Source organism: Teleopsis dalmanni, chromosome 1 (assembly GCF_002237135.1).
Source record: "Teleopsis dalmanni isolate 2A chromosome 1, ASM223713v2, whole genome shotgun sequence".
Lineage (NCBI taxonomy): Eukaryota > Metazoa > Arthropoda > Insecta > Diptera > Diopsidae > Teleopsis > Teleopsis dalmanni.
The window spans coordinates 9715054-9787142 of NC_051846.1; the positions used below are offsets into that span (position 1 = coordinate 9715054).

Consider the following 72089-nt stretch of genomic DNA (forward strand, 5'->3'; position numbering starts at 1 on the left):
TGTTTTTCTCATCAAATATACCATTAAAAGTTACTATATACCTACTACATATTGCTCAAATGTATACAATGATATCTTGATTCACTAGAATTCTATCACTATCTATATACAATATATTCAGTAGATAGCGTTTCATTATGAAAGGAAATGGGCGCAAACAAACAGAAAAAGGGCATGTTTATTTATATGTTCCATAAATACATAAATTTGTAAAATCGTTACCAAAATGTTAAATATTGTTGATATTATGGATGCTGACGTGGACCTTATGTATTAATAATATTTGATGGACGTTCCCCATAGAACATGCCCATCCAAATTATCTTTGATCATCACACCGACATACTCATTCGATGTGTATTGGCATGAAGACTTATTAATATGGTTTCTTTTGTCGCACTTCCATCGAACTATTTTCATATAGACCAAACATTGTCAATATAAAGAGTAACTTGTTCATATGTCCATATAACGTATATTTACATATATAGTATTGATCAAAGTAATTTATTTATTGACACATTCCTAGAATGGTAATACTATCATCCAAATTTCCAGTACTTTAGGTTAAATATATCTATAAAATATATTTTCTGGAATTCATCTGAAACCAGTAATTATAAGTTCATATTAATTGCTTACATGTTTACGTTCTTAATTTTAGTACAGAAAAAGTAGCCAATAACGGCTGCATAGTTTTAGGCAGCTGTTGGTTTTTTCTGACTTAGTATAAAATAATTACTTTGTGATTCAATACAATATATGTGATTAATTCGTTGGATTTACTTATATCATCGAGGAAACAAAATATACATATGTGTTTGGTCATCAGTGTTCTGACACATGCATTTTCAGGATAATATTTTTAATATCATAGCTCATAGAGTAAAATGTTCCAAATGTTTTGCTCTTTATCGTGAAATAGATGCATCACAAAAATAAAAAAAAACATAACAAACACTATACATTATAATATATCAAATATAATAATTTGTGAATAACAAAAATTTTTTTGTTGATAGACTTCAAGAATTAGCAAAAATAAAGACGAATATATAATTTAATATGCTTGAATTTTTTTATATTTTCATGGAAGCAATATTCTTTCGTTAACAAGCTACATTTTGACTATGAGCTTGAGGGATTCTATTCCATCACGTGGTTTCGCTGATTTCAAACATGGGAGAGAAAGCATGGGAGAGCTATGTAATCTATAAATGAATTTGTGGATTACATTTTGTTCAATTTATAACTATTGGTGAATTATTGTGGCTGTCGATCTAATTGACTAACTTACTGAGACCTTACGACTCCATTGTGATAACATGTGACTAAACAAAAAATCGTTAAATTAGAGCATAAAAAACTATGAGAAAACTTCTAACGAGACGATGACTGTGCTTTTACCCAACCTTTGTGACGTTATAATTACTCTTTTTTGGGATGGCAAGAATGTATTGCTAATGAATTATCATAAAAGTAGTTGTACAGTATCCAGAGCATACTAAGCAACATTCTTAGATAAATTTAACGTCTTCATTCGCTAAGCAAAAGGCTTGTGATTAACAAGTGCAGTGCACCAAGCCCGTAATAAATTATCCATGCATTTATTCACTGGATCTGGAAACTTAATAATTGGAAACATAATTCGCAGAGTTGAAATTTTCATCAAATAAAAAAGAATACCCTCTATATGTGGATATTTTAAAGACCATTACGCAAATACGCGGTAATAATAATGGGTTAAGGGTGACCCCTTCTCCGCTATTTTAATTTAAATAAATTTTATACATTTTTGATTCAAGTTCTTTATTATTTTATAACGTTAAATATATTAAATTAAACTCTAAGCATAATGAAATATTATTTTATGTGATATAAAACAGAACTAATATTAACAAATAAACAATTTTTAGTAAATGCAACTGTTTTGCTTACACTTTGTTATTGTTTATTAACATTTTATGGTTGATAAATAAATTTATTGATGTTTTTCTACTAAAATAACTTCAAGTTCATTAAAACAAAACAACTCATAAATGTGTTGATGGGGCAGTTGACAAAATATTTATTTAATTTTATTGATAAAACCCATTTGAATGTTTTGATAGTCTGCCTATAAATTTGAGCATTCGAGCATCATTACCGCCTTATTTATCTTCGATGTTGGCTGTGGTCAATGTGACTCGATTTTGTTGATGAAATAAATATTTACAAATGCTGCTAAATCAGCTAAAAATAATTAAATTGTGGTTGTTCATTTAGTCTTTATCTGAAATTGTTTTGATATCATTTATTATTATTTACATAACTTAGTAAAATTTTATATTATAATTTATCCTCATTAGGAATTTTCCACTATTATAAATACAAATTTTATATATTTAGAAATGTTTTTCGATTGGAAAGTAATTAAAATTGTAATTTCCGCTATTTCAACTATAATTTCTAATTACATTATTTGTTTGCAAAAACAACAAAAATTTGGTATTAATTATTTGGTTCAGTATTTATAATTTATTTAAGTGTTTTTATATTAAGAGTTAAACAATATAATATATGAAGTTTAATTTAATTGGTAATGAATTAGTTTATTAAATTAATATAATGGCATTTGAATTAATTAGTGAAAATATTTCTTCTGATTATTTAAATAAATAATTTACTATTTGTGGTGCTATTAAATGGAATTAAAAAATTAAAGAATACAAATTGCAAAATCTATTTATTTAAAATAAAAATTGTTTGTTTAAATTTAAATATGTAGTTAATGAATTTAATGATTTTTATTCATTTTCGTTATTATTGACAATAGTAAATTTACTATTAGAATGATTGGAATATCTCTAATTAATATAAAACAAAACTCTAAATAATAATAATATATATAATAATATATATATATATATAACAAAATTACAAATAAAGATTTTGGATTAAGTATTAGTAAAGAAGAATGTGTTTTAAAATCTATTTTTGTTCAATCAATGTTTAAAAATAGTTTCTGTTTTGCCTATACCCTATTGATAAAGTGATTTATTTACAGGACATTTCCGAGGTTGGTATTAAATTATTTTTTTATTCATAAAGTAATAATAAATAAAATTAAAACCAAACTTATAAGAATAAAAATAACAAAATAAATTCAAAATTAATTTAAAAAAGGTTGCATACTTTTAGGGTTCATCGGTATAATTATTTAAAAACTACTAAAGGTGCATCCACTCCAAAGCAAATGCTTCCGTACGAACGAACGAACTTTTGCAGGTATGATTATCATTTAGGAATCTAAATGATTCTATTCAATCTTCATGAATCTTTAGGAAGCTATTCAATTTCAAGAAAATGTTTACAATTCGAAGATAGATTATAATAAATAGATAGATGGATAATCTAGTAATTTCATCATAACAACAAAGATAATTGAAGCCCCTTATGGTCGCACCACACAACATTGAATTATTCAACATTTTTAGTTATCATTTTTGCAGATGATACCACTAATATTTAGTCTGTTCTTTTATTCAGCAATTATTTCGACATTAAAGATGTATTTAAAGCACATTGCTATAATTTCCATTCATCGGATAAGCATAATTTTAATTTTCACAGCGCCTATGATATATTTGAAGAGTATACGATTTGTTAATATGCTGTGTTAAAATGAGAATCCCTACTCCATTACTACATTTTCGGTGTATTACTCTGCAGTTGATTAGATTTAATTATGTAATTATGGTTTTCCTTGAGATCCACTTATGTTTACTGGCTCAATATGTAGCCATATAAAAGGCAAAGAACTTGGAACCATTTGAACCAACTCAAACCTCTAATAAATCTGAAAATTCGGAGGGTCTTAGAAATCAAGCTTATAGCTTATAAATCTTCAGCTGTGTTGCACAATGATAAAGCCTATGTAAAGCAGTATTTTCGTTTCCAACACAGCTGTGACTAAAGCCACTGGTTCTTAGGAAAATACTTTTGTGATAGTTTATCAGACTGCTCAATGGTAAGGATGAAAGACCTAAATTCGGTGGGATGGATTTAGTCTCTTCTATTTAGTCTCTTCTACTCTTCTATACTAGGGTTCTTGCGAGGAATGTGGTAACAAAACGGCGAAAAATCGCTAATTGAGGTACATTTGAAGTTATCTTATGACCTGCCACTGCAACCAACCAACCAACCAAAGCCACTGAAACAAATATTTAAGTCTGGTGTTATGTTTTATTAATTAAAAGTGACCAGACAGTAAAATCACTATAGGTCTTATACCTCCACAGAACATACCAATGACGTGGCTAGTTTCTTTTTTCTGTTTAAAATCTGCTCATTTGCGTACAAATATCTATATATTGTTATTCTTTCCCGCTTAAGTGAATTAATTTTGTAAATATTTAATTGGATTTCAACAATTGTTTACACGATACTTGCACTGTATCTAGTTTATTTAGATATTTTAAACGTATTTTTAAGACACCTCACCTAGCGAATTTAGCTGTCTAGCATTCGTCTATCATAATTGTGCCTTACAATCATGTATGTGTATCAGCTGGTGATTGATACTAACAAATCTTTTGTAGCAAAATTCTTGATAGTTTCAGATATAAACCAAAATCAAAAAGAAATTTTTTTTAACGTATATGAATATTTCAATATGTAAAGTGGTTCTAAATTTCAGGACCCAAATTGGCTCATCATGAAACTCATCCCTGCCACTTTTCAGTAAATACAATTCTGCTCGTTAGTGCATATATTTTATGCAAATTCTGGTAAACAAATAAAACTATTTTAATTGGATTTCTGATACGAAGTTTACACATCTAGAAACTCATTTCTTTATTACTAAAACTGCATCCTTTCATGCTGGCACATGTACTATACACACAAGTAAATTCCTACCAGCAGTTCTATTAGGCAACACACATATGTATGTAGAACGAGGAAAGGCAGGCTCCAGTCAATATGCACCAGCACGAGTCGCGTTGAACTTGATGTTTGCTGCATAGCAAACTGCAATGCAACTGCACATGACTTGCATCAGCTGCAATGCCGCAGTTGCCACCAACGGCAATGCAATTCTAATTAGTGCAAGATTAACAAATGAAACTGAAATTAAAAGTGCTACTCGTCCTTGCAATTAAATGCGAAATGAATGCACTGAAAAAAACGCAACTCCTCTTATTCATACTGAGCACCTCATATACAAATCTAGCACATTCCGGTAAAAATGATTAAAATTGCGTTGAAAGGAAGAGTGATTCAATGAATTAAATTCAATGAATTTGAAAAGTATGAATTAGAACATAAAATGTATCTCATTAATTTTCATTGAAATTAAAGATACTCGTACTTGCAATATCTGAAATACGATAATTTTCATATGTAAATGCATACGCACAATATTTTCAATTCATTCATTTACATTTGACCGATTTTTAGTCAAGGAACTTCATCTTTATTCATGTGATTCATATGATTCATGGGATTCATTAAATTCATGAAAGTCGGAAAATTCATGCTAAATTGCTTCTATTAAATTTTATTTATATTTTTTATTTTATTTATTTATTTTTATTTTTTGCATTATTTTTATTAGAAAGTTTATTCATGCAATTTTGCTATTTACAGAAATTTATTCTCGCATTTAATTTTATTTTATTTGTGCTATTTTCTTTTCATTTCACATAAATATTTATTTATATACTTAGCAACTTTCAATTCCTTTTATAAGTGGAAAGTAGTGAAACTAAGTTATCCTTAATTTGAAATATCAGCACACTAAACTCCGCACATAAAACTTTTCAGAACTTTTTCACATAATTTTTCCCATCAACAAATAAAAATTCAAATGAAATGAAGTAAATTTCAAAAAACTTTGCCATTTTTGCTAATACAGAAAATAGGAAAAAAACTCAAAATGATAAAACTTTTCAATTTATTCAATGAAGTATACTTTTTTTCTATACTTTAGTGTTCCTTTGAATATGTATCTGGAAAAATTATGCAAACTAGAAAATTTAAACTTTTTTAATGTTTGCGGTCGTTTACAATTGTCAGGAGTCATCAAATACAGGGTGATAATAATGTATGTCTGCTTGAACACATTCATTTGTTACTTTAACTTTAAGGAAGTTTAGACCCCAGATGAAGACTATAAAAAAAATAGACAATACGCATAAAAAAGGATGTTGTGTGGGAAAGTAAATGCTGCTTAGAATAATTTTTGTAACTACGGAAACTTAAAAATCTTCCTTTCATACAATTTACAGTTTGACACATATAGTAAAATTAGTGAGTAAGATCAAAGATAGTTGTAGCCTTGCTATATCCCAAAGTCGCATCTCACTCCATTGATTGTTTCAGTAGCTATAGATATTTTTATTGCACACAATGCCACCATATATTTTGTCTCTTCTTTTATTTCATGCACTCTGGAGCGTCTGCTGTGTAGATTTAGATTAGATTAAATTATAAGACAGATTGGGAAGTTGTCACCATTTCACTGCATCCTTTGAGGATTATTGTGACATACCCACTTTAGTGCCATAGACGAGTAGCAGTTAAGAACGCCATTATGTTCTTTGGAAAGATGTTGCCTAATTCCGTTATAAGTTGATAGGCAATGGATAAGTACCGAAGTCTAAGTCTGGGGAGACTATCACAGTCATACAAGATGTGTTCTGCGGTTTCCTCTTCTTCGCCACAAAGTCTGCAGCTATAGTCTCTAGTAATATCTAGGTTTGATAGATGTTTTTTAACTCCGTAATACCCAGTAAGAAAACCTGTGACAAGTCGGATGCTACTTCTGTTTAGCATAAGTAGCTCCCTAATTCTGGCTTTTGATCGTTACAGCTTGGATTCTTTAGCTTGTCTATGGGCAATTATATTATCCCAATCTGTCTGATGTGCTCTTTCCAGCCACTCATTAATTTAAAATTTAAAAAAGCTCTAGATGTGTAACTGCCCCGCTCTCTCGAGAACTTGACATAAATACTTGAGGTCTGTCAGGTTTATAGGGCTGGAGCACATACCTGGGGTTTCTGTTAAAATCCTAATAAAAATCGGTAATAACACACATATCCTAAGTGATGTACATATCGCTAAAATGGTCTACGCGTGGTCAGCATAACCTAACCTTTTAATTCATGCGATGTTTATTTCTACAATATAGATATATTTTAAAATACATTGGTTTAATTTCCATTCTTCCATTCTTCTTGTATAAAAATTTTTGGTTTTGATGACCACAGATTTTAATTTTCAAGCCAAAATATATAAAATTAATTCGTAATTTGTCGTCATGACACATAGTTTTTGGATAAAGATATTTACGGTTGAAATTAAACAGCAGTTTCATTGCACTGGGTCTACACTGGTTAGTTAAAATCTTGCCAGCGTATGCTTGGTATATACTTTGCGATGATGGACCTTCACCAGAAAAAGTAACTAATATTGGCTGGTGCATGTTTGTACCAAAACCGAATCAGCAGTGAATCCGTAAAACAGAAAATTGTCCATAAAATTGTTTTGAAAGACAGTAAAGTGAAGTTGCGTAAGATAGTTGACACCTTAAAGATATCAAAATGTAATCTAATTGTTATTTTTCATAAAAATTTTAACATGCGTAAATTATTTTTAAAGTAGCTTAATCATTTTCACAGACCGGGTTTAAAACAATAACGCCTCCAAGGAGGTAGCGTTGCCTGGAAGTGTTCAAGAAAGTTAAAAGGTTCACGGAAGTTTCAGTACACACTGAAATCATATAGATTGTCGGCTGATTGAGGAGCAATTCAAAGCGATCAAAATATCAACAGTCTCATAGCAAGGTGATATCATATGTATTCTGTTCACCGATAATCTGGAGAAAGATAAATCATTGAGAAAGATACCGAATTTTTCGTAGCATTAGAGAATTATTGGAGTGTAAAAATTAAGAAACAAAAATGGAGTAACCTGTAAAAAAAGAAAGTGATGTTTCACCAAGATAGTGTTCTATATCATGAAACCTTTACTAAGTTAATTAAGTTACACTTTGAATTGCTTTCACACTCGTAATCTATTTATTTGGCCCAAAGCAACTACTGACTTTTTACAGACGTTAAGACAATATTTCATGGAAGTGAAGTATTGTATATGTACATATGTATATATTTTAGCTTATTACTTTTATTTAAAAATTAAAATAATAATAGTTATTAATTAACACTTAATTAATTCATACATTTTTCTTATTTAAAATTTCAGTCTATTAAAAATAAACTATTGTATTTAAGAGTTTACTATAATATATCTGAATTTCTCTATTTATGTGCAAACCTTCAGTTACCTACTAACTGAAGCATTGGCACTATCATATAATAAAAATATGTATTTATATATTATTATATATTATAAAAATAATTTAATTATTTTTGTAATATTATTACAATAATTTACGTCCCATTTTGCTATCATCATCTACAGTTAAACCAAAATGATCTGTAGTAGGTTACACACAGTAAAATTTTTGTTAGAAAAATGGTTAAATTCTTTATATATGGTATATACATTGAAAACGGTTGAAAGCAAATATAATTCTCATGGACTTATTCATTGTTCAAATTTATAATGAAATAGAAAAGTGCATAGTTAGACTTTGGTTTTATCTATGTCGTTGAGTAAGTCTTTCATCTTTTACTGAAAGTTTCCGCAGGAGGGCCAAAGTTCATAGTCTATATCCGAGGCTAATAATTTTTTGAAGTGCTTGATCGTATGATTGGGCCAAAATTAATTTATTCAAAACTAATAAAAGTAGATATGTAGAACTTTGGTGTGTGGTTTTCACTTCGAAGCTTCCAAAATTTTTTTGGACCTTTTTATTTTTTCGTTCTGTGTTTTTCATAGTGTTATAAATGAACAAAATATAAAATAGTGCAAACTTGCATTTATAAAAAAAATTATTTGGAAATATCCACAATAAAGTTGGGTCGTCAAACATGTACCATTTTTTGAACATGAGTACCAAACGAAAAAAAAAGTACCAATTTTGGTACTAAAGTACCATAAGTGGCAACCGTGGTTATAGCTATTTATTCTTATTTTGAGTTTTACGATTATGTAAATCGAGACTATAAACACACTTTACAGTTAAAGGAATATTACTAACAATTGTCGCTAACACATTCACAGTGACCAATTACAGAAAATTGTATAATGCATAGATATTTCTAACCTACATATTGCAAAATAACAAGAATGAGTCATTACTTTCACCAAAATTCCACTACGCACGGCTTCAACGTTAAGTTAGTTTTCTTAATCCTTGGTTGTACTCAAAGAAGACCAAAAGAACAATATTATAAACCTATTAAGATTTATATATGATGAATAAAATTATTAACATGTTAGAAACAACTAGATATGATCAGATAGATGTAATCAACAATACATTCGGTTTCGAATATTAAAAACCGAATACAATTTATTAAAAATAAAATAGTGACTTATAAAATGTATTTATTTATATATAATAAATACAAACAACAACAATACATATATACAATCGTAGAGAGAAGAGTAAAATCAGTTAACTTCGAGTTTGTTTGTACTTTCAATTTGCTTCAAAGGTGGTTGAATGTGAAGTTAGGAGAAAATATAATTCCCATCGACTTTCTAGTTGCGTTTGTTTAAAATTGCCGTAAAAAGTCTTCGTAGTTACTCTGGTTTCTCTTCAGTTGTCGAATAAATCTTTCGCCTTTTACTAAAGATTTCCGTGGAGAGGAGCAATTTAATGAGTCTAAATAAAATTTTTTGTTGTGCCTAACCGAAAGGTGGGGCCATAATAAATACATTCAATGTTTATTTAGTAAAACCAAATTGTTAGCTGTTGTATCTGGATGTTAAATGAAAAATTGAAATCAATAAGCAACGATCACTTAATGCTTTACAAAGTTCTGTCGCCAACTAAGCTCTTTGTTAGAATATACCTGTGCAGTATAAAAATATTGTTAAGTAATACTATGCTTATATTAGTATAAAAAACAATTTTTAGGTGTATAATTAGATAAGTTAAACCTGGATTTGGTTTAAATAAAAAAAAGAGAATTAGGTTTAATAAACCACAACTTGTTTGTTTCAGTTCAGATCCAAAATTATTTAATCCGGATTAATTAAAAAGGTAAAACGATGTCGTATGAATAAGAATAATACTGATTTTTTCGTATTATGCCAACATATATCACTCTTCTGCATATTATAAAAGTGTTACTGGATACACACTTGCACCAAATAATCTATAGTACTCTAAATAAACCAAATTTTGGATTAATATTTAATATACCTGTAGAGTACTCTAGATTCTTTGCTTGCACTTTATGGGAATATGCCTTGAATGCATTTTACTGATATATATTGTAAAATTGAATTTCAATCATGTTCGCTTTGTAAGAAGCGAAGTCTCATATTGTGTTTTACTAACATACTAAAAGACGTTTTTGCTTAAATATGTTTTCTCTAGAATATCCATACAATAAGTTCCGACTATATGTTTTTATTCAACAATTAAATTACAGTTATTTTTAGCCTCATAGCACTTGTACTGTACTTATAGCTTCAATGCAAATAAACCAAATTTTGGATTAATATTTAATATAGCTGTAGTATTCAACTTAATTACTGTTTATTAATTTATTTTGAGATATTGACAATATTATATATATGAATGCGTAATCCTCATGACACTCTACTACAGTCCCTACTCCCTAGTCTCGAAATACGATAGCAAGTTTTCCCACTTTTGTAATTATATTTTTAAAAGATACAGTATTTCGTTATACCTTAGAACATATTTCAGTTTATCTCAGTATCATCTTGGTTTAACTTCACTTATTCTGTAAAAATCATTGACGCTTAAAGAGGAGTATATTTATGTACTATATAAAGAATTAGTTGAATCTAGTGTGTTCAAGCATTTCATCATTAGAACAATTCGAATAAACTCAAGTTAAACATTTAGAACGTAGACTTTATATCAATAAACATTCACGAGAGTCTTGATATAATACAAGGTGAGATGAAAAAACTGCAACCAACTTCAGACTGCTGTCATTTCTAAACCGCTCGTCCCACAGCTGTCAGATTTATTCTAGTGACAGCTCATTATATTGTTTACAAGCGCACAAAAGCATTTTGGTGGGAATTTTTCAAAAAAAAAGTTATTTGTGATGGAATTCAAGCGTGATAGTGTGATTGCTTTGCATTTGGCTGGAAAACCACAAGTGGCTATCGTTAGAGCCCTCCAGCATTTAGAAGTGAATAAATGTTTTGTGTCTCGTACCATCGCTCGTTACCATGATACTGGTAGCGTAGCCCGACGTCAAGGAAGTGGACGAAAAAAAACAGCAACATCGGCAGAAATGGTTCGAAAAGTGAAAAAGCGAATTGAACGAAATCCGCGTCGCAGTGGACGAAAAATGGCTCGTGAGCTGAACATATCGCAATATGCCATTCGGCAAATATTGAAAAATGAGCTTGGACTAAAGCCATTCAAGTTCCAAAAAGTGCAAGATCTTACTGATGCGCAAAAAAAAGTTAGACTCGAAAAAGCTAAAGAGTTGTTTCGCTTGGCCGAAAGTGGTGAACTGCCGAATTTGGTTTTCTCCGATGAGAAACCATTCGTTATCCAGCAGTTTGTAAACAAACAAAATGATCGTGTTTACTTGCCAGAGAGGTCAGCTGAAAATTTGCAACTTCGGTTGGCCATCACAACTCAAAAGCCGGCCATGGTGATGGTGTGGGCCGCCATAACAGCCGATGGTCGCTCGCCGCTCGTATTCATCGACCGTGGTGTCAAATTAAATGCGCAAATCTATCGCGAAAATATTTTGGAGGGAGTTCTGAAGCCCTGGGCACGCAAACATTTCGGCCGCAGACCTTGGACATTCCAACAGGACTCAGCACCATCGCACTCAGCACGCGCCATCCAAGAATGGTTAAGAAATGAGGTTCCTCGCTTCATTTCCACCGCACAATGGCCACCAAAATCTCCGGATGCCAATCCGTTGGACTATTGTGCCTGGGGTATTTTGGAAAGCAAGGTTGGAACTAAAAAATACCAAAGTGTCGATCATCTCAAGCAAGCGCTTCGCCGAGAATGGGACAAAATACCGCAGAGCCACTTTCGGGGGCAGCGTGTGATGGTTTCATTGGCCGTTTGAAGGCCATAGTTCGTGCCAAAGGTGGCCAATACGAACAAATCTAAACCGATTCTCAAATTTGATGTTATTTCCGACATTTTTTGCTTTCATTCAATAAAATTTAAAAAAAATGAAAAAATTATGGCGTTTTACTTTGTTGCAGTTTTTTCATCTCACCTTGTAGAGCATTTTGAATATAAAAATGGTCAATGCTTCGATCATTAAATCTGTGGGTAACACTCTCACACATATTCTCTTTCATAGTATGAAAATGAACAATTTATGATTAAATTTGTTTTTGTATATAATTACAAAACATAGAAGAGTTTAAATATCTGTTGTTTTTAAGTAGAATATCGCATCAGTCATTAGAGCTCATTTTCCGAAGCAAGCTTATTCACACTGCTCACTACGTGTGTTAATTTTCAGTAACTGAACAACTCATTTTGTTGTTGTACTATTGTTTGTTGTGTTCGAACTCTTTTTCGACCCTCTTACACAAAAAGATTAGAGAAATCCTCTTATGTTTGCACCCAAAACAATATACATATATAAATCGAAAAGGGAAGGATAAAATGACTTGCTTTCCTCTTTTTCAGCATGGTTAGTTTACTTAAAAAGTGGTGAAATGCGTGTAAAGAAGAAAATATAATTCTCATCGACTTTCTAGTTGCGTTTGTTTAAAACTGCGATGAAAAGTGTCTGCAGTTACTCTGGTTTCTCTTCAGTTGTCGAATAAATCTTTCGCCTTTTACTAAAGATTTCCGTGGAGAGGAGCAATTTAATGAGTCTAAATAAATTTTTTGTGGTGCCTGATTGAAAGATCGGGCCATATTTAATACATTCAAATATCGTTTGTTTAGTTTTTAAAAGTGAAGTAGGGTATAATATGTTATTTTTTAGTGAAAGTATTATTGTTTATATTATACAAAAGTTAATATCTTTATTCCATGAATTGAGAATGTAAAAAATATTTGATTCCAAGTATTCACACTTGTCAATGTTTACTGGATTTAGCAACCATCATTATTATTGAGCAAGTAAACCGAAGCCTCTTATCCTTTTAAAAATTTTTGTTTTTCTGGTTTATGCTCTTTTGCATTATAGCAGCATTATTGCAGACATATTTTTCAACATATTCCAGGAATTGATTTGTCTCTCATTATTCACATGTTGCACTAAAATTTCTTATTGCAGGAGCTCTGCGAGAAAAATGCGGTGTAAATATATACTTAAGACTTCTTCCATAAGAAAACTGATGGTAGTTATGTACAAAGCATATTAAATTGATTAGACTGAAAATTGTTTTATAAAGAGCATATAAGATTGGCTGGATAGGAATCTAGAAATTTAAAGATTGGATGGATGAGCTGAATTTTCCATGGTTGAGTTAAGTTAAAATCAGGAGTCGTAGCTCTTAGAGAAAAAGAAAGTAGGAATGGGTACATTAATTAGATTTCTTCATTAAGTAGCCTGATGAAAATTGAGTAAAGTGCATATTAGATTGATTGAATCTTTCAGAGTTGTATCAATCTTAGTTAATGTGAAATCACTGGAGGCTTAAATTTTGTCTCATATTATTTTTAATGATTCACTTTTTTTTTGAAATCGTTTAATATGATTGGAAAAAATTTGTAAATGTAACGTATAAAATGTTAACTATAAATCACAACTAAGGAAGATTTAGATATTTATATGGGAGAAAATACACTTAAGGAAAATTATGAAATATGAAATTATGAAAATAAAAATATGAAATGTCAACAAAAATTGATAAACACATAAAAGTATGAACCAGAATTGAAGTTTAAAAATTTGTTTATTTCAAGTATTTTGTTATCAATTTTCTTGCAGTTCTTGAGAAACTCCAAATTGCTTGAAATACTTTTTTAAATGAAAATATGAAAGCATTAAGGAAAATGAGGAAAATACGTAAAAAACTGAAATAAAATATAAAAGCACAAATAAAATGTTTCTGATATTTTTGACAACTTTTGTTAATGTTTTTGCATGTTTGGCATAAGACGCACGTCAGAGGGAGCGCCAGCAACATTAACGGCACCGGAAATGAAATGAAACACGTTAAAAAGCATAAGAAACCAAGAAATTATCCAAAAAAAAAACAAAATGGAGAAATATTTTTATGATGATGTTGACGAGCTTTGAATGTTAAGGAAATCACCACGTTTGCTCCTTTCACTGCAGCACCACAAACTAACAGCATCCCGTGCGGTGCCTACTCAGGAGGAAAACTCTTCGCTGCCACACCATTGAAGCAGTACGAATGAAGGCAGTTAGCATTTTTGCTGAGCAATAGCAGAAATTAAAAAAATGAAGTAAAAATATTACTTAAGAAGTAGAAATGAAGAAAAATATCAGTTGATGTAAAAATATTTTCTACTTGGCAGCATTTGGCTGCCGCACAGATTTCCGGCAAAACTGCGACTCTTTTCCTTCAACAGTTTGGAATTTGATATTGAAGCATTTTTCGCGTTAAATGGATTCATGGGAATAAGCGATTCGGCTTAAACGCCTTCGAGTTTGCTGAGTTGGGCCTGGGTTGTGTGGAAATTTTGATGTTGCAGGCGTTAGAAACTTTTTTATGACACCCAACGGGCAAAATGCGCCAACAAAACAATAAAAATGTAAGACATTAAATCTTGTGATTTCTTTTTTTTGTAGATACACTTCTTTCAGATACAAGACGAAGACATTCAAATCAGCAGAGCACCAACAACAACAACAGCAACGGTAACGACAAAAATGTAATAAAAATTAAGCAGTAAAGAAATTTGCCTACAAGGCATTTTCTCTCATTTAAGCAATTTTTAACAAAATTTTACTCGAGCGTATATTCTTCCTGCAAAAAGTTCAGTTCGGTTCAGTTTTGAAAGAAAAGTGTAGACATTTGAAATTTATTTTCTTGTATCATTAAAACTTTTAACAAAAAAAAAGCCTAAATTATAAATCTGATAATGTTAGAGCCAAAACCAACACGTAATTTATGCAACAGCCAAAATAAAAAGCCTAAGAGGAAGAATATACGATAGCATTTAAAGCGTTCTTATACAAAAGTTCTAAAATATTCTTAACATAAATCTTCTACTAATTCACACTACTCTTTTTTATATACGAGTAGTATTCCAACATAATAACACTCATCTATATATACCAGATCACCAGGGATTCCATAGTAGCAAACCAGCAAAAGTGCGAAGCATGGTACTTTCACTTCTTTTATAAGCGACCATATCCAAAGGATATGGACTTGTCAGATCGCAACAGTACTTAAAAATAACGTATAAAAATTGTTGGCGAAGTAATGCGCTGATGCCAGAGACATAAAGAAATCTAGAAAGCTCATTCGGGTCAACAATAAAAGTGTTGGTTTTTTAATTACACACACATCATATAAATATGAAAAAGCTCCGTAGTTGGGTACATTCACTCAGTTTCTAAAAACGTTTTTAAAGCATATTTTCTTGTCAGACTACTATCGCTGCTTAGAAATATCGAATGATTATTGTTTGGCTAATGCCAAATACCCAAAGCAAATGCTAAAATGCTCTTTCGGGTCAATAATGTTGCGTGTTCTCTGAGTCTAAACAGATCTAAACTCAAGAATTTACCATTGCTGTTTTACTAATATACACATTTTAAAGATAATGCAAATAGATAGTGTTTCTAAAAGATATTTACTTCACAAACTGCTTCAGTACTTATAGGTTTCTACATACAAATTTGAAAACATGACAGAAGCTTTCGCAAGAATCTTAGAGAAAGATATATTGCCATACATATCATATTCTTTTAGAATATTTTCACCTTCTGATGAATAAGTATTGCAATCTCTACAAAAGACCAAAAAAATCCATGAACATGAAATCATGATACTGCCAACAATATGTTATGGCAAAAGGTGGTACTAAAGTAGACAAAATGAAATTCTCTTCAATATTTAATCACTATACGAACATTGTTCTTTATTTGCAGTGAAATGGAAAATGGATAGTCATGAGCCGATTCCAAGAGTCTAAAATAATCCCAAGGGTACCATCATTGAGGTCACTAACAAAAATATTGCCAAGTAGCTACGCTTAAACACATCTGGGCTCAAGATTCACCATTGGTTTCTTGGCTATATTTGCAACTTAAAAAATATGGTTATATACTCTGACACTTATAAATTCATTGAAGTGAGAATCTATATTACTATTATTGTTATAATTATTTGTTATTAATGTATTATTATTATTATATTCCAGCGAATGCAATGTAAAAAGTTTCAGCATCTATTCTATTACAGTCCGGATATATTGTCACATATTTTCTAAAAACTATTTATCATTCAAGAGCTGCTATTCTTTTAAGAACATAAAGGAAATATAAGATGTCGGAAGATTATATTCCATACTTCTGTATTAATCCTTGGTTTTAACCTTAATCTGTATACCATGTCAATAGAGCAACAATTGACATTTAACATTTTTTTGAGCTACGTATTTTCCTAGTTTCAGTATCTTACAGATTTTTTATTTTTTGTTTTTCCAATAGTTGGAAGCATCGAAAGCCACAGTGTGCGACTAAGAACACTTCTTACGAATAAATACAGAATATTACCACATCAATATGGAGATGCGTGTGTGAGGCTTAATACCTAACGGACTAGATTTATCTAAGCCAGAAAGCATGGGCAGAATGCAGGTAGATTGGATGTAGTGGATCAATCCAATCTATATAGAAACGTATATAAAACTTATTTCGGTCAAAAATAATTTGAAAGTAATTAAGATATTTAATTCACATTTTTTAAAAATGAAAATCCAGATATCATGAAACTCTATTTGCCATAGTTTAGTATAATTTTATTAAGTTAAGCCCAAATTTAATTTTATCTTATGTCTTATGCAAAGAAAAATTTTCTTAACTTATTAACAAACTAAATTAAACTCTGAAGATATTATATTTACTTAAATTTGAAATTAAAGCTAGTCAATTTCCGTTCTTTCTTTATACAAATATAGATGTTACTATACTTAGTTCACTTTTACTTTCCAATCCCATTAATTCTGGGTAAGCAATTTAAATTAAATTTAGAGCAAAATGAGACTAATCCTTTTCCTGTCATTTTGCTTTAGGCAAGATATCGAATGCTTAACAATGGCCACATTAAATGCTATTAATAAAATTGCAGTCATGGCAGAGTATGCATTAAAAATGCATGTCCTTAACGACAACCATTGTTATCCTTTCAAAGCTCCTCTGCCAATAATACAAAATTGCAGAAGTATCACGTAGCAAAAGCTGTTGCAGCTGTAACTGCATCAGGTGTGAGTAGCTTAAACGCTCGTTACTTATCGGACAGGAGAACGATTTTTCTTACAGCTTCCAGCAAATGAAAGAAAACATATACCGTCATCTGTAGAGTTTTCTATACACTGCAAAAATAAAAAATAGTACGGATACTAGAATAACAAAAATTTTAAAAATATCAAACATTGATAAAAAAAAAATAGGAAATAAAAAAATTAGAAATTTAGTAAACACAGAGTATCTTTGAGATACAGTTGCTTTGCTTGTACTTGCTGTACACTTCGAAGTATGTTAAATTGCTGTCCGAGGCACGTAGCTGATGTTGCAACAAATGCAGTGGGTAATGACGTGACAGCAGCTGTTCGCCGGAAAGTCACGTTTTTTCATTTTTACTTTGCAACGCTGCAGAGTGGAGGACAAAATTCTTAACACTACTGACACACTTTTCTATTATCCTTGTACAAGGATCTTTACACTGGTATGCTTAACTGTTGCTGCTGTTGTTGCTCTCGTTGCTGTCGTTGCTACATCAACTGCTGGTATCCTTGTTGTTGCAATTTCCTCACTTCTGTCCGCTCTGGTGAAACGTTGTAATTTTCTTGGCTACAAAAGCCCCTTGAGGCAAGTTGATTGAATTTTGTACTTTTGCTCTTCTAATTTATTTAATTTTAGAAAATTGAATAAATCATTACGTTAAGGATTTCTGTGTTGAGCTTTGTTAGGTAATTGAAAAAATTGCATCTTTAGCAGTGCGCCAAAATTAAGATTTTTGAGGAAATAATCTTTATTAGTGGTCGTATATGAAAGCCACTGACACAACTACTAATGCTAATTAAATTGAAAGAAGTTTAGATACTGAAGATTAAGATTAATACTATCTTAATATTGAACAATGTTGAAATGAAAGAAATTAAAATTGAATATAAATATTTAAATAACTATATGAATAAATATATTTTATGCATTAAATTAATATATCTTTGCTATTAAAATTTAATAAGCCTTGTTGTAAGCAATATCTTAAACCCATACCAAATTTATTAAGTCGAAAGTCTAATTTTGATATATGTATATATATATATATAAAGAAATTAGTTTGTTGTTATTTTTTAAAATAATTGAATTATTAAGAAAGTAATTGTTCTTATAACTATTTCTTATTTACGAGAAGTACACGAGAAGGGTTTTTATATCCCAGTCTTCTGAAACTTATATGATATGTTGATATGCAGATGTTGTCTGAGTTGGTAATTCATCACCTTAACTTTATTATATCTGTGAACAGTTTTAAATAACACAAAGAATATCAGAATACCGGGCTTTATAATATGATGGATCTGATGTGTTTGTATATATATGAAAATGTTTATAAAGGGTGTAATCTTAATTGCTGAGAATACAACAGTTTATTTACAACTGCAATTTAAGTAACTAATTATAAACTTTTTTCAATCAATATAAAATATTCCGTATCTAAAGGTATAACTTCGAGTTCGTTATTTTTCTTAAACTCTATTTTGAATTGTTTAATCGAAAACCTACTGATTTTAATAGATAAATCAAATAAGATCCCTTCTATTCATCTAACACCATCGAAATCGTAGACAATAACCACTTGTTATTTTTTTAATTGTCATATAATCTCGATAATATGGACACAATACTTTGGACATTCTGATAATTTGTCATCTTTCCGTCTCATCCATAACGTCTGTATTATTCTATATAAAGTTCCAGTTGTCACAAAATATCTCGAATACAGATTACGCATTACAAATTTCTGGTCACTAAATTTACAAATAACAAAATGTATTCGTTTACAACATTGTGTCTCCGTAACCCTCACTGCAGAAGTTGTTGAAACTCGCAGGAGAGAGAAACCATAAAACATTTTCTCTGGGAATGCATGGCTTTAGCGTCCAGAAGATATAGGTTTTTAGGAAAATACTTCTTTAATAGTTTATTAGACTGCTCATCGGTGAAGATGAAAGACCTATTAAATTACCTAAATTCGGCGGCATGGATTTAGTCTCTATTCTTCTATACTAGGGTTCTTGCGAAGAATGTGGTAGCAAAACGGCGAAAAATCGCTAATTGAGGTACATGGAAGTTATCTAATGGTCTGCCACTGCAACCAACCACAACATTGTGAGCAGTGGCGAGTATACTAAAACTCATTTTTTTGTCAATGTTTTTGCAGTGCACTATCTGTGGCGTACCCCTTTTGGATACGCCACTGGTTATGTATGAAAAAATAAATTTATAATAAATACTCGATTATCACATAATGCCCCTAATCAAAGTGAATGTGAATGTATTTACAATACTATCCAATAGCTAGCTAATACCAATACAACTTCATTTCATCAGGATTAACTCACATGAGAGATGCGTATTTCCTAAATGTAATTGTCCCAAACTTTATTTTAAAGAATGAAACTTTGAAGCAAAACAGATGTACAAACAAGATGAGAAGGACATTTATATGTAAAAATACAGATTGTTATATGATACATTAGATTGTTAGCTTCAATCAGCACCAACTCTAGCAATTGCACCACTAAGTAAATCATCGACCTACTTATATATATACATAACATATATATTCCTTTCATATGCCATATTCCATCAGGAACATATACTGTTAATATAGAGACACCTCTCAACTACTTCTAAGGATTATAACCCATTGAATTTTTTCTCAGTTTTATTATATACATGCACATATATACATACTGTTATATTGTGATTTATCTAAAGGCAATTTTCGGGCGACCAGCAGGTTGACCGCTATCTTATGACTTCATTTTGATAAACTTGGGTGTACTCTACTTTATTCGATAATGAGTGTTAGTGAATGTGTTTATTTCTCAAATCAAAAATTTGCACATTTTTGTAAGAATAATAAAATAAAATAGACCGATTTAGGATATTATATGACACTTATATCTTTTTTATCTTAAGAATAGATGAATAATTGGAAGAATTGGAACAACTTATTATTTTAGTTTAATTTTCATTAAATAGCATTTTATAAATAAGGCTTTTATTACCAATTATGTTAAAAAAAAATTCTTAATATTCTTATTCAGTCTTTTAAATAAAACAAAAAACATGAAAGAACATTAAATAATCTGCATTATGAAATAATATTATCTTAAAACTACCTAAGCAGATTACCTAAGCAGTGAAAAAATACAAAATGTAGAGAGTTGAAAAATAATCATACCTTGTTAAGGGAATTACAGAATATCTGACTTGCTTTATTATCCTTGCAAATGCGTGCTAATTAAAATGCACAATATTCGCAAAATAACAACCGTAAAGACGTTTTTTTTAGGTACAATTCCCTGCAGTGATATGCTTTTTTAATTAGTGTACTTTTTGTGGGTATCAGAGAAGAAGACAGTGATGCCATAGAAAAAGTGAAAAAGTGAAAAATCCGAATCTACTGTAAACCGCAATTGTGCCAGTAGCGATGAGATAGAATTTCATTTTCAATTGGAAGCATGTTGCACGCAATGCAAATTCAGACAACAACAACAACAGCAACAACGACTACAACAAGAGAAGTAGCAGCATTAAGCTGTCATCCTTGCTAAGGATAATGTAACTGCGCTTTCAATAAGTCCTTATCGATTTTCCGCCATTTACTTTCTTTCTTTTATTTTAATTTCTGATTTGATAAAGTAGGCAGCATATATTTTTTCCAATTTTTTCCAACTCTGAAGTTCTCTTTTTTTGTGTCCTGAAATCTGCTTACTAGCAGGAGTCAGACTATTGGAGTTGTGGCTTTTATTTTGCATACAGCACTGACACAATTGGAAGCCTCAAGCATTCATTTCATTTGCAATATTAGCTGCTTTTGTTGAGATACGAACGAGTACGAATAAAATAATGTGCCCGTTCTGCTGACTTCTCCATTGGTTGTTTTTAATGAATGAAGTGGCACTTGCTTTCGAAAATTTCTTTGTTATCCTTTTTTGATTTTATTTTTCAATTATTTTTTTATTTATTTTTTGCAAAATATTTGAAACTTAATAAAATTTATTTATGGTATATGTCTGCAGTACGTTTTGTCTGCTGGCAATTTCCGCAGTAGCTCTAAGTTTTGTGTTACGTCTGTCCGATTTCACAAAGAGCACAGCACCACTTAGTCGCTTTTTCACAAAATCTAAATCTCATATGTTGTTAGTTTAGTAAACAAAAATTTGTTGCAATATGATATATAAAACAACACATCCGAAACAATTTTCAAATACGAAGTAGTCAAGTATGAAACAGCGATAAGGACACATAGACATAGCAACAGTTTTTAGATGATACTTATGTATTTTATGATACTTATGATATTTTTCATATATAGATATGAAAAATATCTATATATGTGTATACAATTGAAGTTCGGGAAAGTTCTGCAATTTGCATTATGGACTTCCTTTTTAAAATACGGACACAGATAGTACCACAACTGAACAATTGAAAACAGTTTTAATAATTTTATATAAATATACAACAAAATAAAGTGAGAATTTGTACACATAAATAAATCATCAGAAGAAGCAGAACTGAGACCTCACAGAAAGATCCACAATCAAATCTATGCATTCAATTTAGAAAATAACTAGTTGATGTTTAAAAAGATACTTTGTAACATACTTTGCATCCATTCATCTGGAAGCTTCATTTGATAAAGTACCGTACAACGAAAATTGGCGCACAATTTCAGAACACTAACGTAAGCGAAAACGTATTAACTTCAAATAAATATACCAATTGCTAAGGATGGTAAGGATAGTTGAAGACAAGAAATTAGAATCTTCAGCCAATGTAGTCCTAAACATATGAAAAGGCAAGTAACATAATGCTAATGGCCGTCTTGACACATAACTGAACACATTTGGAAGAATACTAAGTTAAGAAATGATGAAACTAAATACAGTCTAGTTTGAGGACCAAGTCGAAGACTTACCATCTTGACCATCTTGAAATAACTAAAGACATTTGAAAAAATACTAAGTTAAGAAATAATGAAACTAAATACAGTCTAGTTTGAGGATCAAGTCTAAGACTTACTGTTATCCTTCAATAACAGAAATATGTAAGATGTAATAAGTAATATATGTAATAATGTAATAGGTAAATAAGTGAATAAATCATTAATCTCGTTTGAATATTTCTATATAATATTGAACTAATATTTTAAAAATAAGTTTGAGAAGGGAAAGTCTTTATTATTAGCTTAATCGATCAATTATTTGTAAACAAGAAATGAAAACTGGAACTAGGATTCAAGAGTAACAGATCATTATATATCAAAAAAAAACTTATAATTTAAGTCATCAATTTGGAAATGTCGTGATATATAGCAAACAAACTGAAATGTTATAAAAACTGATCAAATAAGAAAGATGTTAGACAAAATATCAGTTTAACACAAGCCCGAGAACAAAACACTTAAATTATTTAGACATCGCGAAAGACTTTAATAACGAAAAAGTTTTCACAATCCATCTATTATTTTAAATTAAAAGAAGTTTCGAAAAAATAATGCAATATATACTTCTAATGTAAATTCAGTGTTCAAATGCCACAAATATCAGAATAAGTTGACTCATCAGTTTAATAGGTTTGACTGGATTGGTTGGTTGAGTTCATCAATTCCGTGTGAAAATTTAAAATTTTAATCATAACAGATTTCATCACCGGTCACAGTGGAAGAAGAAACCATCAAATACCTTCTCTATATCTCTCCAGCGAATAGTGGAAAAATGTAAAAAATACAATAAGTTGTTTTAGACGATTAATAGCTCATATGTTCTCAATATGGCACTAACAACTTAAACAATTAATTTACCGACCCTTTTGAGATCATGTGTTATATGAGCAGACCTATTTACCATAAACATTATCAGTTTCTTAATAAACAAAGCTACTTGCCTAACTATTACTATGGCTCAATGGGAGTATCATTTGTTCTTAATAACTTACAATATAAATAAAAAATATCAATAACTAAAATAATTTCCGTAATACAATGTTTTTAATTAATTCTCTTATATTCAATTAAAATTTTATAAAACCATTGTATTTTGATAAAATAATCGTTTTATGTCAGAAGGATTAAACTTATTCCTGCTCATATTATGAATAATTTGGTTCATAAAGGAAATTGGTTTATAAAAAAAAATGAAATAAAATATTCAGTTTATTGTTTCCTTTTTTGATAATTTCATTATCTTTTAAATGTCATACAGTCTGATGCCTTTTACTAACTTTGAGCACATTCAGGATATCAAAATTCACAGTTTACTGCGTCTACAAAATTATGGAAATGGCAGTCGATGGCAGCGGCAGTGACAGTAAATGTTGTGAGTAAATGAAAATTCATGAGGCATAAAGCAGAACAAATACTTTTGAATTTTCCTTGACTTTTCATAGAATTTAAATTCAATTCAAAATGTTGTTGTTAGTGAGGTCAGTTACATACATTTATGGTAGATTTTAATACCTGAAACATAAAAATATTATGATATTTATCCGAAAATAATGATTCGGAATTGCTTTCAATAAAATTTCAATGATTTATTTAATTTACTTTTTCGATTTGTTAAGCAATATAGGCTATCCCTTTTGTTAAGAAATTCTTATTGAATTTTTTCATTAAAAATTAAAAACATTCTCCAAATTTTTAATAATATAATAATGGTCAAATATATATATTGGAAGTCTTCCAATAAGATAACGGAAGGTACCTAGTATGCACCGATGAACATTTTCATACAGTAGATGAACATAATTTTTTATAGTAATTAGGTAATACTTTGCACACTATCAATGTACATTAATTTGTAAAATATACTATTTAAATATTATTAACATATTTTATTATATTTATTAAATTTATAAACATTGGATTTCATTACTGTTGTTTTTAATTGGTAAATCTGGTTCCAATCTAGGTTTACTTTCTATCTGTCAAATGTTGTTGTCCAATCGAGCATTTTTAGAGTAATCGAACATATTTTTAGTCGTATTAGTAGACATTTATATTTTTCACTTATACATAGATTGAATCAAATCACAGTTTATCTGTCAATTCATATAGAAAAGGTGTTAACTTCAGGGTAATCTTGCTACTCTGACTAAACATTTAGAGTCTTATAAATTAATCTCGAGTGTTTCGCCCCAGATTTATCAACCACGGTTGCCACTTATGGTACTTTAGTACCAAAATTGGTACTTTTTTTTTCGTTTGGTACTCATTTTCAAAAGATGGTACATTTTTGACGACCCAACTTTATTGTGGATATTTCCAATTAATTTTTTTTATAAATGCAACTTTGCACTATTTTATATTTTGTTCATTTATAACACTATGAAAAACACAGAATGAAAAAATAAAAAGGTCCAAAAAAATTTTGGACCTTTTTTTACAGAATTGGTACCTTTTTAAACCAATTTTGGTACAGAAAAACATTTTCAAGTGGCAACCGTGTTGTCAACTTCAAAATCCTGTTTATTAAAGCTAAATAAACTAGAGATAACATCATTTATGATATTATTCTACCACACAAATCTTAACCCTATACCACCTTAAACAAAATATTAATACTCTACAGAAATGAAGACAAAAGAAAAGGTGTATTGGCGATATAATTTCATAAACAAACAGAATGTGTAATATGAAAATCATTTAAAGACTCGTAAGAGGTCAGATCAATTAAATCTTCTTTACCCTTTTATTTCCACTACGCAGTAAGAATTTCGAATTCATATACACAATTACAAACATTTTGAACTTAGCCGTAAACGTATCCAAACAATAAGAATTCTACCTAACTCTTCACTTATGCAATTATTCTTATCTTATAATAGTGAATGTATTTATTAAGGCCCGATCTTTCGACCAGGCACCACAAAAAATTTCATTTAGACTCATTAAATTGCTCCTCTCCACGGAAATCTTTAGTAAAAGGCGAAAGATTTATTCGACAACTGAAGAGAAACCAGAGTAACTACGGACACATTTCATAGTATTTTTAAACAAACGCAACTGACAAGTTGATGAGAATTATATTCGTCTTCAGTAGCGTATGAAATTTTCAACCACCTTTTAAGCAAACTGCACGGTATACCTACCGTACTTTTGATCATTTGATAATGCTACTTGCATTGTTCGGTTATTTGAGCTGATTATGCGGTACTTCATAAGAACAATTATAAATATTTATAATTATTTAATATTATTTATTAATATTATTTTACTCTGTTAATACTTTATGCAGGCAAATTATAATTATATACTATTACTTTATTCTCATTTTCAAATAAAATTATTGTAATATATTGTATATAACAGACTCAGTTTGAGTTCTATTTAAATAAATTTTTAATTTGAACAAAATCACTATGGATAGTTTTTAATATTTCAAGAATACAGCATTCATAAAAGGCCGATAATTCGTTCAAATTTACACCTAATCCTATATTTAGAGCAATTTAAAAATGTATTTTCACAAACCAAAACAAAGTAGAAAAGATTTAAAATAAATTATTTTAATTTAAAACATATTCACACATTTTAAATTACCTAATTTTGATGGGAAATACAATATCTTAAGTTAGTAAGTATTATTATATCATTGAACTAAAAGTATTCCAATCACAAGTTAAACCTAGATTCATGTCAATGAGATTATCAAAACATTCACAGACGATTTATTTTATTTGAGCTCATATTGACATTGTTGAAAAAAATAAATGAGAATTACAACTTCCTCATATATTAGCTACATAGATTATTATGTATTGTTTAATGAGAATTATAATTGTCTCTTTCACTTTCCTTCACTTTTACATTTCATATCTTTTTCATTATGTATTTATTTCTTATTTATTATTCTGTTGAAGCTATTTGAGCCGGTGCACTTGAGCACTTTTACTCTCTTTTAATTGTGAGGTATCTTCAAAACCCGTCTTTACGCCTTGACTGGATTAATGTTTATCGCTTCATCAGACTAAACATTAATTGACTTCAGGTCTACATACCTCCCCGAGAAGCCTGTAACCATTCTGAGATTCTTATTTATGTTTATATTGAAATAAATAAAATGCAATCCAATTTTAAAATTAATTTAACTACTAGAATAGTTTTTTTGATACATTACTTATCAATATTTTGAGTTGTTAAAGAACCGACCTTAAGCCCTTTTAAATTAAATTTTATGAAACATTCTCTTCGAATTAAATTCTCCTCTGAGTACATTTATCTAACGTTTTCCATAAACCATTTTACGCTTTAATGTTTATGCTTTCGGGTATATTTTTTCCAATTATTGCGATTCCATGTATCTAAGCAGACATGCAATTAGTAGAAAAAATTACTGAAATTTCAAACTTTTTAATTTTGTTAATTAAACACCCACAACAACTCACATGCTCGCATAAACTTTGGCCCTAAAGATTATATCATCAACGCTAATGGCTTAATATCCACTGAAAAGGCAGAGTAAGTGAAACACAAACGTATTTTAACTTCGTATAGCAAAAATTTGAACCAAAAAAATGATTTACTGCCGGGCGTCTATGGAAAGCTTAGTACTTTGTTACCCTGAAGCAAAAAAAAAATATTGATTCAAGACGTTGCAATCATTTACAGTAAACGGCAAACAGTAAACAAAATGAAATGAAACCAAACCAATGGATACGAAAGGATTTCTAAGGATTTCCACACAATTTTCAAACACAAACACACAAACACACACACACACAAGCTCAAAAGCAATAACTCGCCTGAAGTACGAAGCGTTAGATACATTGTGTATATGGAAACACAAACAACAGCACCTACTCCCACACATGCTGAGATGCAACCAAGGCAAGAGCTTTAGAAAGTCGTTATCTTAATTACTTTTATAGCTTCGATCTCTGTTAGCCAAAAGAAAAACAGAAACAAAAACAAAAACAAAAACAGCAACAGCAACAATAAGAAACCAAAAAGAAAACAGCAAATAGCAAACATTAGGCAAACTCCCTTGCAAGGACTAGAAATGATTTACACAATAGCACACAAAAAGCTTAGAGCGGAGAAGCCATTTTTAACTAAGAAAAGCAATCAAAGCAGCATCCAACAGCATCCAACAGCTCAAAAACACAGCAAACATTAAAATCTAGAAAATCTTAAAAATAATAGAGAAAGCAAAAGTCACAAGTGCAAAGATTTACAGGAACGTGCCTCCTCATCGGTAGCAGTAGTAGCAGCAGCGGAAAAAATCCTTTAAAAGTGGCTCAAGTGCTCGAACACAAGGTACGGAAGAGTCGTGTATTGCTTTAGTAAGAAATTCCAAACAACAAAAAACGCCATTTTAAATAATACAAATTTATTTGCACTTCAAGCATTGCCAGAACAGAAAACTTAGTGACTCGAGCTAAATAAACGATAACGTCTTAACCTAAATTTCTTTTCTTTTCGTTGCTTTCAACGCTTTTGTGTTGAATTCATTGCGGGCGAAGTGCTACTAAACAGCACTTGCAAGAAAAATCTAGAAAAACTACACGAAACATCAGTTGGAAACTTGTTAATAAGCAGTGCTACCGAATTGACACTGGGGAGATGTGCTGTTCATCCTCACCAACTGCAGCGCCACGATAACCATCTGCGTAGGGGTTCAAATTGGTGCAGAGCTTTTTATTGCATTTAAATTTTTTATTCATTCTCTACTGCATTTTATTGAAGTTTTCTTCTTGAGCATGAAAAGTGCATTTGTTGGCTGACGCTTATCTGTGTCATTAAGGCACATGCAAACTGTAGATAGTCTTAGACCCACAATTAGCTTAGATGGTTGATAGCACACATGCAGACAGAAGTACTACTCGTAATGCAGTTGCGTTTATGTGGCAACAGTGTGCCATTTTTAAAGTTTTATAAATTCCACAAATGTGGCAGTTTCTTAACTCGTTAAATTTTTAACGCATGTTGACATTTGCCTGAAAAATTCAAACACTTTCACTGCGATGTTACTAATTACCTTGGCTGATATTCCACAAGATGAGACAATGACACTAATGGAGGAAAATCTGGGTTATTCAACATCGTAACATTAAAATGTTTAAAAATTCACAGTTTAATGTTAGCTTAAGAAGTTTAGTTTAGGACACACAACACTCAAGAATGTCTTTAAATTAAACTATATTTACAATCCGAACATATCAATTTAGTTAGAAAAAGCGAATAGAGTTAAGCATATACTGGATCTCTTTCTTTAAACTTTATTTATGAAGTTGTTGTTATTTTGACACAAGTCACAAATTTTTTTTTCTCATACTCTTTTCTAATTTCTACTACATCGAAAAATGTGTACGTATGGTTGACGAATGCAGAAGCTTTAAGGATGAAGAGAAAAAAGTGACAATTAAACACTTTCCTTATAAATACCCAGGCCTGGTAAGATTTAGACATTCTGCAAAACTCCGTAGAAGTTCCAAAAATAATTCGCATCATCAAGCGCACATGGTAGTTTTAAAACTAATATTTTCATAATCGGTTTTAAATTAACAAAACTGCGCTTATATGCAATTCAGACAAAAGACATGACTTTGCTATCCGTTACACCAACCAACCCCAGATTCGTTCCTATGTTATGTAGCCCAGTTTTATACTTATATTAATCGTGTGTGGTTTAATAATAGGCATATCCGTTTGTTTCAAAGTACGGCAAAAAAACTACACATCTCTTATTAAAGTCTTTAGTTTATACGCAAAACAACAACACTACTCTGTTGCTCTAACAGACTAGTTATGAAGTCTATAATCATCTAAAAGGCTGCAGATCTATTTTAAGCATTTATTAAAAATTTTTACGATTATTCCAATCATCTATGAAAACTTGTTTGTAATAAAAACAAAATTAATAAGATATAAATATTTTTAATTAATTTTTTTAAATAATTTTGTTATAATTTAAAATTTCCTACATTGTTAACATTGCTTTTAATACCCTACCTATTTCAATTTTGAATTTCTAAATAAATATTACAATTTAGTTCGTCTTAAATTTTAAGCATATACCAAAGACTTGTTAATTGTGAAAAATTAATAATAGACAGAATGCAATAGTAAAACCAATATTTCAGTAAGAGACTTTAGCAAGCGACTTTAACAAAAGACTTTAACAAGCGAATTTACCAAGAGACTTTAACAAGAGACAAGCAAGAGAATTGCTCAGCAGGAAGCATTTCGAAGCGGCTATATACACTTAAATTAAAATCTTCGCATTCAATTTTTTTTATTATTATTAAAAGTTTTAAGGTTGTATTATGACAAACATCTTCAAAAATTAATTAAATATGATTTGAGACACGTTTACCTTACGATTATATTGATTTCTATTTTTGAAAGGTATGGTGTTTAGCTAAAATTTGTAAGGAGTCAATTGATTATTCGACTAAAAATAATGAAAATTATTTCAAATTTTTTATTTAAATTAATTTTTTGCTTTGTTTAACATCTAAATATTTAACTTAAAATTTATAATAAAGTATCATTTCAGCACTAACGTGTTTTGCTTTTATATTACTTCCTATTAAACAAAAAATAATGAAAATAAATAAATAGAAAAAGCACAAAAGCGGATATGAACGTCGAGTGCCATGGAACAAACTTCCGGAAAAGCATTAAATATAAATTTCACTAAGGTAGCTACAACTTGCAGTACCACCAAAACCAATTTCACCAACGATATTGTTTGACAGCAGTGTACAAGTTTAATAATAAAAATATAGACAATATCTTCAGTTTTCTCTCCTTTTTCCTCTGTTACCCACTTTTCTGCTGTTTGCTCCAGTAACGCTTGCCATATTTAACAATTTTTATTTAAGTTGGCAACTTTAATCCACAATGTTGGACTGCAGTTTTTAATATTTATTTAAGCATCGATATTCTGTCACTGCTTCAACCACAGCAGCAACAAATTTTACTGTTGCAACCATAGAACTACACAGACTGCATGACAGTTGCTGCCGGCAAGCAAACAGCGAAAGCCAAGGCTATTACAACCTCAACGACTGAAGCAATATACCCTTACATACTTCCTCTCTGTAGCCCTCTATGCTGTTCCTTATTCTTTGCTCGTTACTTGGGCTTTAGGTTAAAGTTTCCATTTCCGCGAAATCCCACGTTGCACCTTCACTTCAACATTCCCGTTGCTTATTAATGTTTCGTTTATTGTTGGATGTCTTGGATCTCTTGTTGTACACTTTTTCCATGGCTTACGCTACAAGATGTCCTGAACTTTTATATTTTCACGCAACTAAACGCTGCCATTTTCTACTTGTACAGTTCTTGCCTGAACGCGTTTCGTTGATGTGAAATTCATAACACAACGTTCGGCTTACTCAAGGCTCAAATTCCTGTAAAATACAGCCAAGTTTAAATTTTGGAATTGCATTTGAGTTGAAGTGGAAAAACTTTTAACGAGTTTTTACTTTAGTTCACCTTATTTTACTAAGCTTTACTTGTACGCCAACTTCCCAGTCACTCTTAGCAGAGTTAAGGAGTGGATACTTAAAAAATTTTCTAAGTAATACTTTTAGTTGAAGTGGAAATTAAAGATTTTGGTGTTGCTCTCAAAGTTTTTATAGCCGTTCCTGCAGTTCCCGTAATAAGTGCTAAAATGCATTATTATTTGCATTAGAAATATTACACTAGAAATGTCGAAAAATATTTAAAATAATAATATTTGCAATATTTAGCAGAAACTCATTTGTTTTAAACTCATTTTTAAGTAGTGACTATGACTTTAGAAAAATTTATTTAGATAAAAATACGTGTCAGACTTTATTGATGAAAAAATCCCCAACTTCATTTAACAAATTAATAAAGATATACACTACTAACGAATAAAGTCACAAAATTAAATTCATTCAAGAACGAGTTAAGACCCTTCACCTTACTCACCCTACCAATTAGAAAAATAACTCAAAGATATCTATGTATAGTGCAATAAGTATATATGTTAAAGTACTATATTGCAGCACTAAAACAACGCTATACAATGAAAAAAATTTTGCACAGCAACACCAAAACAGCGAAAAAAAATCACTAGCAAACAAAACTGACATTGTGCTCAAAAACTTTCCCCATAGAATCAGATTAGTTCTCTGACTCCAATTTTGACAATAAATTGCGACCTGTTCACGAACCTAAACTTACTATGGCCTACTTAAATATTTCTTTTCTGCTTCTTTTCTTTCTGTACCAGTGATGGAAAGCTCTCAATACATATTACACTGGACACTCTCTTTTATCTAGAAGTATTTACAAAGATGCCTTCGCAATATCTGGTTTGTTCAGAATAAATCAGGCTCAATCAATTGTTGTTAGGTAAATGATGCGATCATTTAATCCATCGGTTATACTCCGATGCTTTTTTTTTTGTTTTTGGTTTATTATATTTAAACAAGAGGTTTTTTAATTAATATTACAAAAATTATTACTTATCTAAGGTGAGCATATAGATCTGAGCTGGTCATCTCTCTGCTGGTTGAGCGCCTGTGTCTAACATCGCAAAGTTACGCCTGTCATAATGTGTTTTAGCAGTCTTCTGCATTTTTTGCTTGACTGTAAGTATTTCAAGGTCACGATGTAAATCAGCATTTCATACGTACCACAGAGCGTTAACTCCGTTACGTTATTTAGAAATAATGGAATTTGATTTTCTCTTTTGTTAGTTAAGTCTACGTGGTTAGATTTTGAACTATTTACTGTCAGTTTCCATTTATTTGTCCAATGTTCAATTTCTTGAAGAGCGGTTTGTAGCTTGGTAGTAGACACCTTGTTGTTTGGACCTATAGCCATTATTACCATGTCATCTGCAAAAGTTCCGACAATACACCTTGAGTGCACTGGCAAGTCATATGTGTTCAGCAGTTACAGCAAAGGGCCTAGTATACTTCCCTGAACGACACTGCGATTTATAGTATATAATTGTGAATACACGTCAAGTAGTTTAACTCGATAGTACTTTAAAGTACTTTAAAGATATTTCAAAATAAAAAGTAGCTTTTTCTCTTTAGTTATGAAAAATATATTCTTTCCTACTGCATTACATTGAAAACTACAATTTTAATTAAAAATACAGAGTTCTTGCAATACTTCTATTATAGTGTTCTATATTTATGAATGAAATCTCAAAAACGATTTTGAGAGAAATATCTCTTTTTTTAAACTTATAAGCTTTACAGTAGTTCTTAAATAAAGTAAATAACATTTTAAACAGAATACCTGCTTTTACTGTTTTATAAAAAAAAAAATCAATTGCGGCACTCTACGCCTCACACACTCGACTTATACGACTTATAAAAAATTCAATATCATTAAATTTAATTGGCAAACAATCTACAAGAACTCTCGAGAGCTACAAGTCCTCAGCCTTCGTGCTTGTTATGAACAAAATCAAAATTTCTTGGAAATTTCCGAAAGCATACCAGTTATTCTGCGTTGGTGGGACGACGGATGGGGTGGTTCAATACAAAAGAATAATACAAACCACTCACCTTATTTATGCCGTTTTAATAATTTGTAATGTCGGTGCGATGTTTAACGTTAAATTTTATTTAACTTAACGTAAATGTATTAAAAATGACTTGTAAATGCCAAACAATATCGCTCAGCTCAGCTAAGTGTCTGCAGGCACACATAATAGATTTTTTTTATTTGAGACGTACTCGTAAATAAGGGAAACATAATTCAAAACAATTTTGGACACGTTTTTCGCATTTTTACAACAGCAACGATTTTCAGTACTTAAATTTTAAGTGACCTCTTCATACTCCCAACTAACAACAGATAAAATTAATATCGAACACGAAAAAAGAAAAAACGAAGAAAAACAGTCACCCTTCGCCACAAATGCGGAAAATGAAATAAAATTTAAATGAAAATGCTGAGAAAACCCCCCAAATAGCAGGAGAAATTCCCAGACAAATAATAACGCAACCAAAGTCAAGCAATAATGTTTGGAATATACAGGCAGTCTGTCTGCGGAGTTGGGCACCCACGGTCGCTCGGTACCTTCTACCTTTGCTGTGGTTAGTCACTTGGAGCACTTGGAGGAAGTTTGAGTTTGGGGAATTCGTTGTGGCCAGCAAGCAATTTTATTTAATAATATTTGTGGCTCTGTTTATTATTGCTGCTGTTGTTATTGCTGCTGTTGTTGTTATTGTTGGCATTGCTGGTTAGTTGTGTTGCATGCGTTATTAGTGGTAAACATTTTTTTATTGTTCAACACTTTCCTACTGCCACTTGCATGTGCTTTATTGCTTTTCAAAAATTCTTCGGTCAAATGTCATAAGGAAGTGTAATTTTTCAACAATTAGACGGTCTGCATGCAAAAATTATTTATGTTTGTTTTGTCTAGACTTGACTTAAGTTTCATTCAAACGATAACTTCTCATAATAATTTTCATTAAATTATAAATCGACCATAGCTCTGGAATGGTTTTCTTTGATAATTACGTTACTCATCCTTACGGCAGAGCTATTTTCAACTATTTTATGTCAAGTCAAACAACACATGTAATTGTTTACGATATTCGTTAATACTTTACCATATTACTAATTCTAAAAAAAGTTGTAACATAAGTTTTAGACATGTATTAGATATATCAATTGATAGTGAAATTATGGAACTTATTAAATTAGTTCTTACAACGTTTTTTGTAAGATGATTCATTTCTAAATATCTGAAGAATGATTTTTTGAAGATATAATTGTGTGACATTAATTTTTGAATATGATTTCGGGCATACTCCGCTGTAGGTTTGAAAAAAACCCAGTCTGGAGACCTAATATTCAAACTACATATGCCATAGATTGACAATAACTATAAACATTGATTTTAAGTGGTTCAATATTCTTAGTTTATCAAGTATATTGACAGCTTCATATATCTATTTGAAAAAAACTTGGATTTGGACAAAAATTGGTTAATGTTTCCAAAAGTCTATAAAGCACATCAATGTCTATTGATACCTTATACCGACAATTACTGCATACAGTTTTTTTGATCGATACAATGTTCTTGATTTATCTAAATAGATCAAGATCTTCATATATTGATAAGAGTTAAAGGAGGTGAATTTAACAAAAATGGCTTTATCATTAAAGAAAATGGACGAATAAGTTCAATAACCCATAAAACATCCCAAAGTCTAGTCATACTGTACATCGTTGAACTACAAATATAAATTGTTATCGGTTCATTTGGTATCGGTGTTATCGGTTTGTTTGATCTATTTGAGTAGACTAACGTCCTTATGTATACATATACATTTAAGAAAGTTTGAGAAAGGGAGAATTTATATAAAATTCAGACATCTTTTAAAAACAAGGTCAACGTTAATTTAAGGTAAAGCACATCAACGTTTTTTTTTTTTGGATTGTATTACTCTAGGATATCCCCAATTTTCCTTCGATTTTTAAGCTAGTCTAGCTTTGAATATTTCTGTCGTGTCTGTTGACCGTCAACTCCATATCGTTATTGAATAGAAGAAGTTAATAGTTTAGGTCACGTGTTGCATTTTCAAAGTAAGCTGTTTGGGGCCACACATCCAATTTTTGGTAATAGTTTTTTCCTTGAAAGTTTTTTTGTGTGTACTATTACTAATCGTGATGTTCTTGTCTAGAATTACATAAAACTGCTATGGTGTCGACCTTCATCCGATTAAGTTTTATTTTGAACAAGTCATAATCGTATATAGACATCTACAGGCACAAACTGCTTGGCCCCTCAAATAATAAATATCAATTACTTCATATAAGTCGACATTCTATCATCAGAGTAGACGATTGCGGTGTGTATTACATATTTTTTGATGATAATTTTAAAGTATGTATTTAATCCTTATAATGTTTCATGCAGAAAACGAACTCATACCATTCTACACGATCTTCTAATAATATTCCAAATATTAAGAGCACATTGGTATCTCTTGAGACATAATCACTACATAAGAATTATAATATTCCAAATATTTTAGAGATATTAGTTTTGATTAAGTATCTCATAAGGCATAAGAACAATGAAAGGCTACATTAGAACGATGAAATACCAAGTATTATAAATATATTTCTTTTCTTTTGTGATAATGTATTATATGAGATACAATTATATGAACCGTGACAAATATAACTACAATACTAGGTTTTGATTGGATGAAGCTTTAAAAATGAGCATTGAAAATATTTTTGTGATCTGAGTGACACACCTAATATAGTTTATATAATACAGTAAAGACTCTGAAACTCAGATCTATAATTATATATTTGATTGCTTGATTGATTGTATTTTATTTGATTGGCTATCTCATAGGATAGAATTGCTGAAAATATTACTGTAATATGAAATAGATCTTAAATTATGTACTTGATTGTAGTATTATATCATTCGAAATTTACTTCCTATATCACGAATCATAATAAATGTCACCACTACGTACGAATTGATTGAAACTTTTAATATGCGCTTGAAAGAAGTTAGTGAAATCTAAATAATTAAACATGCTATAGTACATGTAAAACAGTTAAGTCCCTGAAATAGATATATAATTACTTTTTGGAATTTTAAATTTTCTGAAATTCAATTACTAATTTCTGAAATCTCTTATAAAAATTTAAATTAAAAACAAAAAATTCAAATTGAATTTTAAACTCCAATTCCATTTAAAGGTGTTGAACCACAGCGCAAAGCCAAACTCAATTATGAACCCAAAAAACAACATTAATAGAAATAATTTAAATGGCCACAAACATAGAGCTTAACAAGGTATTTACGTTAAACCCATGCACAATGTCTGGGCCAAAAACGAAAATGAACCCCATATGAATTATCCGACATACACAAATAAATTTGCTGCTTGCAAATGTAATCTGCCAAATCTCCAGTGACTATTTAAATCATACCAAAAACAGATTTAAATGCAAACAACAATTTACATAAAAATTTTTCAAATCGCATAAAAACATCAAAATCCATTGAAAGGCCTTAGTGTGAGATACATCCTGTAAATTTATATTAAAAGTTTGCCGAGTCACAGATACTCTTTGTATGGTAAACATTTGCTACATGCGAACTGCATTAACGTGTTCAAATACACGGTACAGACACTACCACGTCAGGGTAAAATACTATATGTATATTTACCTCAAAGGTTGTTATTAATTTACATATGACATGTGAGTTAATTTCAAATGTAAATATTTAAATCGAACATTATTAAAATGTAATATATTTGCATGGATATAAATATACGAGTACAAAAGCGTGGGCGGACTACGGGTCTTTATGGTGGGACAGGACATGATACATAACATATAATAGCATATCATGCACAAAGACCTGCTTATTGATACTATAATTTATTTTTTTATTTTCAATATCTGCTTATGCAGTCATTTAATATGCAATTAAAACGTCATAATTAAAAATATTATTGAACTGTAATTTATGTTGTAAGCAATTACAAAATGCAAATATAAACTTTAAATTGCAACACATGAGAGCCAGTAATCCTTACGGTCAGTTATCTGCTAGCCCCATAATTTTACCGGCTTAAATTATTTTTATACTTTATCATTGAAATTTAATAAAATATTTGCTTTTAATTTTCTTTTCCAAAATGCGAGTATTTCCGTTTTATTTCAGTGGCCAGACAAATCAAAATAAGGCAATAACTGCGGTGGCGTTGAACCACATCTTCATAAATCCCGACACTGCTGACAATCATAAATATTAAAATTTTTAAAATTAATTCATTTTCATATTATTTTTTGAAAATATTATTTTAATTTTATTTCCCTTTCAGAATATATTTTCATAAATGATTTCAATCAGATTTATATATATTGTTGAGTACGTTTCGAATTTGACATAGTCGTTGGTAATCGCTGGATCCCGATAAAAAACAATAGTTGACTCTAGTTGCATTCAGCCATTTTTATTGCTCTAAATTTTAGCAATCGTCAATACACAATTTTTTCTAATTATAATAATATCATACAATTTATTTTCCAACAAACTGTCGTGGTTTGAAAACTTCGAAAACCAAATTAAGGCACAATCAAAAAGTACCGAAACATTTTAAAAATACAAAATTGGCAATACCGATGTGGCAGTCTACATAACACTCATTTTGGCATAGCCCGAAAGAGCCAATTTTGCCGTGCCCGAGACACTTAACATAACATGGGGCAGATATATTCTCGTTATCAGTTTGTTTCTCTGTTCAACTCTAAATGGACCAATAGTATAGACAAACATGCAGTTAGTACTTAATTCATATATATCACATATTAATGAATATATATAGGTATATGTACAGTGTATATGTATATTTATCAACTACATAGTCCCTGATTCAAATTACTATAAATCATATTTTCAAAATTGCAAATATATTTTCTTTAAAATAACCAAGCATAAATTAGGTAATCTCCCTATTAGGTCCTAATACTGCACTACTCGCAAAAAACCCCTGCTGATACTTATTAACAACACCAAAGACTGAATCTCATAAGGAACTAAAAGTAGAGTGAGACCAAATATAAATAATTTATTTTCATTTCCCACCTGTGTTTCTGTTGTGTCTTTATCTAAGGTGGTAGGTAACCATAGATGGTTACGCCCACTAGTATATTGAGGTTTTTACATATATTAAAACTTCTTATGGGATATCGTTTGGTGGTTTTTAAAGTATCAATCCAAGCGTATTACTTATTTAAATTGTAATATCCCACTTATGCTATAATCCAGGTTGACATGTATTCTCAAAATATTTTTCTGACTTCTACTGAGAGAAGACTATAATTTTTCCCTTTTTTCTACTATGACAAGACCTCTTGCTTAGTCACATAATAATATAGGTTCATGTGATAAGAATCTGTGGTCTTGTGGTTGTATTAATGAATATTTTCATACTTGTTTTTATGTTATTTAGCAAGGGTTATTTATACTCTTTCCTGGTCTAGTGATACTCTTTCCTACTCTTTCCTGATCAGCTGTGGGTCTACAAATCTTTGAAAATTTTGGATACATTGGATACCTAATGACATCATCCAAACAAAAAACTGCTTAAAAATTTAATCACAATTCCAAACACAATTGTGTCTTATCGCGTTCACTTTTATTACCACAAACTTGATAACTCCGCATAACTTCGATTCTGGAGATAACATACAGCATCGTATTTATATATATTGGGGATGCACTTCAAGTTAGATTGATTCTATGCGAAGTCAATTCTATGCGAGTTTTACTTGTACCCTTTTGGTTTATTTTTTTTAAGAACTATACCATAATATGTAGATACATAGAATTGTATTTTTAGTATTATATTATTATTACAATCTCGAACACGTGCGTTAAATGTACAACTATTAACAAATCTCAGACAAGAAAATCCATAAAATCTTGATGACAAAAGTTATATCCTACTGAGCACTGTCATGCTAGAATTAAAAACATATATATGTACTGAAGTGAATTTCAAGAACTTGTCATTGGTGTGATCTAATCAACTCTTCTTGTCCCAGCCTCCTTTAACAAATCTTCAGAGTCACAACTTAAGTTTCAAGACTTGTTTAAATCATACTCACTGACTAAAATTACATATTATGACTTACTGTCTTAGTTCATACTGAAGTCAACTTTGAGACTAAACTTACGATTGTGAAACCGGGCATAAATATATTAAAAAGTGTTCGTTAGCTGAAATAAATATTTGTAGTAATAGTTGTATTTACAAAACAGTATACTATTACTTATATTTCTGCATTTATAAATTTTTACTTAATATGCATAGAATAACAATAAAATTCAGTAGTGTCCTTAAGCAACTACACTATGAACATAACTCATAAAAATTGACTTTAAAAATAAAAAGCTGAAAAGCTAATATATACTATTTTATGAGGTTACTTTAATATTATAAATTTCAACTTTAAGCAAACTTATTTACCATATTTTGTGCTATATTGTGTTATCCTTTTTCATGTTTTCTGAGGCAAAAACTTAAGCAAGCGTGAATAATATGACAACCAATAATAACCAACACTCCGAACTGAGAAAATGTTCAGCTAGAAAGGAAGGAACAAAACTATAAATGGAAATTTTTCTCACCACAGTGCTCCAGATAGAGGGTTGCTATCTGATAATATGATTTCGAACCTCATTTCATAATTCATTTCCTTTACATCTTAACCCCATTTTGAGTTGCTTTCAATAAAGTTGATGCAGACCCACTTTCTAGTGCATTTCCCGTTCACTAGAAAGCAAGGCTCGTCTTCATTTTTCTCGTTTATGTTTTCTTACTTTCCTCTTCACTGCATATTATGTTATGCCTTTTATTTGTGCTGTTGCAAACTTAAAAAGTTTTAAAATTAATTTTTGAAAACAACTTAAATTACAAATGCGAAAATTATTACAACATAATAAATGCATAAATGGAACTCAGAGACTCCTACAAACACAACTTCTCTACCAAAAGACAAACAACTGCAATAGTGCAATTTATTAACAAAAGGAATTAAAAATGTTGCCGTGAAAGTAGCAGAAAAAGTAGCAAAAAAGTAACAGAAAAGTAGTTTTTAAGTAGTAAAAAAGCATAATAAATACATCCTTTAGTCTAGCTAAGTAAGGATGAGAAAGTTTTTCATTTTCTTTATTTGCGAATTCAACATTACACATTTCTGTAATTACAGCCAATAAAATAGTGGTATCAGAGTGCATAAACAGATAAAAGTGCTTAATTAGCACTTTTAGAATAAACATACTTTTGAGTTGCCTAGTAATGTAGTGACATTTTCTTCATTGTGTTATTATAGTAAAAAAAGTGGTGTTAGAAAGAAGATCCTCTTTTTCAGTTTTTAATATATGGTAAGTAGATATGTAGATACATTACTTCTTAAAGTTTGAACTTAAACTTAATTTTAAAATTGATTATTGTGTGATTGATTATCACACTTTCCATGATAAGCATTAATCTACGTTACCAACCTCTACCGGGTGGAAGTATGGATTGAGATTTGGTTTCATTGAGTCTAAAAACTGGAATGCAATATTTCAGTTCTTGACTGCTTGGAGAACTATCTACTTACAAACTTATTTTATTCCAAATAAGATTGAAACCATTTTCAATATCTGACATGAAAACTTTAGCAATAATGCTGGGAAAATGTTGGTTAATTACAGTGACAGGTCAGCAAATATCTTCTGCTAACCCTAAAAAACGATTTTTAGTCGTTTTACTACCACATTACTCGCTAAATACTTTTAAAGAAAATTATAGTCTAACAAGCTGACAAAAAATAATTTTCCAAGGAACCTGTTTCTTCTGGAAACCAAGAGTAGGGAGCGATAGAAGGGGCTCTTTCTCGTACAAGTTTCCACAACTTTTCCAATGAATATTAAAAAGAATGTGCAGTTTTGCTGTGTGTATTCCTATATACCACTGACTAGAGAAAACTCCAGTAAGCTTTGCAGTATTAAAACAGTGCTTTTTAAAGAGTAACCAAAATCTAGTCTTGTTACATGAAGACAGATAACAGGGAAGTGATTTTTCAAGAATTTTAACTTTTATTTCGACCGTTATTTTAATATATATCTATACGTAATTCGACTAATACGCTTCTGGCTTTATTCCTAATGTTAGTTAGAATTCCTAATTCCTAATGTTAGTTTCGAAGTAACAACTCAAAAATTAAAAACAAAATTATCTTATTACGATCTTACTGATAACGCTAGGGATATATTCAAGAAAACACCTATGTAGTCTTTTTTATTCGCTGCAATATTTCTATGCCAGGAACCCAGATAACAGTAATGTCAGCTAATAGGTTTAGTTTGTCAATATTTTCTCCAAACTCTTAAACCGTACTTAATATACAAGACAGGGCGAAACCCGGTATTGGATTGTTATGGCTATCTAAGTAAATAGTATTTATTCCTTAAGCAACTTTAATTTTATTAGTAAGAATTGAAGAGCTTTAATTACCACTTGGTTGTCAACAAATGTGGCAACACTACTTCAGTGACTTGAATCCTTGACAAATATTCATGCCATTTGTTATGGTAGTTTTAAAATGATTCAATATAAATTTTAACTCAATAATCTTTTTCACTAAATTAACTAAATTTATTAAACAACTTAATTTTAATTATTTTCATTTATTAAATATATTTATCTAAATTGCCACAATAGAAATGCATTTAATTAATGTGATTTAAATGTCATGAGCTCAGATGTTTTGCTTCAGGTAATTGCTCTATCAATTTGTGTTAATTAATAAAATCCAGTAATGTCATAATAATTAAAAATAAGAATATTATGTTAATTATTTTTTAAAAATATTATCGAACGAATTCATATTAAAATATTATTTAAATAAGCTTAAATGCAGCTTTCGCTACTCTGCTACTCTGCAAAATGACGACGTCGATGGATGCCTGTTTAGCCCGCAGGGAGTTAGTAGCTGTTGCTACTAACAATGGAAGCTGCTACTTTGACTATCATATTGTGGAATAAATTATTATTATGTTTTTAATATAAATTATTATGGAAAATAAATAAATTTAAATTACAATAAAAGGACGTAGTGCGTTTACGCTGAAATAAACAATAATGAAAAATGGTGTGAATAATGCGAAATTGCTGCAATGGATCCAGCCGCAATTGTTGAGCTGTCGCGACGCATCCTCACACTCTTCAAAGGACTTTGAACAAATTTGCATTCAAATTTGTTGATGTGTAAAATTGTGTGGTTGACTTTTAACGCTCATCAAATAAAACTTTTGCATAAATTAAACATTTATCAGATTTAATAATAATAAGAATAATATTAATTGTATGAAATCTGCCAATAGCTAAAAGTCAATAGCCACTTTTTGTTAACTCTATTATGAGAGTTTAACCTTTAAATACACTCATATACTAGCTATCATATATACGATTTCAGACATTCATTATCTTAATTTTTGGTTCATAAAAACGGTTTAATAATTTAAAGATGCGGTCAGCTGAAATTGCATTAGCTATGCTTAAATTTTTTTTTTAAATCATTTTTCAAAACACTTTGTCTGGTTATGACTTCATTAAACTCATCGTAAAACCATAAAAGCGCATTTTGTTGGCAGTTTTTCCAAAATCTGCCACTTCAAAGGAAATACTTTTCACCATAAAAACCAAAACTATATTATTAATTACAAAAAAAAATCATAATGACAGCACAAAAAAAAATAGATTTTCTTTTAATTGTTCCCAGACTTTCAGCGGCAATTTTATAAAAGTTTTATGTGGAAATTTGCCAAATTCTTTAGCCAATAGGCAATTATGAATTATGGCAATTACTTGGCAGTCTCCAGCAATAGCAATTAGAGGCGCATATCAAGCGTATAGCACAAGGCAGTTTTGGTAAGCAACTGCACTCACTGCTAAGAAGAACGACAAATCCACAAGCGGAAATTACCAGTCACACTCAACTCGCTCAAAGGCCTGAAGTGGGCAATTTCAGTATCAGCAGTTGTCAAATGTGCACTTGCAACTGCAATTGCTGATACGCCCTACGGGCCGGGCCGTTGCTTTTCCACACTTTTTCCATGAGTAAGTTTTCTGCTTATTATGGATATTGGCCACGATTTTAATATGCTCTGATTTTAGTAACGCGAACTGGCTGCGCTTTGTCTATGGCTCTGCTGTGCTATTCGCTTCATCGACTTTACAACGCTCAATGGAGTCATATACGTATTCTGACCATAAAATATTATAGGAATAAAGTTCCTTCATTTGTGGTTGCTATGGGTTATGGCAATCATTGACTGGAATTGTTAAAGTAAAGCAGCAGATGAACGCAGTTCATGCAACATTACTAGATATGCATTTATAGTTTTCCATTTCCTTAAAATTTAATTTCCTTTTTTATTTACATTAAAACTACGAAGATCAAAGAGAACATAGATGATTTCTTAATATAAAATATATTGAGTATTAAGTGCGTTTCCAAAAGTATATTTACCCCATTGCTTTTTTTGCAAATAGTTTTCATAAATATTATTAATATTTTGGGTTGTTCAGGAAGTGTTTTTGTTTTTGCCCAATGGATCGCTTAATTATTTTTTTTTTCGCAGCCAGCTTCATACCAAAGATAATATATTTTAACAGCTGATGGAGCAAGGTTTGCTCATGAAAAAGTTGAGTTAATTCCACGTAGTAGTTTTTAATTAATGCCATTTCACAAATTAGTCTTTAAAAAGTCAATTTTGTAGAGACCTTTCAGCGCAGTCTCTTGTCAGAAACCCTGTGAGAAGCTCAATATCCACGCTGTTCTGCCCTTTTGTGCATTCACAGATAATGTGATTGGATATTTCAAACTCCATTTAATAGAAACAACATATATTAGTCCTTAAGAAGTCAATTTTGTGGAGATAGTACCTCAAAGCGCAGTGTCTTGTCAGAAACCCTGTGAGAAGCTCAATGTCCACGCTGTTCTTCACTTTTGTCCATTCACAGATAATGTGTTTGGATATTTCAAAATTCATTTAATAGAATCAACATATATCAGTCCTGAAGAAGTCAATTTTGTAGAGACGGTACCTCAAAGCACAGTCTCTTGTCAGTAACCTTTTGAGAAGCTCAATGTTCAAGCTGTTCTTCACTTTTGTGCATTCACAGATAATGTGTTTGGATATTTCAAAATTCATTTAATAGAAACAACATATATCAGTCCTTAAGAAGTCAATTTTGTAGAGACAGTACCTCAAAACGCAGTCTCTTGTCAGTAACCTTTTGAGAAGCTTAATATCCTCGCTGCTCAGCAAGATGCTTAAGTTTCTTTTAAGATATATTTGAAGTGTCTTTAAAGCCTAAAATATTTTTCTTATCTTACTGAATAATTTTCAATATTATCAGCGTCTAGTTGTAATTACTTAGAAGCCTTAATCAAAGATGCCTAAGTTACTTATAAGATATGTTTTAATTGTTTTCTAGACCTTAAGTATTAGTTATTCTATAAATCATTTAAAACTTCCTTAAGCCGCTACTGAAATATCAAATAGTGATGTTGTCAGTTTAAATTAACTTCCGCTGCCATTTCGTTCGTGACAATCACTGCACTTACTGACCAACTTCAGAGCTTTACCAACTTTCTGTCAAATAAATGCAAGAAAACCAATATGCCACCAATTTTTATTGCAATTACACTTTACTTCGCTTTCCTCTCTTTAACTACTTTTACTATAACCAATTTAACTTTTCCACTGAAATCCAAATTGCCCTCTTACAAGAATTTGCATAATGCATTGACGAAGTTACTTACATGGACGCATATAGTAGATGCCCCAGTCTGAGTAACTGCATTTTCTTTAATATGGAAATGGCACCATCAGCAAAGCACAGTTGTCTTTAAATACTTTATGGTGCCACAGTGCAGCGATTTTCTACTAGACGCCATTCAAGTCAATCGCTGTTTTACTATTGGCAGCTCCATAAATGTGCCAAGCTAAAGGAAATCCCAGCACTTGTGCATTATGATTGCATGTATCTCTGCTGCTGCCAATATTCTTGATGAAGTTGTTTTTGTGCTTCTGCTGTTTGTGTGTTGCTGAGCTACAAGTGTTGTTATGGTCCAACAATAACATGACATTTTTATGTTGCACATGAATAAAGTTGTTAAATGTTAAATTGCACCTGCTCCATGTTGTGTCTATTGCACGTTCTACTCCACGTTCGCCTCCCCTCCTCGTGCCATTTTATGCATTGCGTACAGTTTGGTGCGAAGTTGGTATGGTTGCGCAGCAAATGCTGCATGAATTGCACGCAGCTCTGCAACAAAATCGTTTCTGTTGCTGATGGTACTTGTATGATTGCATCAAAATTTACTCACAATTTAATTTCGAATCTTAAGTGCTATTAAAATGATAATCCAAACACTTTAATACTTAAAAAGATTTAAAAGCAATTATATGTAATAAAGTTGTCGTTCGTTTATTTGAAATTACGGTAGTGATTTACTTTGAGTAACACTGCAATTTGCTAAAAAAACAACTCTTTTTGATTTTTATGTACATTTTTAGATTTAGAAAAAAATCATCAAGAACCTGAAAATTAATTATACTTAACATGATTAATAAAAATAAATATCACAAATTTAATATGTTACCGTAGAGTATATGAATTGTTCAACTACATCGTATAAGACTTCAACTTACCAAACATCTCTAAGGAATGAATGGAGAAGATTTGCATACCAATGTAGAAACTTCATTCCAGTAATTAGGAGAGAGGGATATGAGCAGGAGGCTTAGCACCTAGCAGACAAGGTTTATCTAAGCCAGAAAGTCGGGCATGGCGTAGATAGATTGGGAGTGGGTGAAGGTGGAGTGGTTATAGCTTGGTTAGCGGTAGACCCTGTGACGAGAGTCAGATGAGCCACGGTTGTAGAGAAGAATGGTGGGAGCATCAGAAGTAAAGTTTGAAGTATTGGGGGGTCTGAAACGAAAGTCTTGACGTCGAGAGGAAGGCTGTGCAGCCGGGTGAGTTACCATCGGGCGAGTGTCAGGAGGTACCCGTTGATGCGAGTGACTTTGACTATGTCATAAATGACGGTGACAGTAAACTGCTTGCGTTTGTAGTTGGTTTGATCACGTAAGAGCATGCGCTCGAAGCCACACATTCTTTTCATTAGAGCGGAGACTACTTTACCCTCATAACTCATATATGTGAACTAAGGAAAAATGGTAATTAACAACACTAAATCGACAAACTTGAGTAAAGTGCTAGTAAGCAGAACCATAACCGATAGAAACGAGTAAAAGTTATCGGCGAAGTTGAAAAATACTACCATTTTTTTAAAATAAAAAACTATACTTCCAATTTTTAGTAGATACTACAAACAAAAACTTCTTATTATAATTCTGCAAATTAGTTTTCCGAAATTTTTTCCTCATATCTAACAATTAGATGAAGTTAAGCTTCTTGACGATGTATCTATTTATTTCTAGACGGCCATTTATTGAATTAATGAATAACCAAGCTCGGCCTGCCCTATTGAGCATCCGTGTCTATCGCCACTCGAGGAGGTGACACCGGGGAACTTGCTTAAGATTTAGTAGGTCCATCCTTCAACGCACTCGCCGATTTTTAAAACATTAATATTGACTAGTTATTTGCGCCCGACTGATTAATATGTCCATCCTTCTACCTACAATTATGAGGAATGTGGAATCATTTTTCCACATTCCTCATTTCCGTTTTTTTTTTGTTTTGAATTTTCTTAGTTGGAGTAAGAAGTCGTTTAGGTAGACCGTGAGTCCGGTGGAGTGATTAAGTACAGAAAAGCATTATTGACGAGGTTGGAGAAGGCACACACGCAACAGGAGCACCTAGGTTACCAGACCTAAACTCTGTAATGCGAGTTATTTTAACCATTACTTACCTACTTAGGTAAGTAATTTATACTTACACAGTTTTAACTATGACACTTGCTTCCACGAGTATTATTTTCCTCCAAGTAGAGAAAAAACAAAATTAAACGTTATTCAAAACAAATTTTTAAATGAATGGAAAAATTTTAGATCGTCTAATGTTTACCAAAACTACCTGAGTTATAAGCAAATATCAAGACCATAAATCCTATCAAAACCAACTTGTGGTATTTTGTCACTAAAGTGTCATTAACGCAAGTAAATTTTTGCGTGCTATAAATTAACCACATGAGGAAGCCAAAGGATGTGCGTTATTTTGTGTGGCTCCACAAAAAACTTCCTCCATTTGTCAGTTAAACGAGCACTAAATTAACTGAAAACTCTAAACTGCAATGACAGCTCCACAGCCACTAACATTTTGAAGAGTAACAGAGAACTAAACCGTTTAAATAAGTCAGGATTTTTGGACCACATTTATTTTCTGTCAGGACAGTTGTTAGCCTTGCAGTTGCATCGTGTGTAGACAAATCAGGAAAAATCTCTACTATCTCAAGTGAATCATTTTTTTTTAAGTTTCTTTCGTCAAACTCAAGTCAATCAATTTTAATGGACTGAAAATATCTATTCTAATAGAACTTCTACATTTCATACTAGAAGACTAACTTTATTTTTTCATAAAATAATTAAAAACTTATTCAATTAAAAAAATTTAGTTTTTTATTAATTTTTAATAGCCACTTTGTGGTTCATTGCATTTTTTTGTAACAAATTTGTGTCCAGACGTTTATTTTATTTTGTTAAATTGTGAATTAAAATATTCCAAATGCGTATTGAAAAAATTTGCTTGAATTTACAAATTCTATTAACCGCAGTAAAAATTCCATGCTCAATTGAACAATTGCCAGATCGAACTTAATTGCTTTACGAGGAAATTTTTCGCCGCAGCTTCGTCCCGTGCCTAAGCGTTAACCGCAATAAATCAGCGTTCACCCAGCAAACTAAATTAAATATGAAAAAAAAAATTTATTGGCCAAAATGTTGCGGTTGAGTAGCGTAAAAAAATAAAAGTTTTCTGCTCCTGCACTGCAGTGATTTTACAGCAAAAGCGAAACACATCCGCAGCACCAGAACGCTCCACACCACAGAGTGGAAACCACTCAGAATCAGTTAATAAAAATGCTAAAAGTGAAATTTAACCAAAAAATCCAAGACGACATATATAAAAAATATATAAATTAAATGAGAAATTTCTACCGAAAGCGCAAATTTCATGGTTGACCTCATTTTGTAAAATTTTATCGGACGACGAAATGAAATTATCTGCTGCAGCCGATACGATTTGTCGCTAAATATGCAGAACACACAAGACAACTGAAGTTGGTAAAGTTTAATAAGATGAAAAGGGTTGCCAACATTTCAAGTTATGAAAAGAAAATATATACGAAGAAAATTAATGTGTTGGTAGCCAGGGGTGGTGTCACTGCAGTCACTGACGCAGGCATCTCAAGCTTCATATATTAGGATAATAAAGAATTTATAAAGAGAAATATTACTAACATATTTACTGAGTTGTATATCATAGATGTAAGTCGTCCTTGGCCATGTCCAATAGCTTCCGCCAGCTAGCTCAATCGGTGGCATTCTTTCGCCAGTTAATAATACCGAATGCCTCCACACCGTTGCTTATTTGATCCTTTCACCGTAGATGCGGAACTTCTCTATCATGTTTTCCACAAACGGGTAGCAAATCAAACTACTTCCTAGCCAGAGGAAGTAGTTTCATTCGCATAAAATTACCAGGCCAGCAACCAATATGGCTACGTCGAGATATAGCTTGTAAAATTCATTCATTTCATTTACTTCGACACTCTTTGCTAACGCGTAAGGGACCATAGATCTTCCGAGGAGAATATTCCAAATGCCTTCTTATCACTGCTGGTTATTGCCCAAGCTTTTGTACTTTATGGAAGGACAGACGTGATAAGAGACTTGTAGAGATTAATTTTCGTTTATCAAGAGCGGGCCGTATTCTGCAATTAGTCAGCCCAAAGTAACATCTGTTGGTAAGGGTGATTCTTTGTTAAATATCTAATTTGTTATGGTTAAAATAACGTTTTCAAATATCTGTATTTATATTTAAAATGGATGCCAGGAAATTATTTTCGCTGACATTTTAGAGTTGAAAATTGGTCCATTCAAAATTATGAAATTATTGTCATTACACGAGTCAGTCACTCAATCGATATTTTCAAACTAATCCCCAAATAGTAACTCTATCCACAATACCATATATACTTTGGTGTTGTAATATACTTTATTCTTATATATCCGTAATTCTTTAAACAGTTTTCTAATATTAACTTATATTCAGGTAAAAAAATAGTAACTAAACTCACAATTGTTGTGATGGCACCTTATTCCCGTTACCAGTCACTACCCTATACAGCTAGTACTGCTTGCAGATACAACTCGTTATGTTTTGATCTATCCGAGATACCATAGTTTGTTTGGAAAATTAATCATTCATATATTAATACTGATATTGACAAATGGTTTTACATTTATTCTGGCATCAAATTAAATATTTTTTCTGATAAGGATTTCTAACATATAATAAATATGTTTTCTAGATACTTTTTAGACCCCATTTTTAACGCACATTAGAACAACTCCAATATAAAAATCAAAAAATGTTTGAATCAGTATATGCAATCAGGTAGTTGTACAATCCTAAACCCTCTCCGCAAAATTAGAATGTAGGAACGCGAAAGCAAAGAGGTCTTCTAAGTAAAAGAAATTTATGAGAATTTGACCACCTTCTACTTGATCTAATGAAAGCGTTTCTATACTTATTCAACACGAACAGTATACGTATAGTCAACTAAAGACAATAATTTTCGATATTCAATGCGTTATCAACTAATATATCAACTATATATTGTAGAAGTATTCTCTACTTCTTCATTCACCGTTTTCAATATTTGATCCATTATTAACTGTCATTATTTAATTCTGAAGTTTTTAACACTTCTTCAACCGTAGTCTTCAAAATTCAACCTATCATCAATTAAATTAGATTATTAGAGGTTTTTCACTTCTGAAACCAGGGTTTTCAATTTCAATGTGGTATTAATTCCAATATATATATATATATATATATATATAATTGGTTACAAAACTAAAACTACTGTAAACTAGTTAATGCCTTAGAAGTCAATAGTTACTATATATACTAAAATATATCTTCTACTTATTTGACTAATTTAAAAATATTCTTGCTTGGCAACTCTTATTTTCTGTTTTATTACAGAAAAGTGTCTTGTTTCTTCCCATCTTCAAAATACTGCAAAATCACTTTCTGTAAGATTTATTGTCTGTAAAGGGAGAAATGTTTATGCAGTTTTTACGCTAAAGACTCAGATTTTTTGGTAATTGTTTGAACCTTAACGCAATCATTGTTATCCAAAGTATCTTTCATCTGAGATTCGCACTGTCCACGTATTTTGAATGCAGCGTTCACATTCGCTTCGCGCTGTGATAAGATCAGAAAATCAGAATCGACCTTTCATGCGTATTGAGGAAGTGTTTATGCAGATGCGGGAATATTAATAATTTAATGGAGCCAAGTGTGCAAAACCGGAACTCCTGGGGCGCAGATTTTATTTTATTTTGTTAAAAATTTTTTATTTTCTTATATTTTTATTCGCTGTTTTCAATATCTCGCACCACATGCACAAGTGCGCACCCATATGTCTCTGCTTTTGGGTTCATTGAAAATGTTCTGCCCAACACTTATTCTGAAATAAGTGTTGATATTGTTATGAGCATTCGTTTAACGTGAAAAAGTGATTACTTTGATTAATTTAAATTTCACTTTTTACCTTATTTAAAAAGTGCATTTAATGTACACATGTAGAAGATATATTACACGGATATATGTGCGAATGAGTCCCCTTCCACAAGTATCTTGTGAATACGCTTTTGCTGAATTTCATGTATTTTCATGTATTTTTTATTTTTCCTTCCAATGGGCATGAACGTTTTGAAATATTTTCTGCAATTTTTGCTGTCATGTTGCCTGATTTGTACCAGCTATTCACTCTAGTAGACAATTATTTAAAGTACGCATAGGTTCCTCAAGTGTTCTATGCCTCAACTTGTCTCCGACACGCGTTAAAGTGCAATAAAAAAGATAAATGGATTTCAAACGCACATTTTATGCGTGCAATTTGTCAGTTTGCGTTTCTCCAGTCCAACAAAAGAACCAAATCGATGGAATAACTGAGAGCTGGAAAGACTTAGACAAAATTTTTCAAATGTCTACGCCCTAAAAACATATTCTTACCATATGTGCAATTTTGCGATTGTTTTTTTTTGTGTCTTATATTTTATTTAATATCTTGAAGTTAAATGATTCTGAAATGCTTAAAAACTTCTTTGCGATATGCGATGTAGTCAAGCAAAACTAAGTTTTAATAGTTTTACACCAATTCCGAATATGACTATGAGTAATATTTTTACTGCGGATTTTATGAGTTTTGCTGAAAAAATCAATCAACCTCGAATACTTTTTGAAATATAATTTACAAAGAAGTTAACTTAAAACTTAAGTGATACGAAAATTTGTTAAATTCTTTAGCTTAAAACAATGAGTTCTCATGACCTGGATATTAACATTAAATCCGATTGTCTAAACTTTTGTCATTAATATTGCATTTATTTTACTTTTATTTGCTTAATGACCCAATTTTATAAAAAAGGTTCTCAAGATTGTTTAATAGTTATTAATAAAATAAATTTAATATAACAAAAGATAAATTCGATTAAAAATAATTAATTAATCGCGGTTAAAATTTGACATTAGAAACTGCGCTTATTTTTTAGTTCCTATTTTCAGCCACTGTCCATTTGCTAGGCATACTCTTAGGCTGGACTTTCCTCTTATAAATACTTCCAACGCTGTAGAGATGAGGAGGCGAAAGAAGCAGTGAAACACTTCTTACCATATATAGTGGCCGAACTCTAGCATGAAGCATACTAAAATTCTTAGGTATCTATATTCTTTGACCTTTAAAGGATATATCTATTTCTAAGACTAATCATATATTGCGTTTTATCAGGGCTTTAAAAAGTAATAATTAAATTATAGTTCCCAGATCGTAGAAAGTTTTGATTTTCTGAATTATTAATATTGGAAGCCGATAGTTTTGTTCTTTTACTATCTACGCCTTATTTTTCTAAGTACTAATATGTAAACCTATATCACTTAATGTGTATAATTTGTTAGGCACTCTTTCATCAAGATTTTTCGTTAAGGCGACAAGGACGATATCCTCGACTTAATCTAGCTATTGTATAAGTTAAATGACTCTTTGCATTGCGTTTTTTTTTTCATTTGCATTTTTTTCTTTGCATTTTAATGGTCAGTATAAAATTTATACTGTTGGGGACTAAATAAATACCTTTAGTTTTCGTGATTACAACAAATGAAAACAAGCTTGATTGTCTTATACAATATGTAATGATCCAAAAAAAGTTTAATTTTTTTTCTTATTATATAATATTAAAAATATATGAACTTAAATATTTAATATATAGTTTAATAGACATATAATCTATACCCACGAAGAGATATCAATTGTTTTTTTTTGCGCTTTGCTCTCAGCCAACTGAATATTTCCACGTCGTTGTTATAAATGATGCTAGGACCCTAGTTTTCAGAGATATGCCAAAGACACCTATTCAGAAATGTATCCAGTTTATATAAAACAGCATCACTTAAGATTTAAATTTCGGATATGTGTAGTAGTAATGACTTGATGAAAGCATTGACAATTTGCAATTGATTTGATTAAGATTTGCAATTGTATTTCATAATTTCCGAAACCTGTTATTAATAACCGCTTTTCTACCATCCTTAGCCTAAATAGTACTGCCTAATCGTCAATTGGCACACATCTTAAGTACAATATCCTTTGACGATCAACAGTAAAGTGTTGTTAGCATTTATTTCCAGAGACTTGATTTAAGATGGTTAGTAGTTCTATTAGTTATTAGTTCTTACTCCCATTTTTTCACATTCAAAATCAACGTTTGTGATTTGTGATTGCATAAGATCATGCCTATTCGATTATTTTATTTGCTTATCTGTTAACACTGAGATGAGTTTAGTCCACCAAATTTTTTATTGAAATAATTTGGGTTCTTTTTTGAAATTTCACAGAAAGTTCCTAAAAAAGCTAACCGCAGACATACTCAACCGGAACTTAACGGATGTGGTTTGGGACAGTGTCATATGATATTTTTAAGTCGGCTTTTATTTTTTTAAAGCTGCACAACATATCACTACAAATTTTTATTAGAAAATATGTATCCTTAAATTTATACAAAAAAAATTATAAAATATAAAAAAATTTCGAAATTTTCAATATAATTAATATGATTATATTAAACACGAATAATATTTTTTTTGATTTATTATTAATAGTACCAAAAACTTAAATCAGATCTGTATTACATATTTTTATGATATCTCAATGGAATTATTTTTTAATTTAGTTTATTTAAAATAGTCTATGAATTTATGATTTTTATGATGTCTACTATATAAAAGTTTCTCAATGCCAGAGAAGCAGAATAGGAGGAAGGCCAAATTTATCGATGCATATATTTACCAAAAAATAATATGACCTAAAATTCCACTTTATAAAAACTCCTACATACTCCTAGAAAATGTAAAAAACAAAAAATTCCAACATAATTTCAAATACAAATTGACACTTTCTCTATATAAATATTTACTTCTAGTGTTATATACAGAAAGCTTCAGAATAACTTCAACAAACTGCTCCAGAGCGCATTAATTTGTTTATGTTTATTAAGCTAGCAGAAAAGTTTCCATTAAAATGCGAAAACAAACTCCAGGACATCTCGACCAATTTATAATGTAAACACGGCACCGAAAAAGAATTGGAGAAATAGTAGAAATCGAAAAGGATCTGAAAAAAATGAAGAAGAAGCAGAGTAGGAAATGTGTCTTTCCAATTTGAATTGCATTTAATGCTTGTACATTTTATGTCAATATTTGACATCCATCATGAGAACAATCCATGAAGTAATAGGAAAGCATTAGAAACGAAAATACGACAGGACGAGAAAAAACATCAATGAAGAGGCAAAAAGGGCAGCATTAAAAACGATTTATGAAGGGAAAGAAAGCAACAACAAAGAGTGGAAACAGTTCCGATAACTTCGCCAAACATGCCGCAAACAATTCTCAGTTATTTATCATTTTCATGTCCAAAACTGTTTACTTACGGATTGCCGACGAGTGGCGGTAAGGCCAGCTGCGAGGGTCTAAGATGCTAGGCGACGTGCTCTGCTGGTACTTTTCGAGACATCGATTGTTTACTTTTACAATCAATGCAAATTGTCACACCAAAAGTGGCCAATAATGAAGAAAAACAACTAAAACAATGGGAAGAGCAACAGCAACAGCAACAACAAAAACAACAGCAAAACAAAAACAACCTGAAGAGTAGCAATAAAAACAATGACAGAAGAAAAACAAACAACAGAAATTGGCATTAAAGGAAACTTTTATTGTCTGTTTGTTTAAATGATTTTGCACACGTTCCAATGGCGTGTAACTTACAGCTACCGAAAACAAGGGCCAATGCCGCACTTGTGAGCGGACACAAGTGATTGTGTCCAGCACCGACTACTGCCACGTTGGGAACTGCATGAAGTACCAAGTGTTAAGCTTTGTTAGAGCAGTTGAATCCGTAGCTGAAACTGCACACAAAACATGGAACTAACACATGACATACGATTTGGAATTTTTATTACTGGCAACTAAGAACAATGTTACAAGTCAACCAATGAGAAAAGCACACAGCCACTCACTACACACCGGCTTAGAGCTGAGAATGCAATCGTTCCAACTTAATATGTACCATTTCTACATCCGGCGTCACATTCAGGATTTCAATTGAGATTTACCTGTACGTGACTGAAATGCACAACTAAACAACGCAGACAAAAGTTCGATATGTTTCTATAGTTCTCTGAAGGTTGCAATTGCCATAAACTTGGTAGACGACTTTTTATTCCAGTTACAACTTTTTTTGGATTTTTGGATTTTTGGAAAAAATACGAAAAGTCTTTGGGATTTGCCTTTGGCCAAAAAACAATTACACTTTTAAATCTATTTTATGACTGAGGAGTATTGTATTGATAAATATTTTTTTTCAATTTTTCATAAATATTCAATTGGTATAATTGCTTTCAGGGTAAAAATTTCTCTAAAAATTAGCAGAATTCAAGAAATCATTCTTTATAGTTTTTATCAACTGTTTTCAATTCAACCAAGTTCTGATCACAAAAAAATAGCTATTTTCAGGAAAACATATCATCTCATTGTACATCGCATTGATCTTATTGTAAAACTTTTAATCACAAAAATATGACATATGCTATCTATACATAAGTTGTTAGAACATCTTTGGAGCAACCCTAGAAAAACATCAGAACTGATATTAAACACTGACGATTTCCAAAACTACATCTTCCTAATTGCATGAATAACTTGGCATTATTCTCGAATTCAATGTGTACTGAAGAAGAACATTGAGAATATAACTGAGAATCAATCGTCTATTATATTTACAATATTTGGATAATAATGGGTATTGTTACTGTATAGTATATACTTGACAATTATTAGACCCATCATTACTTATGGATACTTCGTCTGGTGGCAGATTAAGAATACCAAAAACAGTTAGTATCTTTTAGAGAAAGAACAGAGATTGACTTGCTAGGATAGTTCAGTTCCAATCAGTAGTCTTAAGAACCCCTAAATACATTATTTCATATTTTACCTATGTGGGCGTTTGTTCAAGGCTGCATCTTTAAAATTGATCTCAGATTACGTGAGTCTAGGTTATGAAATGGAGACTACTATAGATGTTACACAATTTCGGTTTTAATTAAAAAAAAATTATGGTTTAGTCAAAAGTAAACTACGATGAGGTAAAGACTACGTATCACCAATACTGAATTTCAATACTAAAATATCTACTCTCTACCCAACCAGAGAAAACTGCGAATCGGGAGCTCTGACAAATGAATCTTAACAGAATCTTACGAGTATCTATATAAATTCAAAGGCAATTAGTGAACCAGCAGCTCTTCAGCCTGTAGTGTACTAGGTTGGTTGCGATAGTACATAATAACGACTTCTTTCGATTTTTATTTAATTTTGATAAGAAATATTGAACTAAGAAATATTTTATCCATTGACAACTAGAAAAAATTGATTTGAAAAATTGATTGAAAATAAAAACTTTGCAATTTTTCCCACAAGTAACAATAATCCTAACACATCACCACTAGTGTCTATGCCGAACTCTTGAGAAGTATCTGACTTCACTTTAACTTAACACAAAATTTAATTACTTCAAATGTTTATTACTGTTTTAGTTCCATTTTTAACCAAAATTCTCTACATACGCACTTTGAGTCTCTAAAAAGTGAAAAGCACTTCGTTGAACTTTTAAACTTTGCTACAATTCGCTTAAGATTCTATTAGGTCTACAAACATACACTTTTAGCAACAAAAAGATATTTTCATTTGCGGTAACAACATCACAAAGTGCTAAACTATTTTCCATCTCTGCGAACGTCAAACGGGGCTAATTGTGAAGTGGCAAAAACGCTGTCGAAAGTAGATGCAACACCTTGCAATTTCCACAATAAACATGAAACGCATGTGAAAGATACTCGCAGCGAAGAGCTAAAAATGAAAATCTATTTTTAATAAACAAGAGCGAAAATAAAACCTTAGACAGCTGACAGCCACATAAACTGGAAATCCAATCAAAGACAGACAGAAATTTCTTAGAATGCGTTTGAGAGTGGCAGCATCCAACAGATTTCAAATGGCGTTCAAATGCCGCAAAATACCAGGCGAGCAGAATATCACAGTCTGGTAGTAGCAGACTTTCAACTAAAACTTTTCAAATGTGATGTGAGGAGTTGCTGGATGCCACTCCGCTTCACTCCACTCCACTCCACACCATCACTTCTTCAATCACAAAGCAACAAAAAATTAGTCCACAAACGCATTCACTGCATGGCGAAGAATTCGCTGAACTATGCGAGTCGGAAAAGTTGCTTCGTGCGCCTGAAGATTTTCAACTGCGAATGGAAAAATTCAATGCAAATTTGTGGAAATTTTAAATGAGATTAGAACTGATGTTCCCACTGGTTTTCGATGGCTAATATTGCTGGAATTTTTTTGCTTGTGTGGTGGCTGCAATTGAATATTAAAACAATTTGAGGAAAAATAAAAATATTTGTGAAATGATCGGAATAGAGTAAAAAAACGCTTTGTCAAATAGTTGACTTTGTGAAATAAAAAAATGTTTTTAAACAATTTTTTTGTACTTATAAAAAATGATATGAAAACTATGGAATAAATTTTTTATTCTATAAAGTTGTAGTTTTTATGAAAAGGAAATAGTTAAAAAAGTAATAAAGTCATTTACTGCACCATTTTTTAATGCCCAACAAGTCTTATTTAAATTATTTACATGCATTTCTCTTGAAAAGTTTTTATTATGACTTAAAATAGTTCCCATAAAATTATAAGGTTTCATGTTTATTATTTGCATTCACTTTATCACAGTTTTTTATATTTACTAAGTTTATGTTAGTCTACATATTTAACTATATACTCGAGTATATTACTGACTTATATTTACTGAATATATATTTGACTTCTCGCCTTATTATACTCACATCTTTCTATTCCATGTGTAAATAAATGCAGTACAGATATGAAACCCTAATGGCGGTTTAGATAATGAAAACTATTCTAAAAAACATACAATTCACTGGATAATAATGAAAGTGCCACAAAAGCGGAACTGTTTAAACAAAATACACTACACTAAAAAATAAATTAATCTAAATCAGAGGATAATAAGAGGACTGCCTTTTAAAACTTGCTTCTAACAATCAAAAAACAGTGGTTAAACAGTGAAAATGATTTTATTGTTTTACGAAGTATTCTCCATGATAATCATACATTTTTCCATTCAATTGAACCAATTTTTGAAACAGTTTTGTCACTCCGAAACCAAAGCACTGGTTGTCCCAAATATCCCAACGGTCAGTCATATAAAAACGCTTTCCACACATTTTATTCTCTATTTGAGCACAAGAAGAACTCATCGGGTGCCAAATCGGAAATGTATCGTATGTTATGTACTCATTTAAAATGTGATAATTCATTTATATGTAATTGCACTAAAATATAATAAATATTTTGAATATTTTATAATTAATTGATATTCATAGTATCAAAGGAACTACTATATATTACTTACTACAGGCCGTGGTAAGTTAAGATAAATATATAAATATAAATAAATCTAAATAGTGAGTTAAATGATACCTAAAACTATATGCAGCAGTTATATCTTTCTTTGTACTTCTTATGTAAGTATGTTTTTAGTAAATTATTTTCTACGCTGAAACTTTCTAATATTCCGCAAAAAAAGTTGAAGGTCCCATCAAAGGCTCAAAATTTATAATTAATTCTTTTTCTTTTTTGTATTATAAAACCAGAGTATGCCATACGAGATAATTAGGGAAAGATCCGAATATTTCCAGTTTTGCATTTCATTGAGTCCCGGACTTTAGACAAAGTTTTTATATTTACTTCATAAAATCGAAGTATCTATTAAAAATTAATAACAATTATTGTTAATAATTATTGTAAAATAAAAAACAGATTAACAATAAAAATCTATTGCCTTCTTTTGAGTATCAGTATTGGAACTAATTTTAATCCTGCAATACACGAAAAAGGAAAACAATTTTTTATTGTTAAGCAATAGTGGATTCAGTAATAAAGCATAAAGGTTGCATCCATATTCTGTTATTCTCTAAGAGGATAGAAGATTCCATAAAAACTGAGAGGACTAGTCTTTTGGGTAAATCTAATTGAGCAATAAATTAACATGGAGTTAATTTTTTAATCTTTGCTTTTAATTAAATATTAATTATGTATTTATTTATTATTCTAAATAAGGAATAAAATTTTTTTCTTATTTGAATATGTGTTCATTTTGCCTTTCGTTTTACTTCAGTATATTCAGCTCTTCAAGTCTAAAAATTGCTATTATTTATATTAATTTTAAATCAAGCGAACACATAATTTTATTTAAAATTCTAATTATAAAATGAAATATTTTTCTTTTTGATTTTTCTGTGCTTTTAGTCTTTAGTATCACATTGGAAGACTCAGCCCTTCAAATAAATTAATTTGACATAAATTGCAATTTAATTAAATGAACTCAAAATTAACAAAATCTGAAAAAAATTATTTAAATTATAAAATTTTGAATTTATTTATTGACCTGTGTTTTTAATGATGTTTTTTGGAACTTTTTGTTAAATAATTCAACTCTTGTTAAATATTTTTTAGAATATTCTTTATTTCGACTCTTCCTGAGAGTTATCAGCAGGATCACGATCTAACATGAATTAATATTAATAAATCTATAACATCCTCTTCATATCATCCTATTTATTCCATTGTCTATATTGCACTACAGACAATAGAATAATTTTTAAATTAATACTAATAAATTAAATTAATATTAATAAAACTATATCTACATCAATATTATTAAAATAATATTAATAAATTAAATTAATATAAATAAATTAAATAAATATTAATAAAACTATTTCCACGGCATACTCTTTAAAAAAAGTTTAATTAATATTAATTTATGTTAGATCGTGTTGAATATAGAATATATTTAACAATCTTAAACAAACGTTGAATTATTTAATAAAAAGTGACCTATAGCCGGATAAAAAAATATATAAAATCCATCATTATTTAAATTATTTATTGACTTTACATATAAAAAATAAATTTTAATACTCTTAATTATTCAGTAAATATTTTTTTTATTTTTTAATGATTTAATCCTCTTATATTGTTTCAACCTATAAATAGATACGTCATGGTTTACTCGTACTAAAGAGTTAAACAACAATCCTGGTTAAACTCCGCATGCAAAGGTAAACTTAACTTCATACGTGCATTCCTTATATTCACATTAATCCTACCACATTTGATTTGAATAATTGGATCGTGGAAGCTTTACAATAAACTAAATAAAATCCACATACATTTCCACCAAATTGAATTAACATTATAGAATCCACACAAATATTTTATTGCGCAAAGAATGAAGTTCACACATAAATTCAATTCAATAAAAATATGCCGTATTTCAGCTTCTCATACAAATCAAGTTTTTGCCTTAGTGGATGCACAACCATTCAACTGCATTCAACTTCAATCCACACGCCACAATCCACAATGAATGGAAATTGTGTACTCATTGTGGACTACATTGTAACTGAGAGCATACAACATACAGCGCCAGCAAAGTTAACTGCGCTGCTTGTGTTCGCTGTTGACGTCGGCGGCAGCAACAGTGTTTATCGCATTGGAGCAGATTGAATGTGCATAAAATTTATGTTCTTTTTAGTCCATTACGGCGAGTCTGCGAGTGTTAACGTGTTGTAGGAGCGAGTAGACCGTTTTAAACAATTTTTAAGCGATTTTATCTAAACACGTTCACCGTGCAAACCTGCCAAACGTACTAAGGCCGAACTAAAAGTGTTAATTGATTGTTTAAGTTTTGTGCAATTCTCCAATAAAAAAAACTTAAATTATTAAACAATTTTCTTGATTAAGAAAATTATATTTTCCACATGCAATTGCATTCTTAAGTCGAGTTTACTTACGAGTTCCAACTCGAAACGGAAAAAAGATACAAAAAAGTTGTTGTAAAAATGTGCAAATTCATTTGATTGTTGTTATTTTTTTTCTTGTTGTTTTTTTTTTGGAGTTTATAAATTCCTGAAAGTGTTTCTCAAGTGAATGTAGTAGAATTCCATGGACGCAGCAGCTTACAAGTCGCGGATGTAGGAGGTGTGTGTGCTTATGTGTGTCCGTTGCAGAGCATCTTCTAGTTACATTTGTGTCGCGGTCTAAGTAACATTTTTGGTTACGTCTCGAAACGTTGCTCCAGAGTCCGCGGCGTCGGTGCCAAAGAACGCGTATCTTTCATTTATTTTTTGCCCAAAAAAAAAAAAATAAAATAAAAATACAAAAAGTTTTTTCTCGATTCGTTCATTCGCTTTTTGTAACGAAAATGGAAAATGTTGCAGAATTTCATTAAACAAGTTTGACACATAAATTTTGTGGTAGTGAAAAACCTGTTGCATATCTTTTGGATTCACGAAGTTCGAAGAGTTCGAATTTTATTTCAGTTTGCACTGCACGGAGCCACAGAAACAGGAAAAGGTACGATTGAAATGGTGAAATAATTAAAAATATTTAAATACACTTTTTGCCTTCATAAAAACATCATACTTGCAGTAAATTTAATTTGAATGAAATGTAAATTGCAAATCACATTCAGCTTAAATATTTCTGCCTCACATTCAAACCAACCGAGTTTGCTACTTGTGGATACGGCCTTAAACTCCAAATAACTTCAAAGTATTTTTATTTTCATTGAGTTGAGGTTTTTGCATTAAGAAGATTTATGTTCGCAGCTGCATGCACGGCTGCTACATACGATGTCAAACTACAACAATAGAAAGATACGTTTTGCTCAGTACTGCATCTTAAAGTAGTCTTCCAACGCGATAATATTGTATATACATTCGTGGTATAAAATTTATTTAAACCGTTCATACTTAGTTAACGTTAGGAACCTTCCTCACCATCACCAAATTGATTTGCTCTCAAGTAATAAACAATTTAACTCGGATTATTTAATTAAAGATACATTTTATGACGACTCTATACTGACATTGATTGATTTTGTAAACCTTTCATTAAATATCTGTTGCCAATGATAGTGGAGTGTTCTCAGCGATCATTCCAAATAAAATATAATTTACAACTCCATTATAACATATCAGTATTAACTTAAGTTTATAAAATATATACTTCTGAATCTAAAAAAAAACACTTAAAAGGTTAATGGCTAACTTTCTTTTTGCACTAGTAAGCAATATTCGTTACTAATCTACCACATTAGTTCCTAAATATGTAGGTTAAAGGTTGATATTCTCTTAGCTGAATGCCTTGTTAGAAGTATTTAAGTACTTTTTAATTGTGACAGTATTTAAAAGTATTTGTAAATACTTATTTTTTAAAAAAGTATTTATTTAGAAGTATATAATTAAAAGTATTTTTAAATACTGTCAAAGACTAGTTCTATTAATTAAAATTTTATGTTACGCTTAGACTATTATACTTAACTCCTCAGATATACAACAATATATACCATTTTTTATAAAATCCTATACAAAAATATGTGATATTTTAGTAACATATTCATCATTTTCACGATTTTTAATACAGGTACTTAATGTAACTAGATCAAATCACTAGTTAATTGTGATAGTAACTAGTTACAAAATCAATAGTCTGTGTATTTATGTACTATAACTAGTAACATTCGATTGCACCAATAAGTATGTGTCCATTTTCAAAGAACTACTTAACTTATTAATTAGCTTATTTAATTCTTTATCGAACTATTAAATAACATTGTTCTCAACTGGTTCAAATGGAACCAGTAGAATTGATTGGTTTACCCTTGAATTGTATAAAAAAAATTGAGTTATTGATTTGAATGTGAATATCTACATGAAAGGAGCTACACATAGTTCCTTTCGTTAGTGCCAGAGAGAGCGGTTATAAGATTAACCCTAGAAGAGCAAATGCCGCAGTTGTAGCAGTAAAAAGGCAACAAATTTATATTAATTATTCCAATGAACGATAAAAATAACACTAAAATAAAATTGTTACTTAAAACTTAATATTGAGAAATTGAATGGTATTGACAATTTGTGACAATATTATTAACTATTTCTTACTTTCAGTAACAACTTATTTGAAGTATAGTCTATCTTTTAGAGATAACAAGCGAATTTGCTTAGAACGAAAATATTTAAGAGGAGTAGTGAAAAACAACTTAAAGAATAAAAATAATAAAAATTTAATATATTAATTTATAAAGGTTGCAACATTCCATAAAGAGCTGCTTTAGGGTCACCAAATGGAAACACCTCAGATCAAGTTTTTCTCTTCAGTTCTCCAACAATAAAATACTTTTGTTGAAACCTGAAATATTTTCTTACAGACAATTAATGGGATTACCAAGTTTCTTACATGTAACAGGATAAAAGAGAGAATAAAATAGAATAAAAAAATAATTAGAGAGATAATAGAGAATTAGTTACTCAATTTCGATATTCTGACTTTCCTTGTTAAATCTCAGAAAGTTGGCTAAAAAGAGAGTACAAACAATATTCATACTCAAGGCATCATAACCAAACAATCTCAATTTAGTTTTTGTAATAGTTGAAAATACAACGTTCATAGTTATTCATTAAAACACGGTAATTAGTTTATACTAGTTTATATATAATAAATAGCATAACTTGATTTAAGGACATTTCATTACATCACTTTCTGGGGATTAATCGCGGAAGTCCCCATTCTTACCTTATATGGCGTATCGGCATTTGGAACTGTATTTTCTAATGTTTGAGGCACTAAGGTGGCTATTTTCAGGCGAATGTTGACCTTAAGTTCGTTTAGCGTCCTTAGTTAATATAAGCCCTTGATATCAAGCAATCTCAACCGAAAACTCTGATAGTGTCATATCAAGTGAATGAGGATGCCAGTGAAAATCATCATTTTTTGATATCAAGCTACTGAGGAACTGCTCCAATGCAATCATTTCCAGGGACTAATGTTTCAAACAGTTTCTATTACTTGTCATTCTCACCTTCCTTGTCAAAGTTACAGTGTTAGCAGATGGCTTCACCATATTTTTTCGACTCTAATGAAATATTATATTACGATGTTCTGTATTGGAACACATTGAATATATGAAGTTATTAACTTCGAAAGTATCCACAATGAACTAAATATAATGTCCTTCATTGATAATATATAAAATTTATGTTAGAATTCTATAATTGGAGAAATCGTTTATATTTTTTAATAAGCCAACAATTTTATCAGGACCCCTCTAAATCAAACTAAAATAATTTATGTGTCGTCTTCTTTGTTTACGAGAACATTAAATAATTGCCTTCGAGCGCATTCCACTTCTCAATTATTGCTCTACAAGTTGTGGCAGGCATTACCTGATGCACAATCCATTACACAACGTAAGTGAGTTGTAAGTCCAAACGCACGCCTCACAAAGACACCCCGCCGTGAAATGGTCCGGACTCCGGAGCTGCGCACCCCACACAATTTTTTTGCGTAATTATTTTATAGTGTAAAATGGCATTAAGTGTGTAAAATTCATACAATTTTCTTTATTCCGGCTTAAATTGTATTTATGTACTTGCTCACTTGATATCCACTTATGTACAGCGAAAGGCATGTGTGCCTTAAGTGCAGGCACTTTGAGTTTTAGCATAAATTGTTGCTAAATTATTATTCTCAGGCGTATTTGTTGCATTTGTTGCATTTGTTGCATGTGTTATAAGTTTTATGATGTTTATTATCGCGAGGTGTATTTTGCGGGGACAACAACAAAGCGCTGCTTGTGTACTGCAGCTGTAACATTTCCTAACCAACTTTAATTGCAACAATTGCAAGTGCAACAAAGCTTCACACAAGATACTCTCAGTGTAGATACATTTATTAATATTCTCATAAGTATGGTGTGAGCTTTGTGAATGGAAGAGGATGAGGTGAGAGGTGCGATGTTTCTGGTTAAATACATGAAGCCAGCTTTATATAAGCAATTGTTTACTTAACATGACTTAAATGTTGTGATTATTTCTGATGTCTTCATGGGTTTCTGTGGTTGCAACTTTGCTCTCATCCTTCCTTGCTTTGGATTTTGTGTAGGAGTAAATTATTTATTTATTTTATTACTATAGATTATCCATGAAAATTCTTTGACGTGAGTTTTTACTAATATTTTATAAAATTTGTTAAAAGCGGTAATAAATTTTATTATCGAATAAATAAAAAATGTCACATTTGAATAACGAACTATGTTGCTCTGAGTCAGAATTGAGAATGATTTGGCAATAAAAATTTATGCAATATATTTTTTAAGTTATATTTAGGTTTACTCAACAGAAGAGAAGGGAGTTATCTCAATTCATTAATTTATATTCATATTTCTTAGTTTTGTTTTACTCTGGCTCAGGTTCCATTAGGCTATCATAGTGATCCAACAGAACCACTTAGGGCTAGGAACCCATTGTGTTGTTTTATAAAAGGTACAGAAATCATAATAAATCTTTAAAGAAGTATGAAATTGTCTTTAATGAAATATTTTGCAGCTGCTTAGGAATAATTTTTTTAACATGTTTAGCCCAAAATTGCGTTATTGTATAAGATTTTTTCCACCTAGGTAAAGCATAAAGCTAATGTTATCAATTTAAGTCGAACTCTATTAGGGGATTAATTCAAATCTTTTACATTACACTCCACTTTTCTCTCCCAAGTCATGACCAGAGTACAGTGTCCTGCAAGATCTGTCATGGTCAATGGATCTCACCTCAGTGCTTGTCAAATAATGTAGCTATTTGGTGTTCTTAAAGTATACCCTATTTAGCCAAATTTGCATTTCTGAATTTCTTCTGCTGCTCTAGTTTGTGCTGTTCGAGCTCACAGATCGAATTTGGGTATTCTCTGGGGCTACTAAAACCTCAAATTGCACTTCACTATTTTCCCCCAAGTCATGGCCAGTGCACAGTATCGTATAGAATCCATCAAACGAGTGGATTGCACCCCAGTGCTTGTCGAATTTACGTTTTTGAATTTCTGCTGCTCCTCTAGTTTGGCCTGTGCGAGCTCATACATCAAATTTGGTTATTCTCTGTGAGTACTAAAAACTCAGAATTTTTCGTAGACATTTTTTATAAAGGTCTTAATTTTGGATTGGACTGCTGTGATACTCTTCCCAATTTGTAGCAGCAGTACCATTCTTCGGACCGAACAGTAATCATTAACAAAACAATGTATTTGAGTAAAATATCTTAGACTTAATAAGAAGTAAGCAGTGAGATGTTAAGTTGATTAAATTAAATTGATTCCTTAAAAAGAATTACAATGCCACTGCCATTTCTTTTTTCGTAACGAAAAAATGAAACAATTTTATAACGCGAGAGCATAACCTCTGTTACCAGAACTACGATAAGGCTATTCTGAGACAAGAAGAGGGATTGACCTAAATTATAGAGTTAATAATGTTAAGGTTTTATAGAATAAACGGAAGAATTATTAGAAAAATTACAGTATTTTTATATTAAACTTCTTTGACACATGAAATGATTAATGTTTTTGTTTTTACTGATATTAAAAATTCCTGCCTTCACACACCGATTTATATGTTAACTAAATATTCTTTTTAACTGTGAGTTACATGTTTTTGTACCGTAATCATTGGATATATTAAACACTGATCTTTAACCGTATCATGGATGTACCTATTAAGAACATTGATTCCAAATTTCTACAAGATCATTTCATACACGATAATAGTAGAATTATATTATCTTCTCATTGAAGATTTTCGAAAAGCTATATATTTGTATTTATAATCTTATTCAGAATACTTACAAGTGTTAACTAAATTGAAGTTCTTAACGAAATTAAAATGACGTAATCGCATTCATAATATTAACTTCAAATAGGCAACAAAGTTATTTTTTATTGCCATTAAATATTTTGCAATAACTTTTCAAACGAAATTGTTTTAATATACGAAAAATAAAAACACTTATCAATTTAATAAATTAAATAAATTTAATTAATTAAATAAACTTAAATAAAATTTAATTAATTGCAGCAAAGGCAACAAGTGTCGACACAGGCCAACCGCAGCGAAAGATAAACTTTTTGAAAACTCAAATGAAATTTATTTGCATCGCTTTCGGTTTCGGATGCTGTGACGTTGGTTTGGCCTCCATTTTCGCGTTCATAATTATGCACAAAATTCAATTTTAAAATTTTCAAATAAATTTTATAATTTGAAACACATTTCAGAGTTTAAAGGGAAATTTAATGTAATAATATTATGGAAAAAAAAATTAAAAATATTTAATTAACATCAAATTTAATACATGAGATGTTGAGACTCATCGAAAGGGTGACAAATTCTCCATATACAAAATCTACCTGAATCACATCTTCGCACATAAGACCTTAAAGGAAATACATTCTGTTGTACTGAGTTGCGATTGCCGTAATTAGTGTCTAGCATTACAAATCCAAAAGAATTTTATGAGCGGATGTTGGTGCTGTCAAACTCAGTGAAATTTACTTAACAGAATTGAATAAAAAATGCATTTTATTATATATAAAAAAAAAAAAAAGAATCCAAAATTATATCATGAACTCAACAAATCTGCTAGGGGAACTTGTTTTTCTACTTTAACTATTAAATAAAGAAAAAATTAAACTGCTTTAAAATCCCACAGAATAACAGCAATTGCAGAAGTAACAACAACAACAACAACAATAACAACAAATACACTATGGAAAATCCTATTAAAAGTTACCTGTACTGTGGCAACTGTTGCTGCTGCTGTTGTTGTTGCTGCTGTCGTTGTTGCTGCTATTGCTGTTGCTGCTGCATTCACTATTAGTAAAAAGATGAAATCAGAATTACGCTAAGAGCCAAATTGTTGCCAATGAATAAAATACGTTGCCACTTCAGCTCCAGCAATAAACAAAAACTACACATGAGAGGATGCAAGTGTTGCATTCACAATTCATTTTTTGCTTAGTTTACAATATTTTTTTTATTGTATTTTATTTGTTTAGATTATATTTTTAATATTTTTTATTTTTTTTTTTTTATGTTCAATTTTTCAAGGAGAACAAAATAATTCATTCCAAATATCAACCAGCAAAAAATGACCTTTTGAGTTTTGTGCAATTTTGCATAAATTCTGATTATTTGGTTAAGATTGTGTTAAAGTTAAAATGACACCAAGTACTGCACAAAAACAAAGTCACGCTCCTTGTATTTAGCTTAGCTAAAAACTTAATTTCAAAGTTTCCAAAACTATCTGGCTACCTAAACTAAATGGAACAGTCACCACTGCAATGCCATTTTATACTCGTAGTTTTAAGTAAAAAAATCGAATACTCAAATTAATAACAATTGTCTCGTTTATAATTATCTAACCCAACACTAAGTCGGATTATTAAGACAAAGAATTAAAACACATTCCAAAAACGAGACATAAATGTATTAATATACAGGGTGTTTATATAAAAGTTTATGCATAAACTGAAAAGATGATTTATTGACGCAAGAAACCCCTAATGTTCGAATAACCCATAATATCTCAAAAACAGTAAAAATAGTTTTTTTCGGAAAGTAGTGAATTACAACAACAAAAAGTTATTTTTATATTATTTTAATGAATTGAAAATTTAGCTGACCCTACAGCTGTTTCGAGTATTGCCAAATACCCAACATCAGTGATCATGGAAATAATTCGTGTATTTAATTATTTGTAAATACTTATTTTTGAGACTTCCAGTACCGGAAAACAAACTCGTGCCCTGCTAAATTTGAAGCTCACAGTCAGCGCACCTTAACCAACTGACCCAAAGCCGTACTTGACTTTTATGTTCGCACATTTTTCTGGAGTTTTGTTAATTTTGCTGTGAAAGTTTTATTAGCAAATTCACTTGCTATGTTGATATTAGAACGAAATCATAAACCAGCCGTAGAATAATTGAATTAATTAATTATATAGCTTTTTTTATTTTTAAATGTTAAATTTCAATACTATTCTGTTCGTAGTGGCATTATGTGTTGCATGATATATATATTCTTTCTTATGTATAGGAAAGACTGACGTTTTGTTTATTGGGTCTACTTCTAATTTTGAAAATGTAATACGATAGAAGATTAGAAACATTCAAAGATGGGTTAGAAGATTATGATTTGCATTACTGTAAGACCTGCAGGTTATCCCTTTGCCATAGTTGGTTGGTGCTTGCTTTGTATAGCAGTTCTGAACCTTGTTAAAAAGTCCACTCTCCCCAACCAAATTGTTTGATAACCCACAAAAGTTTTTCACACAGAACATTTTTGCCGTCAGATAAGTATACAATAATCGATTCATTGACTTACACTTAATGGACACCCCATGACTACTTCAACATAATATATAAAATTATTAATTATTTTTTTAAATATACAGTTAAGTTATAAGGTTTTTATAATTTTACTTGTAATTCTATTATAATTAATATGATTTTGTTTTTATTTACAATCTGTTTTTAATTTACAATAATAGAATATTTTTTAAAACAATAACATATATAGTTCAACTCTAAAGCCAAGAACTTTTATAACCTTCCCGTACAATGGCTGTACACAGGTTTACAGGTAACTCATTAAGATGCCATCTTAGCATACTTATATACTTTTATCAACTTTCGGGGTTTATATTATTACAAAAAATATTTTCAGGGTCTCATAAATAAAGTAGTTTGAAATATATCAGGGAGTTTTGACCATATATCTAACTCATTGAATTGCAGGTTTAACGTTACGTTTTATCTTCTGCTAGATTTCTGGGAATTTTTCTCTTACAAAAGGAATTTTCAGTCCTGATGAATGGAATAAAATTGCAGACCATAAAGATTTAACCACATTTAAAAATGTTTTTAATTGCCACCTTTAGAATGTTTTCAAAGTAATTTTTCAACATTAATGATAATGTTTATAATATTAATTATTTAAATTAAATATAAGTGAAGAAGTAGGTGCAAAAATTTAAGATAAATTTTTTGAAGAATACGAACAATTATATAGAACAGTTAAATCATATTAAAGTTAACAGTTAAATAGAATGAAAATAAATTATTCTAATTTTTCTCACTAATATGAGAATTACTCAATAATTATTTAAATTATTATGCGATTTCTCAGTTTTTTCTATTTTCACAATTATTACACAATTTTATATAATTTGATACATTTTTATTATGTGTTTTATAAACTTGCTTTGAAGTTCCTCTTTGAACTGAAAACTAATTCTATTGTTTTATGTGTAATTATTAGAATTTTATGAGATTTTTATAGTTTCTATGGCACAGAAGTATTCACTCAAGCAGTGCCTATGATGATCACAGAAACTTAACAAATAAATTTTCAATTCCATGCACGCTTCATAAATTCACAAAGATAATGGCTTATTAGAAAATTGATGGCAAAAATTAAATAATTCAATATAATCCATTGTATCCCAAAGACAATAAAATTTTAATAACTTAATAAAACCAACGCAATAAAAATATAAAAATAAATAAAAATAATTTAAATTCCAGTTTCGAAGTTAATAAAAACTTTTGCATTTCACATTGAGTAGAAATTTATTTATAAACAAAACACAAACTGAGAATTATTAAAATTTCAAGAAATTTAACCCTTTTTTTAAAACAAATTTTTTTTATTTCCATTTAAAGCCGTAAAGAATTCATTATTAAAGCAGAGAGAGCAGACGTGTCCCTTAACATTTTCTTTCTTGGTGGTCTAAAATATAGTTCGATATGAACTAACGGCAGCGCACGTACGTAAAACATGCAATAAATAAACTCGATTAGTTTTTAATTATAAAAATCATGTATTTGTTATGTTTGTAGATTTTTTTTCGGGACTCAATTTAAGGTATTTAAAAAAAATTTTGTATGCTCATAATGTCTAATGTTGAGCCTTTTCTGAGTTAGTGCATGTGGACACTTTTAGTCTTTAATAGCTGGTGGATTTCTGCAAAGTCCCACCCAACTCACTGACGTATTTGTATATTCCTAATAAACTTCGTGATTATTCAATGGTTGATCTAAGATCTGCGTACCGCCCCGTACGGTTAGTAATTACTTTGAGATTAGATAGTGCTAATTAGGGCAGCCTGTCGATTTTCGCAAGTAGCTTCAGGGCTTTGTCCTTTATGTATTTTTTGAGCGGATCTATTATAAGGTCTCTTAGCATATTATCCATGCGGTTGTACTTGCAGCTGCTGGATAGTAGAGTCGGCAGTTTTGCTATATGCCATTATAATATACTATACTAAAGCAATTTACTTATTATGGTATATCAAATTAACAACGAAATGTTCACATGTATATTTCAATTTATTTCGTAATTTTAATAATACATTTCTCATTTGCTTGCATGCGAATAATCAAAATATTTTCAATGGGAAGACCATAAAAACTAAACATTTAACCAAGTTTATCCATATCATTTCGTTTGCTAAACTCTTAGTATGTATTTTCCCATAAGAAAGAGGCATATAGAAGCAATCGTGCCCCGCCGACCACAGCTACAGTTAGGCAAATAAACCCATTTCAGAAAACACCTGTTCACCTGCCAACCAAGTTGCATGCATTAAAGACTTAAGCAAATACGGAAAAAAGATACGAGAAGTTAACATTGTGGATACGTGAGCTGCTGCCAGTGTAGATTGTTATTTTCAATTATTATGATTATTTTAATTCATTCGAAGACAAGAAACGCGAGCAAACAGCACAAGATGCTTTAATATATGCTAAATATCTGTTAAATTGTTTTGGGAAGAGCGCATAACAAAGGTAGGTGCTTTCAGTAAAAGCTGACAAGCGAAAATTTGTTCGTCGAGGCACATATCCAGAGCTCTTCTACCAGTAGTGAAGTTAGAAAGTGTACTTGAGCTTGTTTTTCTCATGAACAAAATTTCAATTTACATAAATTTCTTATATATTTAAACATAAAATATAAAGTATGCTTATACATATTTTGTTGTTGTTTTTCTTTTGTTTTGAATTGTTTACACTCGCATCCAAGGGTGAATGTGTAGGTTGTGCTACATAACAGCACTCAAAACTACATGCTGACATGCTGCCTGCGATGTGCATTTTTCAATGAATTCTGTTAGCATTTCATTTACGGATTTAAGGCAAGCAGCCAATGCAGTGCAAAACTGTTAAGTTTTTTGTATTTAATTTTAAAGTAAAATAAAAAACAAAATGGTA

At 30.6% G+C, this 72089-nt stretch overlaps 3 non-coding genes across 3 annotated transcripts; 2 read left to right on the forward strand and 1 right to left on the reverse strand.

The window, feature by feature from the left end:
• Positions 1–9693: 9693 nt before the first annotated feature.
• LOC119673577 lies at positions 9694–9814 on the forward strand. Its single transcript, XR_005252095.1, has one exon. It is a non-coding gene; the product is annotated as a U5 spliceosomal RNA (small nuclear RNA).
• Positions 9815–12881: 3067 nt separating this feature from the next.
• On the forward strand, positions 12882–13003 carry LOC119673574. The gene has a single exon (XR_005252092.1). It is a non-coding gene; the product is annotated as a U5 spliceosomal RNA (small nuclear RNA).
• Positions 13004–25384: 12381 nt separating this feature from the next.
• On the reverse strand, positions 25385–25504 carry LOC119673583. Its single transcript, XR_005252101.1, has one exon. It is a non-coding gene; the product is annotated as a U5 spliceosomal RNA (small nuclear RNA).
• Between the last annotated feature and the right edge of the window lie 46585 nt (positions 25505–72089).